Raw genomic sequence first — 72,089 nt, forward strand, 5'->3', positions numbered from 1 at the left:
TCATAATAAAGTGGAATTTTTTAAATCAACAACACGTGGACCTTGGTTAAAATGAAGTTCTCATTTTCTTTTCTCCCATGGTCCCCAAAGTCCATGGATATATCTTTGAAGTGCAAGGTAATACTAGCAATCCTAACTAAGATCCATGGAATACTTATGAGGGGATCTTATCATAGCAAAATATACTTAAAATAATTAGCCCTGAAAATAAACATTAGAGGGTCATAATATACTGCCTTTCAGTTCTCCAGAAAGCTTATCGCTGAATAAGGAAAACAAAGACAGAAAACAAAGACAGATGAAGTCAAACATAGAGAAGACATCACCCAGGACAACTTTCCCAGGAGACCAAGTATATGTGCACATATACTAGGGGCATGCCCTGTGTCTGTTCGTGTGTGTGTGTGTGCGCGCGTGCGTGTGTGCGAGCATGTGAAATGAGCAAACATCAGTGATTTCTTCCAACCAAATGTATATCTTTTAAAGTGAAGAGTCAGCCCTAGTGATGCTAATGGAGTGGAACATAAATATTGGCAAGCAAGTTGTCAAATAGAGAATTTTAAAGGTTGGAATTTTTCAAGAAAAATGTTAACTGCAGTTAAAGGGCCAAAGTAGTCTTAGCCTGATCTCAGAATCTAGGATTTCCACTTGAAGTTCTAAATACCCAGGACTTGTATGCTAAATTTAGACTTCCCAGCACTGTGACTGGCATTTTGGAACATTTGGTCCATGACGATAAAACCACACTTGCTGAATACAGGGTTAGAGGGGGAATCTAGGACATAACCAATTAATGCATCAGCCTCCCAAGTAGCCCAGGGAGCAGAGGTGAGGGTGTGGGCCAGTAATGAACTGCTCTGCCACATTTCAAACAAGTGCACTCGTTGCTACCTGGAGCTCCCACCCTCATCCCCACCCCACACACACAGTGCAGACTTCTTGCTTCTCAAGAATATACCCATCCCAGGAACCAGCTCAATTTCTACCTTCCTGAGGCATTCTTCCCCAACGCCTCATAATCACATCAATCTCTGCCTTCTCTAAATTCCTCTGTGTCCTCCACTCTCAGTGCTCCTCTTTTGCTACCCCATTTGCTATCTTTCCTATAATAACAGCTAACACTTGCATTTTTACTGTGCCAGGTGCTACACTAATGCTTTACAGGAATGACTTCATTTAATACTCATAGTAATCCTATGATGCAGTTTTTATTATCATTCACAGAAGAGAAATGTTCACTCATATGAGGAAACTGAGGCTTAGAGAGGGAAAGTAACTTTACTAGGGTCCTCACTAATAAATAGTGTGCCAGGCAATCAGCCAGCTTGTCTAGCTCAAATGCCCACCCTCTTAAAAGCAAAATGTACTGCCACTGATATCTGATGTGCATATGCTATCTACCCAGCTAGATTTTAAGCTCTTCAGGGCACCTGTATAACATTTCTTTTGTGTGACCCCCGAGCTGGCATTGTGCTATACCCATAACAATCAGTGTTTATTCAGGGAGCAAATGAATTAATAAGTGAATAAAAATCAATGCAAACATCTGCAAAACCTCCCAAAAATTAATTGATTTGGACCTCCAAATAGCATGCAGAATCAGGAGAAAATGTTCCTATTACTACATTTGGCAGTAGAAAGCAGATAAGTTGCTGACTTGCTGCCCTTGTGCTCAGCCCAGAGTTGGAGCTGGGGAATAGTTCTCTGTGAACAACCATAACATCCCTCGGCTTTTTTGTACCTGGCAGCCTACCAACCCCCAAGTCTATCCTGATCCTCAGAATCCACAAGGTTCACTGGGAGAGAGGCATACAGCACAGGATTTTCCCAGTGCCAAGGCCAATTCTTCCATAGACCCCAACACCGTTCATATGCACATACTCACACACACTCATACACAGAGAAAAATGATTCCAGTTAGTTATTGCTTATTGAGTATCTAGCCTAGAGATTTACAAAATTGGATGCACAGTACAATCATCTACGAAATTTGAAAAATTGCTGAGGTCGGACCCCAACCCAAATCAGTTGACTTAGAACCCAGGCACTGGGATGCATTCATTAACAGCCAGCCACCTGATCCTAATGTGCAGGCAGGGCAAAGAACCACCAAAATAAATGCCAAGCACTGGGTATCAGGACCTCGGCCATAGAGATGTGTGTGTGAAAAGGAAAATCTGAAGAATAGGAGAAGAGTCACAAAGCAATTATAATAAATACAATATAGAAAAAGTACTTGTAACAAGTCCATCATGAAGTGCTAGACAGTGGTAACCACAGGGCACTACAGGAGCTCAGAGGAGAGGTACTACCCTCACCGAAAATTGCTGGGTGGCAGGAGTGGAGGATGCAGATGAATGAGAGAGGTGTGTTTGATATAATGAGGATCACTCTGCGGGGGCAAGTTGAAACCTTTTGCTTTCGTGGATCAGAAGACCTCCATAACGTCTGATGACCTCCCACAGTGAACTACCAAATACCCTCAATCCCTGGTAGTCCCTGAATCCCTCTGAACAGAATGGCAATAGCAATTATCAAATATTGGTCCTTGGGCTTTAACATCACAATTAAAACATTTTGAGTTTTAATCAGCAGCCAACGGAGACTGAGAGATTTTGCTCTAAATCTGTTCACCTGTAAAATAAGTATAACAATCTGTACTTTGCCAGTGATTGTGAAGATTCATGTACTCATTCAATAGCTATTTATTGAGCACCTACTGTGTTAGGTACAGAGATACAGTGATGAACAATCACAGACACAGCTCCTATTCTTGTAGACCTCACAATCTTGTAAGGGAGTTGGACACTGAAGAAATAACCACACTATCAGTGCGTAATCACCCTCAGAGATGAATCCTGTGAAGGAAATACGTATCTTTTAAATGCCATGAAAGCCTATAATAATAGGTAAACCTGGCCTAGTCTAGGGAGTCAGGGATGGTATCCCTGAAAAAGTAACCCTTAGATTGACATCTGAATGCTATCTAAGAACAAAGAGAAGCAAGAGAAACTAGTTGGGGGGGAAGTCTGGGCAAAGGCCCTGTGGCAGGATTGAGCCCAGCGTAAAGAAGAACCAAAAGCAGGCCAGTGTGGCTGGAGCACGGAAAATGAGAGAGAGTATACAGCACAAACAGGAAAGGGCACTGGGCCCTGCTGGCCACATCCTTATCCCCAGAGCGAGGGGAGGCCCCTGGGAAGCATTTAGCCTATGACATGATTGCATGTGTGTCTAAGAAGGTCCTCTGACCGTGGGCAGCCCTCTCCTCCCAGAAGCAGGCAAGGAGCATGGGTGGCCCACCACAGCCACAGCTGCTGCAAAAGTGGCTTGATTCCCCAGCAGTAGCCACAGCCGCCTTGCAGGCAGCCCACCAGACACTCAACTGCAGTGGCACAAGGAGAGTCGCCAGCAGAGACCAGAAAAAGAAAAGGACGACTCTCTTCTCAAAGCCCACTCCAGCGTAATAGAAGAAGCAACTGCTCTACCATGCCCTGGCTTCATTTCTGATTTTAGTAATTTTTGTGTTCTTTCTTTTTTTCTTGGTCAGTCTAGATAAAAGTTTGCGAATTTCGTTGATCTTTTTAAAGAATCGACTTTTGGTTTTGTTGATTTTCTCTATTGTTTTTTGATTCCCTATTTCATATGCTGCTGTTATAATCTTTATTTCCTACTTATATTTGCTTTTGGTATAGTTTGCTCTTCTTTTTCTACTTTCTTAAGGTAGAAGTTTGCATTACTAATTTGAGATGTTTCTTATTTTTAATACAGGTGTTTACAAGTATAAATTTTCCTCTAAGCACTGCATAGACCTGTGTCCTATAAATGTTGATATGTTGTGCTTTGATTTTTACCTCAAAGTACTCTCTAATTTCCCTGTGATTTTTCTTTTTACCAATTGCTTATTTAGGAGAATGTGGTTTAATTTCCACACATTTGTGAGTTTTCTAAATTTCCTTCTGTTATTTTGGTCAGAGAACATATTTTCTATGATCTTAGTCTTTTTAATTGTAGTAAGACTTGTTTTGTGGCCAAAAATAAAATAAAATTTAATTTAATTTAATTTAAAATAATTTTTTTTAATTTAAAAAAGAAGTTCCTCTGGCTGCTGTGTGGAGAATGAATTGGAGGAGCAAGAGTGAATATGGATGGACCAGTTAGGTTGTTACTAAAGTAATCCAGACCAGATGTGACCAAGTTTCATTTTGAATATGCAGAATTTGAAGTGCCAGGTAGAAAAGAGAATTGAATTTGAGATAAAATACGGCACATAAATTGTTGCTATTTAATTAATGTTATATAGATATTCAGGTACACAGAAACAGGGGAAGAGTAAATAGATCTCTTTTAACTCTTTAACCTAGATCCACATTGCCAATTCCACCTTCCTCAGACCACCATTTCGAGCAAGAAGCCTGAGCCAAGAGCCCTGGAGGCCCCTCTGGAGTGCCCTTGGTGAGCAGCAGGTGGAACCCTCAGAAGGAGCCAAGGAACCAAGCCAAATTTCTCACCTGGGGACAGTTGCAGAGATGCTTTCCTCAAACCCAAGAAGCAGGAATTTGCTTCCATGTGGCTAGAATTATCATTCCAACCACTAAAGGATAACAAATCCCAGACTCAGAAAGCTTTGACTGTTCCTGGCTGAAGGTGAGGAGGAAGCCAAAACCTGTTATTCCTGATCCAGAGAGATTTTGATTGGAGAGATGTTTAATGAGGTTCCTAAAAATTATAATCTAGGCAAGCCACGTGTGACCAGAGAGCCGCATCTCAGAAGGCGTAACCAGGAACCCACCTCCCTTACCAACTTATGGTTTATTATCATAATGAACTTTACCTCTCAGGAAGGTGATTCCATAAGGTTGTGAATTGAGGCAGCCACACCCCACAGGAGGTTCGTTGCACAGAAGCTGTCAGCAGAGAAAGATAGAGGGCCCAAAGGCCCCTGATACAGTCACCATGGCAACCAACCTAGATCTGGTCCATTTTATTCACAGACAAAAAACCCAGTTCAGTGAACACTGTAGGGAAGTAGGAACAGCTTAGATTAACCAGGCTATCTTCTGGCCCCAAGCAATCTGTAGGATAAGACCTCGCATTAGGCAAAGGTCTTCACTGTGACAAAGCAAAGGATTTGTTAAGCTTTTGGGTCTCACTGGGCCCATTTAACTTCTAGTGTAGGATAAAAAATTACTCTTCTCAAGGCAGGAGGCCTGAAGTTTCATATGAACTCAGTTTGAAGTGGAAATGGTCACACCACAATAAACAATCATCTACAGACATTTTCTTGCTCATCATCTGAGAGGTCGGAAGACTGCAAAATGAGCACCTTCTGCTCTCTGACTTATCAAGTAAGAAAATGGATCACATTTTATAAGTGGAAACATGTCTTAGAATTGGCTTGAGTGTTAACATGTAATTCACATGTATGGTTTTTCTTTTTCCCCTGGTAATGGGAAAAAACAATGTTTCTGAGAACTGAACTAGGAGAAGCAGCAAGAGTCATTTCAAGTAAACATGAAACGCATTCATTCATTCATTCTTTCATTCATTCATTTGTTCGATTTGTGCTTATTGAGAACTTACTCTGTGCCATAGAGCTACAGAAATGACTAAAGCAAGGACTTTGCTTAACAGTTCAATGAGGGAGAAGAACTTGATTAAAAATAAATAAGTAAAGATTTAAATGTGTTATAACTGTGTGTTACAGTAAAGTAAGCTGAAGTTGGCTCAGAGAAAACAGAAGCTAAATCTTGCTCATGCAATAATAGTCCAGAACAGGTGTCCCCAACTATTCTAACAGGAAAGTCTGCCGTCTTCAACACAAAGCTACCATGTCACCATGGTTGCTATTCCATGGGAGGTTTTATGGGCCAGGCCTGGAAGTGGCACTTCTGCTCATGTCCACCAGAGAGAATTTAACCACATGGCTATACCTTCCCACAAGAAATCTGGGAAACGTAGTGCACCTGGGTACCCATAGATTCTACCAATGTCCTATTGTCAAGGAAAATGGAGAGAAAAGAATTTGAAGAAAAATTAGCCATCTCTAATAATAACAAAGACATGTAAAAAATTTTCCATAAACAGAAAAGACAGAGTAACTAGGAAATACCTATTATACTCAAAAATATTCTAAATACCTATGAAAGAATATTTAAATTTACTTGTAATTCAATAAATGCTAATTATAGCAACAATGAGGTATTATTTTTCTCCTGTAAAACTGCCAAAAATTAAAAATAATAATAATGGTTATTGTTGGCAAGGGTCAAAAAAATAGGATACTCACAACTGCAGAAAGCACCAACTAGTACAATCTTTCTGAAGGACAATTTGGTAGTTTGCATGTAGCAATTTTTCTTAAAAGTTACAGCAATAGGGAAATCAGATGTATAATAGTACATAACCTTCTTCATTTACCTGTATTTTAACCTAGATTCTGAGCCACCACTTCCACTCAGTAGGGAAAAGTTACGCCTGTCAATTCAAGGTACAAGTGATTTCCAATTCAAAATTCAACTCCTTGAGGGGAAAATTTATCAAATTCAGGGTTCCCCTCTGTAGCTGGGCTCTATGAACTGGAAACATTCTCCCATGAAACCTCAAGAAGTAGCACGGCCCAGGCAGTAATTTGACTTTAGACTTTTGACTTCCAGAACTTTAAGAGAATAAATTTGTGTTGTTTCAAGCCATTAAATTTGAGATAATTTGTTACAGCAGCATTAGGAAACTAATACATACTTTGGTACCTGGATGTGAGCTGTCACTGTAACAAATACATGAAAATGTGGAAGTGGCTTTGGAGTTAAGCAATGGAAATAAGATGGAAGATCTTTGAGGAGCATAATAAAAACATCCCAGATTTTCTTGAAGAAATTGTTGGCAAAGATTTGAATAGTAAGGACTCTTCCAGCAAGGATTCAGAAGAAAGTGAGGAACATGGTAGAGGAAACCTATATCATCTTAGAGAATAACCAAATCATCATAAACAGAGTGTTGGTAGAAACCTGAATGGTAAAGATGCTGCTGGTGAAGGATCAGAAGGAAATCAAGAACACGTTATTGGAAACTGAAAGGAAGGGGAGTCACCATATAGTGACATAAAGCTTAGCTAAATTGTGTCTTGTGGTTATGTGAGAAGCAGAAATTGTAAGTAATGAATTTGGGTATGTAGTCGAGGAGATTTCTAAAAATTTACTGAAAGTGTGACTTGGTTTCTCATTTCTTATAATAAAGTGTGAGAGGAAAGGAGAAAATTGAGGGGAAAACTGTTTAGAAAAAGAACCACGACTTGATTATTTGGGAAATCTCAGACTATTTATATTGCAAGTGACATTTCGGAGATTCATTGTCAGGAAAGTGTGCTCTGGAGGAAAAGCCAAGAGTGTGGCTAGACAGTCTTTTTCTTGTGCCCCAGAAAGAACAAAAGGTAAGAGTTTTTGAAAACTCAGAGGGCTCTTTGAAGAGATTCAGCATATAAATTGTGAATACCCTCAACGATCTCAGCAGAAGCCAGTGATAGGGTTGGAATTATCCAGGAAAGATCTGTGGAGGAGCACCTTGTCTACTGGAGAGAATCACCATAATATACACAGGAGATCCACGAGGTTTCTGAGAATGTGATATCAGCGAAAACCCTGCCAGCTTGGACTGAAAGGGACTGAGAGAGGATGAAATGAAGGAAGGTTTTCAGATAACCAAAACTCTACAGGTAAGAAACAGGCCAATGAAACTACTCCACGGCAAGCCTGTGCTACCCTTTAGAGAAAGGAAGGATAACTCACAGGGCAGAGCTACCGACCCACAGTGGGAGCTGAGGCCCCAGAGGACGAAGCTGAGGACCCAAAGGGCAGAGCATCAAATCACAGAAAAGTATTCCCAGGTTTTAAAACCTCCTAGAGTCTTCCTGGTTGGATTTCAAACTGTGTAGGACCAGTGACTCTTTTCACCTTTTTATTCTCTCCCTTTTTGAATGAGAATGTTTAGAACTGGTAGTCTATGACTGTTTCGCCATTGCATTTTGGGAGCAGATAACTCCCGAATAACTGGATCTGGATAACTGGATCATATGCCAGTGTCTCACCCATCCCTCATTTAGATGGTTTAGATGATGATATTTGGAATTTTAGCTGATGATATTTAGATGAGATTTTGGACTTTGAGTGGATGCTGTAATGGGTCGAAACTCTGAGGATGTTGAGATGGAGTAAATGTATTTTGAGTGTGGGAGTTTCAAGATGGCGGCGGCTGCGGCGGCTGGCGCGGAGTAGCTGAGGTGGAAAAGGTGGCCACTGGGCCTCAGGCAGCCGGGAAACTTGTGGACCTTCCTCTGGCCATCTCTTAAGGGAGGACTGCTGCTGCTGGCCGGTCGTGGGGGCTCAACGCCACTTTGCCCCCGGCAGGAGAGGCTGCCTCATTTGCAGGCAACAGCTTTGAAGTGTGGAGCAGGAAAAGAACTGATTCTTAGCTGCAAAAGTGAGTCTTGAAACAGGGAACACGGCGCCAGGGCTGCTGTGGATGCAGCCAGGATCCCGGAGGCTGGGGCCGCACTGAAGGCGGCCAGCTGCCCTATCCAGGATTCGAGGTTTCAGGCCGGCATTAAAGAAGACTCCTGGGAGCGCCCGAGCAGCGCCGCGACTGAACAGCCCGAGGCGGCAGCGCCGAGAACACGGAAGGCAACAAACCAGAGACAGAGCGAGCGCCCGACCTGGCACAGCACTGTGAGTGATCCCTGGCACAGCTCTGTTCGGGGGGTGGATGCACACGCGGCTCCCCGCCTGCACCACCAGGCCACTCACTACCCCGGTGCTGCCTCCATTTTCCCAGGTGCGGGCAGCTCCGCCCTGCTCGGCCATCACTGAGCCCATTTGCTTGGCCTGGCGCGGGGCTTTCCGGACCCTGCGGGCTGACCTCCTCTCCCACTCCCTCCACGGTTCTCTGGCAGGGCTGGGGGTGTGGGGCGTCCCGACCAGTTTTGGGAGGGCTAGGAAGTACGGGCCGGCCGACTGTCACTCCACCACACCCTGGACTCCGGCCCCGGTAAACTTCCTGTTACTGGGAGGCAGATACCATCTCTGCAACCACCAGTTTGGAAAAAAGCCTAACGAATTTCTGGTTGGGAATAGTGTGGTAGGAGAGTTCCCAGGTCCGCTTGAACCTGCCGGAGAGCAGGCTGCAGGCGGGCACTAGACTCGGTTTATACCGGGGGGATACAAAGGTGAACAAGACCCGAGAAAGATCTACACAGTGCTACAAAGGCACCCAGAGAGACCGGTCGTCTGTGCCTAGCAGAAACCTGGTAGACTTCCTGGGCGAGGCGGTGCTGAGCAGGGTATTGAAGGCCCAGCTGATAGACGAAGGGTGCAGAAGACACGCCCCAGCCCAGCACAGTGTGCACAGAGGGGGGAGACGTGCGGCCAGGGAGGCGGAGACTCGACAGAAACCACACACCCGGTGGGGTCGCCACTGCACGATCTAACAGCCTGGGCCAGAGCACACGGAACGGGGAGAAGTCCTGTACAGAAAGTGAAAGCTCAACAGAGATCACACACCCTGTGGTACGTGATCCACCAGCCCAGCAAAGTACAAGCTGACCAGAAAGGTGGATCCCCGGAGAAGCCCAAGACCCGAGGCAACCACACACACAAGACACTAGAGGCCAACTGAGCAGTCACGGTGGGAGCCATACCAAATTGGCAACCACAGCAACATCCTAGTTAGTCATTAGTCTTAAACCGGTGGACTGTGAAACCCCCAGCCACAATGAATAAACACCAAAAAAAAGACACCAGAAATACAAAAAATCAAGAAAGTACACCACCAAAAGTTAATAAATCTCATACTCTAGATCCTATAGAACAAGAAGCCCTTGAAATAACTGACAAGGAATTTCGAGTGATAATTCTAAGGAAACTGAATGAGATACAAGAAAACTCAGCTAGACATCATGATGAAATGAGGAAAAGTATACAGGATCTGAAAGAGGAAATATACAAGGAAATCAATGTCCTGAAAAAAAATGTAGCAGAACTTGCTGAACTGAAGAAGTTATTCAGCGAAATAAAAAACACAACGGAGAGTTTAACCAGCAGGCTTGTCAAAGTTGAAGAGAGAACCTCTGAACTTGAAGATGGGCTGTTTGAAATAACACAAGCAGACAAAAAGAAAGAAAAAAGAATCAAGGACATGGAAGAAAATCTGAGAGAGATATCAGACAACCTCAAGCGCTCAAATATCCGAGTCATGGGTATTCCAGAAGGGGAGGAAAATGGAGATTCCATTGAAAACATATTCAACAAAATAGTGGCAGAAAACTTCCCAGGTATAGGAAAAATCACAGATCTTCAGATCCAGGAAGCTCAACGATCTCCAAACGTATTCAACCCAAAAAGGCCTTCTCCAAGACATGTCATAGTCAAATTGGCAAAACTCAGAGACAAAGAGAGAATCTTAAAAGCTGCAAGAGAGAAGCGTCAAATCACCTATAAGGGAGCCCCAATCAGGTTAACATCAGACTTTTCATCACAAACCCTAAAAGCTAGAAAGGAATGGGATGATATTTTCAAAATACTAAAAGACAAAGATTGCCAGCCAAGAATACTCTACCCTGCAAGGCTATCCTTCCGAAATGAGGGGCAAATAGTATATTTCTCAGACAAACAAAAACTGCGGGAGTTCACTACCACAAGACCACCCTTACAAGAAATCCTCAAGGGAGTACTGGGTTTGGTTCCTGAAAAATAACTACCACTGCCATAAAAACCTAAGAAAAATCTAAACCCGCTAGTACAATAAAAATGGCATTCATGAAGAGAAAACAAGCTAACAAAAACACTATCTACAACCTAAGGAACCAACAAACAAAGAAACCAAACAGTAAATCAGAAAGCAAGGAACAAAAGACACCTAAGACAACCAAACAACCAATAAAATGCTAAGAATAAATCAACACCTTTCAATAACAACTCTTAATGTTAAAGGCTTAAATTCCCCAATTAAAAGACACAGACTGGCTGACTGGATCAAAAAGCAGGACCCAACTATATGCTGCCTACAAGAGACCCACCTCACCCATAAAGATTCACACAGACTAAGAGTGAAAGGATGGAAAAAGATTTACCATGCAAACAGAAAAGAAAAACGAGCTGGAGTGGCTATTCTTATATCTGACAAAATAGACTTTAAACTAAAAACCATAAAAAGAGACAATGAGGGACACTACTTAATGATAAAAGGACTGATCCATCAAGAAGACATAACAATCATAAATATGTACGCACCCAATGTTGGAGCAGCCAGATTTATAAAACAAACTCTATTAGACCTAAAGAAGGAAATAGACACTAATACCATAATAGCAGGGGACCTGAACACTCCACTGTCAATATTAGACAGATCATCTAGGCAAAGAATCAGTAGAGAAACACAAGATCTAAACAAGACTCTAGACCAATTGGAATTGGCAGATATCTACAGAACATTCCACCCAACAACCTCAGAATATTCATTCTTCTCATCAGCACATGGATCATTCTCCAAGATAGATCACATATTAGGTCACAAATCAAGTCTCAATAAATTCAAAAAAATTGGAATTATCCCATGTATCTTCTCAGACCACAATGGATTAAAACTAGAAATTAATAACAAACAAAACTCTGGAAACTATACAAACACATGGAAATTAAACAGCATTCTACTTAATGACATATGGGTCCAAGAAGAAATCAAGCAGGAAATCAAAAAGTTTATTGAAACTAATGAAAACAATGATACATCATACCAAAACCTGTGGGATACTGCAAAAGCAGTATTGAGGGGAAAATTTATTGCATTAAATGCTCACTTCAGAAGAATGGAAAGATGGCAAGTGAACAACCTAACACTTCACCTTAAAGAACTAGAAAAACAAGAACAATCCAATCCTAAAGTTAGCAGACGGAAAGAAATCATTAAGATCAGAGCAGAACTGAATGAAATTGAAAACCAAAAAACAATTCAAAAGATCAACGAATCAAAAAGTTGGTTTTTTGAAAAGATAAATAAAATTGACAAACCATTAGCATGGCTAACAAAAAAAAGAAGAGAGAAGACTCAAATAACAAAAATTAGAAATGAAAAAGGCGATATTACAACTGATTCATCTGAAATACAAGGAATCATTCGAAACTACTATAAACAACTATACGCCAACAAATTTGAAAATCTGGAGGAAATGGATAAATTTCTGGACACACACAAGCTCCCAAAACTGAACCGTGAAGACGTAGAAAATTTGAACAGACCAATAACAATAAAGGAGATTGAAGCTGTTATCAGAAGGCTCCCAACCAAGAAAAGCCCAGGACCAGATGGATTCACAGCAGAATTTTACCAAACATTCAAAGAGGAATTGACACCGATTCTTTACAAACTATTCCAAAAGATTGAAACGGACGCAAATCTCCCAAACTCATTCTATGAAGCAAACATCATCCTGATACCAAAACCAGGTAAAGATATAACCAAAAAAGAAAACTACAGGCCGATTTCCTTGATGAATATAGATGCAAAAATCCTCACTAAAATACTAGCAAACAGAATACAGCAACACATACGAAAAATTATTCATCACGATCAAGTGGGATTCATCCCAGGGATGCAAGGTTGGTTCAACATACGCAAATCAATAAATGTGATACACCATATTAATAAACTCAAACACAAGGACCATATGATCATCTCTATAGATGCTGAAAAAGCATTTGATAAAGTTCAGCACTCATTCATGACAAAGACCCTCTATAAGTTAGGTATAGAGGGAAAGTATCTCAACATAATTAAAGCCATATATGCCAAACCCACTGCCAATATCATCCTGAATGGAGAAAAGCTGAAAGCTTTTCCTTTAAGAACAGGCACTAGACAAGGATGCCCACTCTCACCACTCCTATTCAACATAGTGTTGGAAGTACTAGCCAGAGCAATCAGAGAAGAGAAGGAAATAAAGGGCATCCAGATTGGAAAAGATGAAGTCAAACTGTCCCTGTTTGCAGATGACATGATCCTATATATCGAACAGCCTAAAACCTCTACAAAAAAACTGTTGGAATTGATAAATGATTTCAGCACAGTAGCAGGATACAAAATCAACACACAAAAATCAGTAGCATTTCTTTTCTCCAATAGTGAACATGCAGAAGGAGAAATCAAGAAAGCCTGCCCATTTACAATAGCCACCAAAAAAATAAAATACTTAGGAATTGAGTTAACCAAGGAGGTGAAAAATCTCTATAATGAGAACTACAAACCACTGCTGAGAGAAATTAGAGAGGATACAAGAAGATGGAAAGATATTCCATGCTCTTGGATTGGAAGAATCAACATAGTGAAAATGTCCATACTACCCAAAGTGATATACAAATTCAATGCAATCCCCATCAAAATTCCAAAGACATTTTTCTCAGAAATGGAAAAAACTATTCAGACATTTATATGGAACAATAAAAGACCACGAATAGCCAAAGCAATGCTCAGCAAAAAAAATAAAGCTGGAGGCATAACACTACCTGACTTTAAGCTATACTACAAAGCTATAATAACCAAAACAGTATGGTACTGGCATAAAAACAGACACACTGACCAATGGAATAGAATAGAGAATCCAGAAATCAACCCTCACACTTACTGCCATCTGATCTTTGACAAAGGCACCAAGCCTATTCACTGGGGAAGGGACTGCCTCTTCAGCAAGTGGTGCTGGGATAACTGGATATCGATATGCAGGAGAATGAAACTAGATCCATACCTCTCACCGTATACTAAAATCAACTCAAAATGGATTAAGGATTTAAATATACACCCTGAGACAATAAAACTTCTTAAAGAAAACATAGGGGAAACACTTCAGGAAATAGGACTGGGCACAGACTTCATGAATACGACCCCAAAAGCACGGGCAACCAAAGGAAAAATAAACAAATGGGATTATATCAAACTAAAAAGCTTCTGCACAGCAAAAGAAACAATTAAAAGAGTTAAAAGACAACCAACAGAGTGGGAGAAAATATTTGCAAAATATACATCTGACAAAGGATTAATATCCAGAATATATAAGGAACTCAAACAACTTTACAAGAAGAAAACAAGCAACCCAATTAAAAAATGGGCAAAAGAGCTAAGTAGGCATTTCTCTAAGGAAGATATCCAAATGGCCAACAGACATATGAAAAAATGCTCAACATCACTCAGCATCCGGGAAATGCAAATCAAAACCACATTGAGATACCATCTAACCCCAGTTAGGATGGCTAAAATCCAAAAGACTATGAACGATAAATGCTGGCGAGGCTGCGGAGAAAAAGGAACTCTCGTACATTGTTGGTGGGACTGCAAAATGGTGCAGCCTCTATGGAAAATGGTATGGAGGTTCCTTAAACAATTGCAAATAGATCTACCATACGACCCAGCCATCCCACTGTTGGGAATATACCCAGAGGAATGGAAATCATCAAGTCGAAGGTATACCTGTTCCCCAATGTTCATCGCAGCACTCTTTACAATAGCCAAGAGTTGGAACCAGCCCAAATGCCCATCATCAGATGAGTGGATACGGAAAATGTGGTACATCTACACAATGGAATACTACTCAGCTATAAAAACGAATGAAATACTGCCATTTGCAACAACATGGATGGACCTTGAGAGAATTATATTAAGTGAAACAAGTCAGGCACAGAAAGAGAAATACCACATGTTCTCACTTATTGGTGGGAGCTAAAAATTAATATATAAATTCACACACACACATACACACATACACACACAAACCGGGGGGGGGGGGGGAAGAAGATATAACAATCACAATTATTTGAAGTTGATACAACAAACAAACAGAAAGGACATGGTTGGGGGGGATGGGGGGAGGGAGAAGGGAGGGAGGTTTTGGTGATGGGGAGCATTAATCAGCTACAATGTATATCGACAAAATAAAATTTAAAAAAAAATAAAAAAAAATAAAAAATAAAAAAAAAAAAAAAAAAAAAAAAAATGTATTTTGAGTGTGGAATGGACATAAAATTTGGGTGACCAGAGGATAGACTATGGTACATTGAGTAATCGCTCCCAGAGGTGCCCAGGTCCTCATCTCAAGAACCTATGAATATGATACCTTATATGACAAAAGGGACTTAGAAGGTGTGATTAAATTAAGCATTTTGTGATGAGGAGATTATCCTACATCATATGGACAGGCCCACTGTAATCACACAGTCCTTATTAAAGGGAGGAATGAAGATCAAAGACAGAAAGATGTAAGGATGGAACCAGGAGCTGGAGTGATGTACTAGGAGCCAAGGAATGCAAGCAACCTCTAGAAACTGGGAAAGGCAGGGAAACTGATTCTCTCCTGAAGCTTCCAGAAAGAACACAGCCTTGACAATACTTGACCTTAGACCTCTGACCTCCAGAACTGTAAGTGAATAAATTCACATTGTTTGAAGTCACAACGTTTGTGGTTTTAAGCCACAGAGTTATGGCAAAAGTTTGTTACATCAACAAGAGAAAATTACTACACCGCTCTTCCTCTTTTCCTCTTCATCTTTCACTATTCCCTAAGTCCCTACAACCCTAGTGTGGAGTAGGGGAGGGTAAAGGAGTGGTATTTTTCTTGCGCATGGGTCTTGTTCTTTACTGTTCCCGTGGATATAGATCATTTTGCCACACCTGAGTATTGGTCTCAGTCCTGTTATGTCCACTGCTTGTCCCCAACATGCTTCAACCCACAGGACCACATATTCTGAACACGCTCCATTCCATATGGGAATGAAACACAATGCAGGCGGCAAGTTTTGGCATCTAAGGAAATAATTTAAAATATTCACAGATATCGAATTGTAAGGATAATCACCACAATGCTGTTTGTAATTGCCAAGAAAAATGGGGTAGAAAATAATTCAATGTCTCCCTAAATAGGGGGCGGGAGGAGAAGGATGAGAGACAAGGGAGGAGAATGGGCCTGCAGAATCAGGGAACGGAGGCCCCCAAGGAAAGGGATGCACATCTTCAGCAGCTTCATCAGGGCATGGTTACAGCTCAGTCCTGTGGCACCTTCATTTCTTGTCCCACCTGCCCAAGTATGGTCACAGTTTGGCCAGTAACATAGAGCTGGTGGTGTTCCTGACCCAGGGCAAGGCAGATGACCCTGCAATGGGAGTGCCCAGATCTCTGGAAGCTTGGTGGGCAGAGCTCACAGGAAGACAGAGAAGTTAATTGGAGTAGCAGCACAGCAATAAGAATCAGACATGGCCTGGGGACCAGAAGATCTGTGCTTCTCCCACATGTCACCACACCTTTGTGTGATAATTTGAAGAGCATAGACTTAATTAATGCCTCGGTTTCTTCATCAGAAAAATAGGAATAATATATTCTTTTTTCCATTCCTACAGGAGCTTGCATGAAGAATAATTAGTGTGTAATTAAGGAAATGTTTTTCAACAGCAAATGAGTGTTAATACTTGTGTTTTGTTAAGTGCCTATGTGGCAAAGTGGGGAAAGTGGCAGTGAAGGGAACATTTGGCCTAATTTTATTAAAAAACATTTTCTTAGCACTCTCAAGGCATAGAGGAGACAAGCTTTGCATACACAAAGCCACTTGAGATCAACACAGTGTAACGTGACTCAGGCTGTCCTCGTTTTTAAAACAATTACTCAGCCCATTTACTTGCTCGTTGCTTTGCATAGGTTACCCTATTTGATCCTTACAGCAATTATCTTTTTGTTAGAGATGCCCTGATTATCCACTGGTCACAGCTGAGAAGATAGAAGCTGAGCAACATGTCTGTGGTTACACAGGTAGGAAGTGTTAGAAGAACCTGAATTCAGATCCTGCCTCTAACTCCAACCCAGGCCCCTTCCTTTGCCCACAGAGCCCCCACACCTCAGGATTTTGATCTTATGAGACATAAAGAATTGGAGCCAGGAGTAAGCAGTGTGGTTTATTATGGTTAGGAAGACACTCCCCAGCAGAGCTTGAGCCAGACCTGCCAGATCCAAATTTGCAGAGGTGGGGATAGACACTTGGACCACAAAGGAGAATTGCATACCTAAGGCAGGAAGGCAGGAGTGGTGGGATTTATAGGTTACAGTACATAAAGACAACTGGCCAGACCACAGCAGTGGCTCAAAGGAGTTCAATAGATCTAATGAAGAAAACTGGCACCTTCAGGGTATTCCTGACTCTTTGAGGTGATGACTAAACAAGCAGGAACTCTGCCACCTGCTGAGGGCCTATGCCAGGGGCACTGGGTTAGGGAAATGAATGTAGGAAACCACAGCCACCTGACAACTGTGAACATGTGATGTGTGAGCATCAAGCTTCCTTCCGAGAGAATCTGTGGTCCTCTTATACTTTGCCCCTCTGACCATGCAAGTAACACAACCTCCCAGGCATCATGCAACTCTTTGTAAAAAAAGGCTTGGAGCCCACAGGTGTCTAAGGACAACCTACGGTATGGGGCCTGGTGATCTCATGAGGTTTCTTGAGGCTCTTGAGGGCTTGGTTCCTCTACTGAAATAGATGCACATTGGTTTGGACACTCAACACAGCAAGGCCTGGCCACAAGCTGGAGAGCAAAGCCTGACGCCTTAGTAGAAATGGCAGCACAAACTGATGAGGGGCGAAGGGAGTAAAAGCAGTATTTTAGGAAGTCTGTGAGTAAACACGGTAAGGAGAGGAGAGACTGAAGACATGGAGAACAGAGAGGAAAGCATTAGCTGGAGGGGATATGTGGAGTAAGTGGCTTGGACATGAAATAGGAGTGATGTCACACCAACATCTCCAAACATTAGTTATGCCAGGAATTACTCAAAAGGCGGACTTTGACCTCTTAATATCCCCCAGTACAGGGGGCAGGGGAGGGGTTGCAAGACTTACAGAGAAAAGAACTTGGCTACAAACTTCCCATTCTTCCCTTTTATTTAATTACACATATTAAATTAAATGGCTAAATATAGCACATATTAATGGCACAAATAATCATTGATGAAGATATTTAAGAAATCAACTCCAACATCTTCCAATGCATTTCTGGACCATCCTGCCATTGACTACACCAGAGCTTGACCCTTGACACTTTAGTGAGAAGGATGGGAGGTCAGAGCAGGCTGTGATTCAGAGATCCAGATACGCTCAACAGAGATTAACGGGCAAAGAGGACCCAGAGATCAGAACAGGCAGCAAATCAGAACCGTGGGTAGTCAGAAGAAGCAATGCAAAGCACAGGCCAACAAGGTCATAAAGAGAATTGCTGGCACAACCTGAGGGTTCTTACATACTTCCTTTGGGGAGTGGGCCAACCCCATGATAAGGGCAGCACAGGGTCCTCAGGTAAAACCAGACAACGGGCTGTACCTGAGGAAAGAGTAATGAGGCCACACATGCAGACGATATATTGTCACAGCTCCTTTCTAATTCATCCTATATTTTACTATGAAATCAGTCCCATCAAGGCCTGGGAAACATCCCTGAGGATTCAGAACAGCATGCATCCAAAGCCTCCCTGAGCCAGGTTCAACAGTTGCTCAGGACTTCTCTGCCTTCCAGTCTTCTTCGTTAGCCCTGAGAAGGAATCATCCGAAGAATGGAGAAGTGTCTCCTCTCTGGATCCCTCTCACTCTTCTTCTCTTTCTTCTCCTTGGCAAAAGCAGAGAAAGAAGAAAAATTGTCATGTCACTAAAGTTGAAAATTCCATGACTCATACTGTTCTTCAGTGAAGTAGCTTTCTTCTCAACTCCTAGAGACACCTTCCCTTCAGTTAGGTGTTTCCAGCAGTAGCTGCTGGCTGGGTATTATTTGAAATTTACATCATTTGCCACCTGAGAAACCTGCACATTTTAAGCTGTTCCTGACATAAACTGCTCCAGAAATTCTTTTATAAAGCCTCTTTCCATGGACAATTTTATCCCAATATTTAAACATTCAATTAGTAGTATAAATGTAAAGTGATCTCTTCACAGGGACACATTTTCTGAGTATGCAAGAAAGAGCAGGGAGATGTCCCAGGGACCAGAAGGAAGAGATCTGGGCGCATGCCCCAGCTGGGCTCCACTCCTCCCTGAAGTTGGATAGAGAGGTTTGTAAGAAGCTTGAGCATGGCTCGAAGAGAGCCCTGGGATGGAGCGAATTGTGTGGATGAGGCAGTAGCTGTTCTTCTCAGACTCAGCCTGATAAAGCCACCCCTTACAAGGTATCCAGGATCTGGAAAAAGGCAAAGCATGGAACCCTGGGTGGTGGCTGCAGATGAACATCAATCAGGCCAGATGTTCTCTGCAGCAGGACTCACCATCCAGAAGGGGAGCAAAGGGAGCCAGGGGCTCAGACAGGGTGGGTTCACAGAGGGGGCTGGGAAGGGAGTGGACAGCCTCAAAGGAAAATATCCATAATTCTCCAGGCAAGCCCAGATAGCCAGGGTGAAGGCAACAGGACATACGAACTTACAAACAACCAAACGTCAGAAGAAAGACAGACGTGGGTTGAAGACCCAACTCCACTGTCAAGTTGCTGTTAACACTGAACATTTAGCTTCTCTGAGCCAGTTTCCACATTCATAAAATACCACAAAGAATAATGGAGGTGATTCATATAAAGCACTTAGGGCAGCACATAAGTGCTCAGTAATGTGTGCTGGTTTCATCCTCATTGTCATTATCACCACTATATTTATTGTTATTATTATCATCAGAGAGCACAACCATGTCTCTTTCTTATTTGATCCCCAGTGCTGAGTGCAGAGCCCGGCATGCAGAATTCTCTCAGTAAACATGTGAAATGACTGAGGGCAGAACCAGCTTCATGGGCACACAACCTGAGGAGTCGCTCTGTGCCCTGTGCTTTCAAGGGCCCCATGCTTGGTTTAATGCTGTGCTGTGGCCATCTTGAAACTCCTAATAACTTTTCACAGTGCCCCATGAACTATGTAGCCAGACCTGAGTGAGGATACGGACATAAAAAAGGTGTAAGATGGAAACTAAAGCATGAATAATTTGAGTAGACAAGAAATCTGCCAAGAGGCTATTTAGAATTACAGTGTACCAAGTATTTCCTCTCCAGAATAGAGAGGTCTTCAGTGAAACCAGCAATTGCTCACATCCTGAGTTTTCATTAGTCCACATCTGGCAACATATTGGAGAGACATGAAGATCTTTTTCCCAAAAATGTCTGGGACCCAATCTGTTCTTGATTAATATTTCCAGAGGTTACATGTCTTAATTCTAGGCGGACAAAATAATAGGGAAGAAAAGCCAATTTAGTCCCAACATTTTCTGGATTCTGGCTCTTGGTTTTGCTTTCTATTATATGGACTAAGAAATGGTAAGTATGTGTATAATCTCACAATCATGACTCGATGTTTTAAAACCACTTTTTTCCTGTCAAAACACATAAACCCAAACCTACACAGTTCACGCATTGCTAGGCAGAGTTCTCTGGCATCGATAAGACCAGCTGCTTCAGCCCACATCATCCTATTCTTGCTGGGGTCAGGAGTTGCAACCTTACAAACCAGTCACTTCTGGATTCACAGTTCTGCACATCACACTGTTTTACAAGGTGCCACTGAAGCAAACTACACCTCCTTTTTACAACATAGATGGCTTTTTTAAATTCAGGACATTTAAGCCCCTTTAGAACAGTTCCTTTGTTTGAACATTTCTGGCATTAGACTCCTGGATGAGCCCTCATCTGCTGCCTGGGTCTCCGTATCCTTCATTCACTCAACCTGTCCTGTGCCAGCATAGAGGACTCAGAGATGAGACCAACACTCTTTCTGTCCTCACAACCCACAAATACACAGGTTCAGGACAATCATGTGAGACTCTAACCCAAGTAGCAAGTAAGAGAGGACTTCCTGGATAAGGGGGTCTCTGAGTGGAGTCTTGAAGAATGAGCAGAAGGGGTGTTCTGGGAGGAAACCAGCAGCATGTAAGGTCTAGAATGGGAAGACATGGCTTCTTCCAGGAGATTTAAGCTTTACTCAGTACTTCTGGAGTGTAGGAAGCAAGAAGAAAGTGCAGGGCCGACCAGACAAGATCTCCTGGACCGGGCTAAGTTTGCTCTTTTTCTTGAGAACACAAGGAAATCATCAAAGTGTTTTGTTTTGCTTTGTTTTTAATCAGAGGATTGTCCTGATCAGATTTGTGATGCCCAGAGACACACCCCCTCTGGGGCTGGGTAGGAGTCGTGAGGAGGTGGGAACTCTGGTTTCTGTTAAGTTAGCTTTTGTTTGCTCAACAGGTTAAAAGGAATTTGAGCCTACAGATGGAGAGAGGAATGTGGGGAGAGAGCTAGGGATTTACAGGAGATTTTTAGGAAGATTTGCTCAGCTGGATGTGATGTAACCATCTCCTGCTCTCCCTGTGAATCCTTCTGTAAATGCTGTATTGTTCATCAAGGCTTTCAGAGTAGGATCACATCTGGGGAGGAGATGTGACAGTGTACAAAGATGAGTCTCACTGCATCGGTAAGGCTTGATCAAGGATGAGTCAATGAAGTTCAGCTTATATAAAGATCACTCAGGCCAGGTCCTGTTAGATGGATGGGAGTAGAAGGGGGTCTGAGATTGGAAGTGAGAAAACAATAATGGGGACTCCGACAATTGTCCTGTGAATAGACGGAAGGCAGTGGCTGGGAGAAGAGAGAGAAGAATGTATCCAGGAAGTGGAATCAACAGGATCTTGTTGCTGCCTGAATGTAAGAGTTAAGGAAGAGGAAGGAATCAGGGAACATCCAGGTCTCCGGCTTAGGGAACCCAGAGGACAGTTTCTTTTCCCAAAAACAAAACAGGGCAGTTCTGGGCAGAGTCCCATTTGGGATATGATGATTTTGAGATATCTGTGGACATTCAGGTGAATATGTGCAGCAAGAATTTGGATATATGGGACTGCGCTGGAGAGATCCACCACCACTTCTCACCTGGATGGCTGCACTGCTCTCCTAACGTGTCTACTGCTTCCACCTCTGTCTCCTCCTGCCACCTAGATTCTCAGTGGAGCAGCCAGGTGAGCTGGGTGCCCACCACACTGAGATTAGGTCACAGTCCTTACTGTGACCCATCGGGCCCCGTCTGATCAGGCCCCCGACTTCTCTGACCTCCCTTCTCTTCTCATTCTAGCCACTCTGGCCTCCCCACTGCTCCTCCTGGGGCCTTTGCAGTCAGGCAGGGAATTGAGATAATTCCTGCTCCAAAACCTCTGTTTCCCCGAGGTTATCTTCTGAGAGTATTTTGGGAGATGCAGGGAGAATGGTCATGAGAAGAGCAGTGAAGGTAGAGGTCTGGAGAGGACGGTTGGGAATAGAAGAGGGAGCTGGCAGGATCTATCTCAGCTTCTACTAAATGGCAAACATATTGAACAGAGTAAACACATTTGTCTCTTTTCAGAGAAAATCATGAAGGTGAATAACAGGGGCTGCCTTTACATTCTATAAATCAAATTATCTTGAAGAATGAGAAATTACCCATTGCCCATAAGTAGTGAGGCCAAAGCCAAAAAAAGAACATAAACTTTAGCATGAGACAAGTTGACTTCAAAAGCCTGTGATGCACACATCCTAGGCAGCCTTAAGACTCAAGAAACCAAACTTTGGTCTTGGATTAGGCCCATTTCTGCCTTGAAATAATTACTTGCCTTCATATTAATATAATAAATATTATCCATATTTCTCTATTTATAAAACAATTTTACAGTTTCAAAGTTTAATTTTACAACAATCCTAAGAGACAGTGAAACAGGTATCAATACCCCTCTTTTGGGGGATGAGGAAAGTCAGGCCTAGAGCAGTGGAAGCTAAGGTCAGTGACGGGAGGCCAGAACCCAGGATCCAGCCTGCTTGGCCACCACTTTCCACTATCCCACCGATTGCTCTTTCAGCCTGAACTTGAGTTTCTTCTTTTGTAAATGAGAGATTCCTGCCAAAGAGGATGAGGCAGACTGGCATGAAGAAGAACTTGACTTGGAGCAATACTGAGGCAGGACATGAGACAGGGATGGCCTGGAGCTACTGGTGACACATGAGGCCATTGCATCTCTGCCCAGCAGTCTGCACAGGGTGGGCACCTGAGAGATGCCCAATGGCTGCCAGTCCAGCGCCCCATGAAGGTGTCTGATCTCCAGCTCAGGCCTGAGGCTCAGCCCCACAGGGACTCTCCTAACACATTTTTGATGTCTCATAAGCCCTCAAAGATGTGGCAATGATGAAATCTCACATATTTGTTCCCCAGCACTGAAATGTGTTTATGCTCCTGAATTTAAGGTTTGTAATGGGTTTTGCTCACGGGAATGATTATTTTAGTGCTGACTTTTAAAAAGGCAATTGATAACAAGTTTACACAGCCAAAAGAGCTCTGGCAATTATCTGCAAATTCAGACTCCGTGAAGCGCCAAACCAGATCATTTAAGACCCCCTGAATCCATTCTGGGGCCAAGATTATCCAAATTGACAAGCTAAAAATGGGATAATTTATGCTGAAATGGTGCTTATGAAATCAAGATGCTCCTCTGGATGGCTGCTGCCAGGAGCTGCCACAAATCCTCCTTCCCTCATTTTCCTCCTTCATGGACACCTTCCCTTCCCCATTCACTTTCCCAGTTAGGGTGGCAGGGAAGGGGGGGGGGGTTTAGAATGTTCTTTGCCTGAAAACCTCCTGGGATAGTTTTACATTTTTCACGTGAAGCCTTTAACAATTCGTAGAGAATACAAAGGTCTCTAATGTCAGGGTTTTTTGTAGGTGGTGGTGGTGATTGTTTTTAATTATAGTTTTGGGCTTGCCCTGGGTTGTGGAGAAATCCCACCAATAAGAAGCAAGAGTCCTGAAATAGCTCATCTTCACCAAGACCTTCAGGTGGTCTTGTCCTTAGACCTTGACACTGAGGCTTCATAAGCAGCAGAAGAGGCTGGGTCACCAGGGGAGCTTGGCTTGCTCTGAGTCTTTCCTCCAGGATGCTGTCTGGGCTCAGAGAACTGGGAGAGTCCCTGAAACTGAGGCTCACCTAGATTCCAGCCACCAGGGTCCTCACCCTCCAACGTGGTCAGAAGAAAACTGCAGCAATCTAGGAGAAAATGAGCCCAGAATCTGCTCTGGTCGAACATGGTGGGTTAACTACACACCTGATCTCTCCTCCCCAAACCCCATCTAAATGAAAGTAAAGGAATAAAAAGTATCCACCAACAAAGACCAGAAGACTGGGAAAGTAGAAGAGGGTGAAGGAACAGTTTCAACAGGTTTTGGAGGACAGAAAGCCCATGGAGGAGTGGTGATTGCCCTACAAGAACAGAAAGTAAAGTCTTTGTTCCAGCAGAGGAGCTACACAGATGTGAAGTGAACCACTTTGTCCTTCAGCATCAGAGGAAGAGACTCAGGTCTTGCAAGCACCCAGTACTTTAGAAGCAGGAGTGAAATTTGGGGATGAAACCACAGAAGCTGTTGAAAATCTAGAGCAGTTGGTTCTTCTAGGCCCCTACACCTATCCCAGGCAGCCATGCAACCATGCTGATCCCCTCACCTATGCATGAGCCAGAAGATTTATTCTCTGGAGACGATGAAGCAGAGAGGCTTCAGCTCAGAGGGCAGGGATTAGGTGTGAAGCTGAAAACAGGGGATTAAGTGGAAGCCTACATACTGAACTGTGGGGTTCCATACCCTTCGCTGGCCTCACTCTGAGGAACAGGCAACCAAGAACACAAGTGTCCTGGCAAGTAATAGGAAGATAATTCTCTAGAGGAAATTAACAACTCCAGAAAAAGAGCTTCACTAATTGATGTTTGGTGGCTGGCTGACGCTCTGGTCACACCTTAGGTAGGACAACCAGTGGAGAAGCCACAGGGCTTCTAACCATCCCTAGTTCGTTGTTCCAATCCAAAACACAGACACAAAACAAGCAACAAAAAAAAGAAAAAGAAAAAAGGAGAAAGAAAGAACTCAAGGAAAACCAAAACAATAATAGCACTGGCACAGAAGGAAACTTAAAAAAAAAATGATAATCTCAGAGAGATAGAAGTTATTATATCTATAATAAAGGTATCCAAGGGACAAAGAACTAGAAAAGTTTGGGGAGGGATAAAAAGCAGAAAATATATGATAACAAAAACTTTTTTAACTTGGCAAAATGAATAAATATAAAATCAAGAAACTCTATCAGAAAACAGAGTAAAGGGGTTTTTTGGTTGGTTTTTTTTTTTCTTCTGGCAAGACGGCTGATTAGAGACAGCCAGCCCTTGCCTCTAATGCAAAAATAGCTCAAAGCAACAAATAGATAGTTACCTGTAGAGTGTCTAGGGAAAAAACAACAGAATATAGCTAAACAGTGAGGAAAAGCCCCTAATACCTGGAAACTCAAGACAGTCACACAGGACAGGGGAAACTCCTGACCAGGACCAGCACAGAAACTAGAGAAATCCTGCACTGCCGGAACAAGGGCAGAGAGTGGTGGGGGGCTGGTGTTCCCACCATAGATGCCTGCAAATCAGGCTGCAGGGTAACTGCACAGCCCTCACAGACAGTGAGCCCAGCATGTGGAGCAACTAAGAGCCCACACGACTGTATTTTCTCACAGGGCAACTACACACAGAGTCACCCCCACTCTGCTTGGTCCAGGCTGAACGTCACAAGTTTGGGATAGGAGCCAGGAGAGTTCAGAGTCCACCAACCCAGGGGCCCCACACACCCTGGTGCAGCGTGCAGGGGGAGCGCACCAGCTTCCTAGATACATGCCCTCCTTCCCCTGGGAGCTGAGAGCCCCACCCGACTCAATTGACTGAACACCCAGCCCCCACCCCAGCAGACAGAGAGCAAGATCTGTACAGCACCCCGGCACTGGATTCTTGGATCCACACCTTCCTACCAAGGGAGCTCAGAGGTTCTTCTGATGCAGCCAGCAAGCCTGCCAGCACCAGCAGAACATGCCAGAAGTGTGCAAGCCACATAGATCCATGCCACCTTTCCCAAGAGTCCTTTCCTGGAGCAGGCAGGCCACTATGTCACATGGGACAAAGTGGTCTACCTGCACCAGAGGAGAAGGTGCAGGGAGTGAGCCAGCACTTTACCATGCTCACCCAGAACCACACCTATGAAGCCCAACCTGACTATCCATGTAAAACACTTCCACATGTAAGGCTCTCTCCCCTCAAAAACCACTCCAAAAATTAAAAGAAGCAACTACACCACCAAGTGCCCAGACATTAATAAAGAGATATGAGAAGCATGAAAAAACAGAGAAACAAGACTCCACAAAAAGAAGACTACAATTTTCCAATACCAGACCCCAAACAGCAGGAAACCAGTGAATTGCCTGAAGAAGAATCCAAATGGCAATATTAAGGAAAGTCAATATGATGAGAAAAAAAAGAGACAGAAATCACAATGAAGTCCCAAAAAAATCCAGGACATGGATGAGAAATTCAACAAAGAGATAGAAACAATAAAAAAGAACCAACCAGAAAACCTGGAACTGAAGAATTCATTCAAGGAAATAAAAAGTACAACCAAGAACATAAGCAGCAGGCTAGAACAAGCAGAAGAAAGAATCTCTGAACTAGAAGACAGGTTTTTTGAATTAATGCAGTTGGGCGAGAAAGAAAAAATAAATTTAAAAAATGAAGAAAGCCTATAAGATCTTTCGGATGACCTTAAGCATACTAACATCAATATTATGGGTATACTGGAAGGGAAAGAGAAACAAAAAGACATTGAGAGTCTGTTTAATGAAATAATAGCCAAAAACTTCCCAAATATTGGGAGAGATACAGTCTCCCAGATCCAAGAAATTCAAAGATCCCCAAACAGATTTGACCCAAAAAGGGCCTCCCCAAGACACATTATAGTCAAATTGTCAAAAGTCAAAGACAAAGAATTCTAAAAACAGCAAGAGAAAAACATCAAATCACCTATAAGGAAATCTCAGCTGAAATCCTGCAGGCCAGGAGAGAGTGGGATGACATATTCAAAGTGCTAAAGAAAACAACTGCCAACCACAAATACACAAATACTATATCCAGCAATGCTTTCCTTGAGAAATAGCATCTTTCCCAGATAAACAAAAACTGCAAGAATTCACCTCCACAAGACTGGTGCTTTGACAAATGCTCCAGGGAGTCCTACATCTGGAATCAAAAGAGCAATATATATTACCATGTATACATGAGAAAGAACTAAAACTGCTAGTAGAATAAATAAAAGAAAGAAAATGTATCTTATCATTACAAAAAAAAAAAAACACCAAACAGCAAAGACAAAGAATAAGAGGGAAAGAAAGAAACAAAAAAGAAAATAAATAAAGCAACCACAAAAAAATAATAAAATGGCAGGAACAAGGCAATACCTTTTAATAATAACTCTGAATAAAATTGATAAAATTCCCAACTTAAAAGATATAGACTGGCTGAATGGATTAAAAAGCTAGACCCAACTCTGTGCTGCCTGCAAGAAACTTACTTCGCCAATAAAGATACACATAGACTAATAGTGAAGGGATGGAAAAAAGGTATTCCATGCAAATGGAAACCAAAAATGAGCAGAAGTTGCCATACTTAGATAAAATAGACTTCAAACCAAGAACTATAAAAAGAGACAAAGAAGGACATTATGTAATGACAAAAAGATCATTGCAGCAAGAAGATATAGCAATTATAAATATATATATGCACCCAACACCAGCACACCCAGACATATAAAGCAACTGTTATCGGGTCTAAGGGGAGAGATAAACCCCAACATAATAACAGTTGGGGACTTTAAGATGCCACTCTCAGCACCGGACAGATCATCTAGACAAAAAAATTAGCAGAGAAATATTGGATTTAAACAGCACTTTAGACCAAATGGACTTGACAGACATTAACAGAACATTTCATCCAACAACTGCAGAATATACATTTTTCTCATTAGCACATGATTCATTCTCCAGGATAGACCACATGTTAGGCCACAAGTTAAGTATCAACAAATTTTAAAAGACTGAAATCATATCAAGTATTTCTTCAGACCACAATGGAATAAAATTAGAAAATAAAAATAAACAAAACTTTGGAAACTATACAAATATGTGAAAATTAAACAATACGTTTCTGAACGACCAATGGGTCTAAGAAGAAATAGAGCAGGAAATCAAAAAATTCCTTGAAACAAATGAAAATACAATCACAACTTACCAAAACCTATAGGATATTGCAAAAGCAGTACTAAGAGGGAATTTTAATGCAATAAATGCTTACATCAAAAGAATAGAAAGACCTCAAACAACCTAACATTACACCTCAATAAACTAGAAAAACAAGAACAATCCAATCCGAAAATTAGTAGAGAGAAAAAAATAAAGATCAGAGTAGAACTAAATAGAGACCAAAAAAAAAAGGTACAAAAGACCAACAAAACAAAAAGTTGGTTTTTTGAGAAGATAAACAAAACAGACAAACCATTAGCTAAAACAGACACTTGGACCAATGGAACAGAATAGAGAACCTAGAAATCAACCCACATACTTACAGCCAACTGATCTTCCACAAAGGCACCAAGAACATACACTGGTGAAAAGACTGCTTCTTCAATAAATGGTGCTGGGAAAACTGGATATCTGTATGTAGAAGAATGAAACTTGATCCATACCTCTCGCCATATACCAAAATCAACTCAAAATGAATTGAAGGCTTAAACATAAGACCTAAAACTATAAAACTCCTAAAAGAATACATAAGGAGAAACATTTCAGGCAGTAGAACTGGACAAAGACTTCACAAATATGACCCCAAAAGCACAGGCAACAAAAGAAAAAGTAAACAAATAGGATTATATCAAACTAAAAACTTCACAGCAAAGGAAACAATCAACAGAGTGAAAAGACAACCTACAGAATGGGAGAAAATATTTGCAAACTATACATCTGACAAGGGATTAATATCCAGAACATATGAGGAACTCAAACACCTAACTGTAAAAAAAAAACCAAAATAATCCATTCAAAAAATGGGCAAAGGGATGAACAGAGATTTCTCAAAAGAGGATATAAAAATGGCCAACAAGTATATGAAAAAAAAAATGCTCAACATCACTAATCATCATGGAAATGCAAATCAAAACTACATTGAAATATAATCTCATCCCAGTTAGACTGGCTATTATCAAAAAGACAGAGGATAGCAAATGCTGGCGAGGATGTGGAGAAATGTGAACCCTCCTACACTGTTGGTGGGACTGTAAATTAGCACAGCCATTATGGAAAACATATGGAGGTCTCTCAAACAACTACAGAGAGAACTACCATATGATCCAGCAATCCCACTGCTGGGTATATACCCAAAGGAATGGAAATCATCATGTCAAAGGGATACCTGCACTCCCACGTTCATTGCAGCTCTATTTACAATAGCCAAGATATGGAATCAACCTAAATGTCCACTGGTGAACAACTGGATAAGGATAATGTGGTATATATACACAATGGAATACTACTCAGCCATAAAAAAAAAGAATGAAATTCTGCCATTCACAGCAGCATGGATGATCTTGGAGAAAATTGTGTTAAGGTAAACAAGCCTGGCAAAGAAAGAGAAATACCACATGTCCTCACTCCTAAGTGGGAGCTAAAAAAAAAAATAACTAAGAAGAGAAAGAAACAAAGAACCAACCACAATAATACATTGAACTTTCAGGAGAGAACAGAACTGTGGTACTAGAGGTAGGAAAGTGGGAGGGAGACGGAGGTTAGTGAGAAATTGGTTAATGGGCACAAGAAAGGATTACATTTTGTAATGAAGATCATGCTAATTATCCTGATTTGATCATCACACGGTGCCCACGGGTATTGATATTCAACTCTGTACCCCACAAATATGTATAATCAATGATATTTCAATACAAAAAGAAAAAGAAAGAAAACAGAGCAAAAGACAAGGAACTTAAAATAAAAGAGAACTAATTACAAAAATTAGAGAATTAAGATGTCCAAACTGAACAAAATAAAAACAGAAGATATTCTCAGAGAAAGTAGGTAAAAACTGAAGGATATGAGTTTCCAGATTTAAAAGATCCACTGACCAGCACAACAAGAGAAGAAAAACCACACCTCATCCCAGTATTTTAGAATATTTGATTAAATAGAACTTACTAAAATATCCCAGAGAGAGAAAAAGAACTTATCACATTGAAAGGAATAAAAATCCAAAATAATCCTACTTCTCACAACGAAACTGGATGCTAGAGAACAGAAGGGAAATGCTTTCAAAAGTCTGAGGGAAAAAGATTTCCAACCCAGAATTCTATAAATATAAACCATCAATGAATCATAAGGGTAAAATAAAGATATCAGACACAGAGCTCAAAATTTCTTTCATTTACACACCCTCCCTTGGGAAACTACTAGAGGACATATTTTGGCTAGATGCAGGAGTCAATCAAATCATAAAACCACATAAGGAAGATGTGGATATCCAGAGAAGCGGGGACTCAGTGCAGCAGTAAGGGAAAAGGAGACCCCCGAGCAGACTCCTTCAGCAGCCTGGGGAGCAGTCAGTCCTCATGGAGCACAAAAGGTTAGGTACAGCTATTAAGGAAAACAAAATGTTGTCTGAGAAAGCCAATGTAGCAGCGGTGCCCTGCTTTGCTCAGCTGTGGACAAAATCTGCATAGTCATCGTGACATCAACCCCTACTATGGTGGTAGAACTATTTTGGAAGGGTAAGAGCTAGTAACGTAGGGAGCAAGTGAAGAGAGCCAAGTCCTCAACTACCATAACAGAAGTGAGTAGATTCTGTGTAAAAAGGGTCAATGAAGAAATAAGAGAATGACCAAAACTGTCATGTATGAAGGAAAGTATCAGAAGAAACATCTTCAAGAGTGGAAGGGAATGGGGATGTGCAGGGGAGTTCTGTTTTTCAATATTTAGTAAAATGTAACTGTATTGCATTGATAAAAATTAATTTTAAATTAATTTTTAAATAAATTTAAACATCAGTCTATTTTCCACATGCATAAGAATGAATTTAAAGTCTCCATTTTACTTCATTAGGATCTCTGAACATCAGAAAGGAGGTGGCACCTCTCTCCCTCTTTTTTACAATTTTCTGATGCTTTACTCCATAGGATTCCTTGTCAGTTTCTAGAAAGAACCTTTTTTAATTTCTTCTATTTTTGGCCTTTTCTTCAGTTGCAAGAGGAAAAGGAATATTAGTTGGAAATATGGGACACCTAAAGCAAATGTGAGATCCCAGGCCCCTGCCCCACCTGCCAACCTAATTGTACAGAACAAACTCAACAGGAAGCCAGTCTCCAACTCCACGTCAAGAGTAGAGTAGACTGCTGGCTAAACAATGCATGATCGTCTCTGCATGAAACTGGACTGGGTACTGGGGGCACAGGAAGAAAGAAGATACAGAAACAGACCTCACCTCCTCCGTCTTATCTTCCCACCTTGTCAGGAACACCGACAGGAAAATGGCCCTAGAAGACCCACCTCAGTCCTCGCTTTGATGGTGCCCAATGCAGCTGAACCCTTGCATCCATTGATGAAATTCATTGGACTGAAACTCAGCAGGCTCCAGAGGGCCAGAGAGACATGGTGTCACATAGGAAAACAAGAAAAGAGAATACCAAAGGAATTCTACAATGAACTTTGTTGAGAAACCCATATGGGGGGCAAATTATGCTGAGGGAAAGACAGGCAGAAAAACATTCTACAGAGCCAGCAAGAAATGAACCTACGAATCTTCCCCAACAGCCCTGAGAGGGAATGAAACACCTTCAGAATCAGCAATGAATGACGCTGAGCAACACATGTAGAGTGAGGGGGCCGGCCAAGGACGCTGCTCGATCCTAATGGTGACAGAGATGGGGCAGAAGTTCCAGCCCTCTCACCAATATTCCCTACTGATGAGGCATCAGATTCTGTTATCTGACCTCAAGTCTTTGTCCTCTCCTTTGTGTGTGTGTGTCTAGAGGGCAGGGAGTGTCAGTCAGTTCATATAGGTAAACAAACCTGAAGGAATAAAAACTAAAGGAAATAAAAATAAATTATAAGAAGAGCCCACTAAAAACCCCTTCAAAAGGATAAAAATGATTTCAGTTTTACTCTGTCTCATTTAGTTTTCTCCCCTAACTCCCCAGATATACCTGCATATCTATATATTTATACAGTTTTTTTATTATTTAGTTAATATAAATTACAGGCCTCATGCTTCCTCCATTCTAAATCCAAAATAAGGAAGCTTTCTCTTTTCTCCTGCTCCCTTTTTTTTTTTTCTTCGCTCCCCCTCACCAACACGATTTACATTCTCAATGTAATGTATTAAAAAGTTGACAGGGACGAAAGGATTCACACGATGTCTGCTAAGAAACCCAATTTCCATGATGAATTGCCCGAAGCCCCTGAATCACAAACCATTTTTTCCGCTGCTCAGAAGTTGGGTGTTTTTTTTTTTTTTTAAATCTTCTTAAAGCCTCTCTCCTAATCTTCAGCTCGAAGAGAAGGGTGAAAGGATTTTTTTTTCTAAACTAAGGAAAGTATTAGCATCTTGGTTGTTGTGCATCAAATTTGAAAATGCAAGGTTAGTAATATTTCACATCAGCCATGGTCCAAACCTCTTGATAAGTGAGTGTGCTCTTTCATGTTTCTCTCTCCCTCTCTCTCTCTCTCTCTCTCTCTCTCTCTCTTCACTCCTCCTCCCTTTTCCTTCTTCCCCCCACCTCCCAAGTCATAGTCAGTAATACGGAGGTGCTTCCAGAGAAAAGAAAAAATTAGAGTGATTCTTCAAAGATCTATCTCCTTTTGAAAAGTTATAGAATTCCAAATAAAAGATATCCACTTTCCTACACTTTGGCTTAGATCAACCATATCTGGGTGAAGAATTCAGCAGCAAAGCCCTAACTCGTGAGATACACCTATCAGCTCAGCAAGCAGCAGCTGTGATTAGAGCTGCATTGGCCCCATAGTGATCATGTTCTCCTCAGACATTAGATTTTATTTTCCCAGAAGAATTCACCCTGGGCTGCCCATTACAAGAGGAGTGAAGACGGACACAGCATCCATCTCAGCTCTTGCCAAGATTTTGAACTTTGAAGAAAACCCACTCTTTCTCAAATATTGTGCAAATGTGGGGCTCTCCAAACTATCTGAGATTTCAACTTTCAATTTTTTTCTGTGTGCTGGAAAGAGGTCAATCAGGCACCACTTCCACTCAGGAAAGAACTGCGCAGGGATCCACTCAACCAGAAAACTTACCCGAAAAGACAAAACACAAATAAAACTCTAAAAGAAAATAATTAAAGAAAATTCTCTTTAAAGAAAATATTCAACATTATACAGGCGGGAGAGAGAAGACTGATACTGTCTATAAGTTGCCACAGCATTTGTTGACATACTGAGAGCTGGCAGTTACCTTAGACACAGAGAATGAAGAGCCAACATACTAGAGCTTAAGTCTGAAGTTACAAACCCCAAACCTAAGCCAGGAAAACCATGACTTCTCTCTCAAGAAAAACTTACAGTGCAGATATTCAAAAAAGTTTTGCAATTTGAGAGGTTTTTGATCTTGGCCCTACAATGTGAAGAATCTTCATTTTTCAGATGAAGAAACTGAGGGCTTTGGAGGGAAAGAGACTGGCCCGAGTTACACAGCTAGTGAGTGGCAGAACCAGGACTTGACTAGATTTGGTTACTTGTTCATGTATTGCCAGATAGGTAACTGCCTGACTCTATACAGATAATACATCTGGGTGACTGAGTGAGGGCTTTGCAACCATACAGTTTCCCCCAAAGGTTATTTCTCCTGAACATTTTCTGTGTACTCCTAACCAAAAATAAGTAACACAGTGGGGTATTACTAGAACAGGACAAGTGCCCTCATTACCTTTGTAGACTGGCTTTAGCAAGAGGACTCAATGGGTCACTTTACTGAAAAGTCTTCAGCTTGGCTTGATTCAGGACTAATAGGATGTCACCAGGATTCAATGTCTCCCCATTGTTCAAATAGGAAGAAGGGTGAGTTTGCCCTGAATGTGAACACTGTGTCATTTAAAGGAAAATCATTGGGCTTATAACTCATAGTTGCTCCCCAAACAATCCTTTCAGAGTCATTATTCTCACACTACTTGTATCCATTCCTCAGCACAAACAACCTGATTAAAAAATAGGCAAAAGACCTGAACACACAATTCACCAAAGATATACAGATGACAAAGAAACATATAAAAAGATGTTCCATATCACGTCATTAGAGAAGTGCAAATTAAAACAACAATGAGATATCACTGCATACCTCTTAGAATGGCCAAAATCCAGAACCCTGACAATACCAAATGCTAGTGATGATGTGGAGCAACAGGAATTCTCATTCATTGCTAGTGGAAATGCTAAATGGTACAGCCACTTTGAAAGACAGTTTGGTGGTTTCTTACAAAACTGAGTATACTCTTACCATATGATTCAGCAGTTGCATTCATTGGTATTTACGCAAAGGAGATGAAAACTTATGTCCACACAAAAATCTATGTATGGATGTTTATAGTGGTTTATAGTTGCCAAATTTTGTGTGCAACCAAGATATCTTTCAGTAGGTGAGCAGGTAAATAAACTGTGGTATATCCATACAATGGAGTTATTCAGCACTGTTAAAAGAAATAAACTATCAAGCCACAACAAAAAAAAAAAAAAGGAAGAATCTTACACGCATATTACAAAGTAAAAGAAGCCAATCTGAAAAGGCTATATACTGTATGATTCCAAATATATGCCATTCTGGAGAAAGCAAAACTGTGGAGACAATAAAAAGACCTTGTTTGCCAGAGGGTAGGGAGGAGGGGGGAATGAATAGGAAAAACAAGATTTTTAGGGCAGTGAAACTATTCTATATTACACTATGATAGATACACATCAAACATTGGTCAAAACCCACAGAATGTTCAATATCAAGAGTGAACCCTAATGTACACCATGGACTTTAGCTGCTAATGACGTGTCAATGTAGGTTCTTGGATTGTAACAAATGAACAAAGGTTTGGGGTGTTGATAATGGGGGAGGCTACGCATGTGTGAGAACAGGAAATAAATGGGAAATCTTCGTACTTTTCTCTCAATTTTGCTGTGAACCTAAAATGGCTTTAAAAAATAAAGTCTATTTAAAAGGGAAATAAATAAAATTAGTTGTACAGGGAAGATAGTACCTTCTAATGTCAAAGCCAATGGAATTGTGTCAAGACCACAGCAAAGACCAAAAAACAAAAATAAATAAAAGGGGGAAGGGGTAAAATTCAGAGATCACATAATTACAAGAATAAGAAACAAGTAAAAGTAAATGGGGGTACATTTGGGGTGAACCTGTCCTCAGTGAAGTGAAATGTGGGAAACCACCTGACTGTTCTGAAATTAGCCATTGTGCATAATTTAAAAGCAGTTATAATTGAAAGAAGAAAATTGTACTAGGTAGAAGAAAATAACTGTATTGAAAAAGAAAAAGGAAAATCTCACCTCATTAGCTGATAAATCTGCTTGCTGTTCACAGAATAATAACAAAGGAGAATCATATGATGGCAAAGAAATGGGCATATAAATTGTAAATTTCTTGAGGAGAGAGGCTAGTTTTTTTATTCCATTATATCACCAGTGCCTACAATAGTGGATGGCACCCAATAAATTATAAATGAGAAAATTATTTCATAAATCAGAAGGCTAAAGTTGAGTGATAGACACAAGGTGATGCAAAGAAAATCACTAGCAACAAAAAAAAAGAAAAAAAAAAAGAAGCAGAGGATCACCAGCTACTGTAACACAACTCTGCTCCACATAGTCATTCTGGGAACCAACCTTCTTTTATCCAGTGGCTCTATTACTCCTAGAGCCTCAGAGTCCTTTATTAAGTCATCTGTACCCAGCTGGTACAACAGAAAAGAAAATGCATGGAAGATCGCATAGAGGTTTTGCAGGGGCCACGTTTGGAAGAGATACCTATCACTTCTACCCACATTTCTTCAGCCAGGACTCAGTCAGACATTCTATCTAACTGTAAGAAACACTGGGAAATGTACTCTACTCATAACCAATGACATTAGCAGCATGCCAGAGCATCAAAGAGACAATTGCAGATACCACAAAGTCTTGTTCTTTGGGTCAATTTTTGGGCCTGGAGAAAGATGGAGACAGAGAGAGAGGAAGAAAGAGATACAGAGAGAAAGAAAGAGACAGAGACAAAGAGAAAGACAGAGAAAGAGGCTGAAGTCCAGAATTCATTTAGGTAGAGAGTCTTATTTGAGAACTTCTTCATATCAACTTGAGATCCCACAGAGTTACACCCTCAGGAAAATATAACAATCTAGACCTGCTCCCTGGAAATGGTGAAAAAGAGCTGCCTTGCTAAGCAGAACAAAAGAGGAAAAAAATCAAAGAAGCCATCTCTGGTAGATCTTAGCCGTAGACAGATCTTATCTTCAATCAGGTTCTTCAAGAAGCAGACTCTGAGCAAGAATTCACTGCCAGTGATTTGTTAAGAAAATACCCTCAAGAGAAACTGGTGACTAAGGGAAGCATGATGGGGGAAAAGACGGTAAACTAGGGAGAAAGCCCAGGTGAGTCCCAGCTTCACGGTGATCCTGGAGGAAGCTCTAAAGTATAAATTACATGTCAAGATTCCCTCCTCCATGCAAGGGAGTTGGGGTTTATATTCCTGCACCCATCAGCCATTGGCTACAAGACTTCTCTGAGAGAATGTAAACTCTGAGGTATTCTTGTACCAATTAGTCATTGGATACAGGCAGCTCTGAGAGGACGTACTCCCATAAACTTTCAGTTATCTCAATGGGCAAGAGATCCAATAGTCCGAGGACAATCCTCTAAAGAATGCTACAGGTTCCAGCTTTTAGCAGCAAAGCATTAAAAATGATGAGGAATAAACACAGAGAACCAGTAAGAGGGACTGGAAGGAATTTAAATGGGGTGCCAACAGTGTCTGTTATAAGTCCTCAGGAACATTTATCCTTGAATTTACTTTATGGTAGTCCCAAAGGGTAGTGTACTTAGGCCCCTAGCAGAAACTAGCATAAAGTCTCTCTGGAAGTGAGCACATCCATTCTAACCCTCAAGGAACCCCCACAAATTATGTTTAAAGAGCAATGACCAGCAAGCAGTCAGAAATTACCAGGCATATAATAGTGCAAGATAATATGAATCCATACAATAACTAAAAGAAACCACAGACAGCAAAAACAGAATCCATACAGAATTCAGACTTTGTAGCTATCAGACACAACTTTTGAAACTGTAATTCTTATCATAGCTATTTATCATGTTTAAATATATAAATGACAAACTTGAAAATATCTGCTGAAACAGAACACTATAAAAATTATCATAGCAGATTTTGAAAGGAACTAAAGAGAACTTCTGGAAATGAAAAATATAATAACCAAAATTTAAGGTTCAGAAGAAGAGAAGAAAGAGAAGGAAACAGAGGTAATTTCCAAAAAAAAGACTAAGAATTCTCAAAACTGATTTAATACCATGATCCACAGATTCAAAAATCCTGGAGGATCCCAAGCAGAATAAATAAAAATAAATTCGCCCCTTAGAAAATCATAAAAATTTTTAAGAAAACCAAAGATAAACAGAACATCTTAAATGCAGCCAATGAAAATGGAGAGATTACCTTCAAAGAAGTGGCACATAGTCTGAAAACTGACTTCCGAGCATCAGCAATGAAAGCTACAAGACAATTGAATATCTTTTCAAAGTCCTGAAGGGAAAACAAATGCAACGTAGAATTCTATATCCAGCAAAATTATCTTTGAAGAGAGAAGATAAAAGACATTTCAGAAAAATACTGAAAAAGTTCATTATCAGCATACCCTCACTGAGAAAAAATTATAAAAGACATGTTGTGAGCAGTGACCTTAGATTGAAGGTCTGAGGTATAAGGAAGTAAGAAGTGAAAATATATGGGAATTGCAAATGAACATTGAATATAGAAGTCAATAATAACAATGCCTAATATGGTTAGAAATTAAAAAGGCATTATTATCAAATAGCAATAAAATATAAGTCAAAGTATGACAAATGGAATTATAATATTCTAAGATTGTCTGGAAAATGAATAAAAGTTATTTCTTAACTTTGTTCTTTATAATTTAAATATGCATTTTTGTAATTTCCAGAGTAACTTCTAAAAGAATATAACAGATCATGTAACACCCAAAAAAATTTGGAGGGAGGAACAAAAAATAGTAAGATTACAAAGGGAGGAATAAATATAAAATTGGTATATAAAATAATAGCATAAAAATTCCAAATATGTCAATAATTATGATGAATATAAATCAACAATGCTTCAATTAAAGAAAAATTAAAAGGTTAGAAAAATATAAAATCCAACTATATACTGTTTTCAAGACATATCTAAAATAAATAGAAAGGTTGAAAGTAAGAAATAGCATGAAAATACTAACAAAAAGAAAGATGATATTACCAAATTGATAGCAGAAAAAATAGAATTTGAGGCAAAAGTCATTCCTAGAGATAAAAGTATCACTTCATAACAATAAAAAGGCTCAAATCATGAGGCAAACAAAATAATTTTACATTTATATGCACTTAATAACATGGCCTAAAATATATAATGCAAGAATTATGTTAATTTTATGTTAACAGATGGAGAAAGGAGATTTAACACATTTCTTCAAGTGATTGGTAGAATATGCTGATAAAAATCAGTGAGGATATAGAAGATTTGAAAAGCAGGTTTATTATGGTATGAATGTATGTGTCCCAAAATGTATTTGTTAGGATTTAAACCCAATGGTGATACTATTAAGAGGTGGGGCCTTTGGGAGGTGATTAGGCCATGAGGTCTCTGCCCTCATATATGGGGTTAGTCCCCTTATAAAAGGGCTTGAGGGAGCAAGTGAGTCCCTTTTTGCCCTCCTGCTCCTTCTACCATGTGAGGACTCTCAGCAAGAGGCACCATCTTGGAAACGGAGAGTAAGCCCTCACCAGACACCCGCCAAATCTGCTGGCACTTTGATCGTGGACTTCCCAGCCTCCAGAACTGTGAGAAATAAATTTCAATTATTTATAAGTTACCCAGTCTAAAGTATTTTATTATAGCGGCACAAATGGACTAAGACAAGGATTAGCCAACTTGACCAAATGTACATATAGAAATGCAGAATATATAATTTTTTGCAAACAGACATATATTTACAAAAATAGACCACATAATGGGCCATAAAGCAAGTCTCAGCAAATTTCTGAGGACTGAGTTCAGAGTATCTTCTCTGACCACAATGTAGTTAAACCATAAACAATACAAGGGGTCTTCACAAAGTTCTTAGAAAGATTCGTATTATCTTTTAATTCCATTTTTCCATGAATTTTTTGAAGTACCCTCATATTAAAATAATAATTTTTACATTCTCAGACATTTGGGAAATAAGGTATATTGATAACCATAGGTCACAGAAGACATGACAATGGAAATTTAAAAACACTTTGAGCTAAATGACAATGAAAATACTATACACAGAAACCTGTAGGAAACAGTAGCCTTAAAAATGCAACTATTAGTAGAGAAAGCGATTTTCAAGTTAAGCATTCATCTCAAAAAGTTAGGAAAAGAAGGAGGAAAAATCTAGAAGAGAAAGAATAGCAGAAATCAATGAAACAGAAAACAACATAGAGAAGGGAAAGAAAGCCAAAATTGATTCTTTGAAACAATAAGAGATGGCACAGATAACTCACTGCAGAAATGAAAAGGAAATCAGTTTAGATGTTGAAGACATCAAATAGGCAAGAAAAAATCATGAGCAACTTAATGCCTATGAATTTGAAAATACAGACGAAATGGACAGAGTGACATATCTGGCATATTTGATACCTGGAGCAGATCATTTTTAACACCCCTGTCTTCTAGCCAACAAAATTAGTTTCAGGAATAATCATATAGTCAAACAAGTAATAATAAGGGGCAGAGAAGAAATACAGGCAGTGAAAAATTTTTAATAAAATAAATATTACAGAAAAAACAATGAAAAAATGACAGCTTAATGCTTTGCAATTGCTTTAATGTATTTTTAAAGGGAAGATACTTATGTTTAAATATTGATCTGTTGATGTCACAGTAATGAATACAAATATTGTAATTTCTATTTTTTATTAATATGCTAATTACCTCTGATTTGATCATCACACATTGTATACATGTATTGAAATATAACTCTGTACCCTATAAATATGTATAACCAATACATATCAATTAAAAGTAAATAAATAAAATAAAATAAAAATTTCTATTTTTGAGCCTAAACTTCTGCAAATTTGTTAATGACTTCATCAAAATTGATCTTCTTTACATATCATGCCCATAAATTGTCTAGTTAGATTTGCCAATCTATCTTCACTAAGAGTTAACAAAAAAACACTTTTTGTTTATTTTAATTGAAAAGTATCTTTCACATAAAAGAAGACATATACAAGTAGTTAGGAAAAATCTTAAACACAATGTTAAGCTTGGCTGTGATTCATAAAAATCTCACTTCACAATAAATTCCAGAAATTGCAATACTGTTCATTTTTCGTTTATTTGGGATCTGTCCTAGCCATTTTCAAATGTCTCTACAGATGTTTGAAAACTCCAAGTGATCACACAGAATGACAAAGTTTATGTAATTCCAGTTCTATTTCTCTGTTTTTCCAATCACTGTGCTATTGCTAATTTCTAATCTACTATTTAAACCCAGGAAATGTAGTAACAGGGGTTACAGATATTACCTGCACCACAGCAGGCAAGCTCTGATAATTCCCAACTGTTACAAATGTACTCTCAAAACGAGGGTGTGTAGCTGAATCAAACTGTGTTGAGAGCTAACTCTATAATTAAGAATTTTCCAAATCAATTTTTACATAGAATACAGTGTGTTTTAAAGAATAAGCTTTTTAAAGTGCCAATATGAAGCTTACGTATATATCATGAAAACACAACAGAAATTTCAGCCATTATTTTAGAACTTAACCAACAAAAGATTTGGGGTAGGGGGGATTGTGTGGAATTGATGAAATTTTTGTTGATTTTACTGTTGTTTTTAAATTATCTATAGACAATGCACTCCCTTATTGTATACATATGTTGTGCATGGCTCTCACTACCCTAACCTTGATACTGAATGGACAAATTCCTAGAAACTTACAACTTACCAAAACTGCCTCTATGCACCAGAACACACATATAATAATGTTCGTAGAAGCATTGCTCATAATAGCCAAAATAAATAAGTAAATAAATACAAACAACCTTAACATCCACCAACAATAGAAAGGTCAAATAGTATATGGCAGAGTCATATAATGGAGTACTATACAGCCAACTCCCCTTCTAGCAGCACCCTCTTTCTTTTCTTTAAAGTACCTAATGCAATTTGTTACAATATACATATCTATTTGTTTACTCTCCTTTATTGCCCATTTCTCCCACTAGTTGGTAATCTCCTTGAAGGCAAGGATCAGGTCCTCAGCCTGGTACCTGAGACATGGTAGATACTCAGGAGTCATTGAATGAATGAATGAATGAATGGTGGGTGGTCACAGTTGAGCCCTGCTTGCCTGGGAGCAATTGCATCACTTTGAGGTGACTCGTTGTGATCTATTATGTGTTTATCTTTTTGTTTCCTTCTCAAAGGAAAACCTTATTTTCCTCATTTCCAAAATCTTGGAGGACTCTCATTTTATGCCCAAATACCAACAACGTGGACAGTGGTTGATCTGAAGTGATTTACTCTGAAGACTTCTAACAACAATCAGAACATAACAAATAAATATAATTAGCATTTATTGAGTGCTTACTCTTTGCAGGAACCACGCTGTGAGTCTCAAATGTAACTCCTCCAGTATTCACAGCAATTATACAAAGTAGGTACTTGCACTATCATCATTTTTCAGATGAGGAAACTGAGGCATGGGGAGTAACTTTTCAAAACTCTTACACTTGGGTCAGTGATGGAGCTGGATTCAAACCCAACAGGCCACATCGTGCTATGCTGTATTAAATACTCAGGGTTAAAAACAGCATTAATAATTGCAGCTCACACTGCAGAGTGGCTGACAGGTTGAACTGCACAGTCTGGGTTGTGTGGTGAAGAAAGACTGAGCTGATGGGCACTGTGTGGGGCCTGTGAAGCCAGGCTTCAGAAAGTCAGTGTTCATGTGGGCTCCCAATAAAGAACGTTTCAGATCCCACCTTTTTCCTATGCTGGGTAATCTCAGGATTTACCTGAAGGAGCCAGAGTTCTGTCTCTTGTGATCCTGGCTGGGGGCGCAGAGCGCCTGTTGCTACTGGAGTCATCTATAATTAGAGGATTAAACCATCTCACATTTGGGTGGACTGCAGGCATCCTTGACAAGCATCAGTCTTACTGATGGGTACGGTGTCTCTGTGGTTTGTGGCTCCATGTAGAGGTGGTTAGAACTTCAAAAAAAAATAGAACAGAAAAATAAAATGCAGAAACCCTTCAAGTTTTCATTTCTGCCTGCTCAGGTTTTATTCCCTTTTTGAATATTTCATGCACCAGAGATACATGGCCATCCCCCTTCCTTCCTCTGCCACCCTACAAGCTGGCTCAGCCCCACATCTGCACAGCTCTTACTGCACTGCACGGGGTTATCCACAGCCCATGTCCACTGATAGCCTCAGTTTGTTTGGCACGGGTTAAAGCATCGGGGATTTCTTCCAGAGCTGTTCTTGCTTTCACTGGCTCTGCTACATATGCTGGCTTCTGAGCTGGGGCTGATGGGCTGTATGCTGCATTCCCTCAGCCTCCATTAGGTCCCTAGAAGTACTGACCCTTAAATACTCAGCTCTCTGTCTTTCTTCTTTCTGACTTCCATTCTAATTAGTTACTGATGTATTATCAACTATAGCGTGCTTGTTACAGAAACATCAAATTACATAAAAGTATATTAAGGTGAAAGTGAGAGTCCCTATAATTCCACCCACGCCCTAGAGATGAACAGTTATTAACTTGCTGCCTACATTCACAAACCCTTCAAAGCATATAAAAATTGATAGCTAGGTGAATGTTAACATGTTATAAAATATATTATTTCTACTATTTTAACAATCTAATTTTCTCACTCAGTAACATGCTATGGACATTTGTCCATATCTGGATAATTTGAAAGATTGATCTGTCTTACCCTTACTAATAGCTGCATAGTATTTCACAGTCCAAAAGCAAACCCATCTCAGTGAAGAGAATCAGCATCCGTCCAAATAAAAACTGAGCTGTCTTGACACACCTTTGCCCTTTGGCTTATCTCCAAATCCAATCATTTACTAAGTCCTGGTAAATTTGTTTCCTGAATTCATTCAAATGCACCCCTGTTTTCCATTTCTATCACCACCACTTCAGTTCAAGCTACCATCTTCTCTCCCCTAAACTTCTACAACTGTCTCTCAGTTGGTACCTTTTCAAAAGAGAAATCTGATCAGATCACAACCCCAACATCCAGTCCTTCTTGCTTTAAAAGCAATACAACAGCTTCCGCAAGCTCCTCAGACATGGACAAGATGCCTTAACATGGTCCACAGAGCCCTCATGGAGAGGACCCTGCTGCTGCAAAAGGTCACACACATTTAAATTTTAATAGTCATCATCAATTTGCTCTCCAAAAAGAGCTGAGGTTACATCATCACCAAGAGTATTCCGAAGTGTTATTGAGAAACATGTTTTTGTAACTTACCCACCTCCACCCCACCACCACCAGCATCCTATACTAAAAAATTCTCAGGGCCTAAATGTTGATTTAACCAGCATTATGTCTTTACATCCATAAAATAATATGACTTGAAGCAATTTCAAATTAATACAGAAAATGTTGCAGTAGCTTCAGCTCTGCCAGCTATGTTACCACACAAAGACTCAGTCCGGAGGTAATTACAAACATAGCATCCCCGGCCTCCCACGGACCTGCAAGTGGGCGGGGCTGCTTGGCTCCTGAGTACTTCCAATTTCAGTCTCTCTCAGGCAGCCAGCTGGAGGCTGCCATCTGGTTTGTGAAAGTAAATCCCTGGATGGTTCTTTCTTCAATGTGGAAAAGTGTTCGCTCTCCGTTTCCTCTTTTTAACCCTTCTCTGGATCAATTTGAGGCCACACCTTCTCCACACATTTTCTCCAGAGTTAATTCTTGATTAATGTTCAGCAAATGGGAGGTCTCTGATCAAAGAGTGGAGTTACGTTTTGAACTCATGCTTACACTGGATTCAATTCAGGCCCTACTTGCTACTGCACAATTATTCAGACTTTTTTTATGCGAGCCACAGAAAAAGACAACAGCTTAAAATGCCCCCCAAATAGTTTCCAGAGTTTATTGATTGAGTCATTTATTCACTCATTCATTCAATAAAGAACTGTGGGATACCTATTATGTGCCAAACACTGAATTAAGTACCAGGAATAGCAAAGAAAAAGACAGAAATAATCATTGTTCTCCTGAGGACTGCAGCCTAGCAAAATGGTATATGAAGTAAAGAGAAATGACAATGGGTCATTTCTGACTTTTATTAATGGCCATATTTCTGTCCTTATTCAACATCAGGTCTCATCTAGGAATGTTTCTGAGTTACCCACAGAGCCTGTACTTTGCTTTCCCAGAGATAAGCTCCACAAACAAGGTAGAACCTTCTCAATTTAATGCCATATTTCTCAGTGCTTTTGTGTTGTTCTTCTTGCGTGCTTTTAAAAAATCTTCTCAGTCGCTGTGGTCAAATAATTATTGACCCAAATTCTTTACCCCTCTTTACATTCATGCCCTTTGCCAAGTGACTGCAATTCCTCTTAGTGGAGGACCTTGACCTTGAGCTTAACCACTGTGATTTGCTTTGGCCAATGAGATGTTAATAAACAAAACACAAGCAAAAACAGTGTGCTTGCTTGCATGGACATGCTTTCTTGCACTTCTGCCATCACCACAAGAACATGCCTAGGCAGCCCACTGATGAAGGGAGGATGAAAGGCACCTGGAGTAAACCTGGATCCAACATGCAACCAGAGTCAGGCCTGTCAGACCTAGGTCAGCCAACCCTCAACTGACTGACAGGTGCTTGAGTGAGAATAAATGTTGTCATTTGGAGGCACTTAGTCTGAAGTGTTTTGTTACACAACAGTAGATGGTTGGTACAGTCTCCTACAACTGATATAAACATCTCTTAGTCTCTCCTCCCCAAAATTCCATTAGACCTTCCTCTGGAAACCCAAACTAAAAGATAATCATGCTTTAAATTTTTTGAGGGGAGCCTGTTCTTTGGGGAACTATCACAAATGGGGTATTTTTACTGACAGATTAAGCCATCCCTCTGTCCTCTCTGTCTAGTAAAGCTGTTTTCTCAGCTCTCTTCTGCACTTCCTCCAACAAAATAGTACAGAATTCTCTAGGCTCTTTCTTGGAGGAGTACTGGAAGGGTGCTTTAGGTTTAGAGCAACACAGGCCTGCACTGGAAGTATTACTATGGTGCTTATTAGCTATGTGACCTTGATCTTTAAGGCAATTTAAAGTCTCTGAATCTCATTTTACTCATTTGAAAAATGAGGTTATTACCCATCTCAAACTAAATAATATTATCTATGTGAAACTCGGCTCTGGGCTCAATGGTGAGATTCAATAAAAATTGTAGGGAGTTTTTTTGCTTTATTTAATATAGTTTTGTAACCATCACTAATTTGTGGTTTTCTTTTCCATTCTTAGCTCATCAACATTCTTTACTGTATCTGGGGAATTGTCAGAACTAAAGAAGTATAAAAAGACCTTCCTACACTTTCTAGAAGAGGAAAGTACTTTTTAAAAAAAAAAGCTTTATATCACCACTTTAAAATCTCAAAGGAAGCAATGAATATATGTGACTATATAAAAATAAAGAATGTCAGAGTTTCAGAGCAAATTTGGCAAAAAGAAGCCAGACATAGTCTCCCTCTCTCATATCTGAAGAAATAATCCAAAATTAGTAAATAATAATAATAATACCAGCAAAAAAAAATTCATCACCTGCAACCCAAATATGTCCAAACTGCAAAAAGTGGTGGCCAAGAAGTGAATCAAGTGTGGTTCTTTAAGTTGCTAACACTGCCATCAGCTCTTAGAAACTAAACTGGGGGAAGAGGGGAGTCAACAAAATCCTCAGACCTCCCCCAACAGCCTCCAGTCTGAAGAGAAGACTCCAGTTGAGCCAAGCACATATCATGGTAAAACTCTCAAGATAAAAGCCCCTGCCTCCCAGAGGGGAATCTTGGAGTCTCCACAGAGAGAAAAAAATAGCCTTCCAAGATATCATACTAAATTTCAAGGATGACATGAAGACTGTGATATCCTCCCTAGGAGAGAGACACACCTGACTAGAAGGTGTGAACACAACAGGGCACGTAACAAAATCCCAGAAGATAGCCCAGAGCCCAGGTCATGCTGCAGAGCTTGCCTATAGCTCCAGGAGAATTCTCCTCTACCCCCCACCCCTTGGGGAGATTGAAAAGTGAATAAAACTGCAATAGCCCAGTCTTCGAACTGTAGCAGGGAGAAAAACAGATCTCAGTTACAGAGAGAACAGAGCCAAGCGGAATTCAGCCACACTCAATAGGAAGAACAGAGCTGCCCACATGAACATGAACACAATAAAAAGAAAAAGTGTGGCAATTATACCAGCAAAAGGAATATAGCACCCTAATGACAAAGTGCACATTTTAGAAGACAAGTTCCTGCAACTGATTTGGGCTAAAGTGAAACTCAATAAAAACAAGAAATTAATAATCAAGAGTATGAAGGCAAAATTTAAAAACAACAGAATGAGATGAAAAGAGACTATACAGCTCTGAAATATCCTGAAGACTGAAGTCACATCATGGAACAACTAATAAACCAATTAAGAACATCAATGAACAATCTAAGTCTGACTGAAAAGTGAATCACTGATTGAGGAATCACATTGAGATAATAAAAAATAAATCTTGGAAAAGATAAGTTTTAAAAGCATTTAGAAGATAATAGATATGACAGAGAGAGGCCATTTAACATAGCAATTATCCCTAAAGAAGAGCCTTGGGGAATAGAAACATAGTTAGAGATATAACACAAGAAAATATAGAGGAAGTTCTTCCTGCTATAAAGGAAGAACTAACACCATCTGCTAGAAAATTCCAGTATGGAATTATCAACAAGGCATCATCTTCTTGCAGTACTGAGATCCAAAGACCATGGAAGAATTATTCAGGCACCCAGCACCTTCCAAAAATATATAGAATCACCTATAAGGAGGTGAATACCAGACATATACAGATAACAGACAAACATCTTCAACAACAACAACAACAACAAATCTTAGAGAATAAAGCACCTAAGAGTCCTTGAAAAACCTAACCAATAATGTATTCAGCCCATCAAGAATGAATGGAGGAGCTGGGTAGAGGGAACAGTGCAAAATTCAATACCCAAAGTGGAACGATACCTACAGAGTCTTATGAGAAAGAAATTGGAACACAAATCTTTTATACCCAGCAGGTCAATGTGAAGGCAACCAACAGAAATTTGCAAGTACCCAAGAACCCAGAGAACAACTCTTAAGAAAAACTTGACAAGGAATCCAGCAAACCAAAAATGAATCATAATTTTACAAAATAAATAATCCAGGAAAGCAGAAGCTGTGATACAAGGACAGGTGAAGAGCAGCAAATTCATTTAATTATAGATGTAAGACTAAACCATGATAACTATAGAATCATAGAATTATAAACGTAGATATAAATGCTTTATACTCTGACTTTTTTTTAATGTTACCAAAAAACTCAGAAGATGAGGGGAGTGGGAAATGAGGTGAGAGGAAGACTAAAAGTTTTAATTTCCTTATCTTTCATAGCAGAGAGTCAATCAATATGTCTAAAATTAAACATGAATCTTTTTTTAAAAAACTCTAGCTTTCTTAATTTTTTTTATAATCTTTTTTGTAACCTTAGGGAGAACTTTTAGGATCTAATATCTCTGTGGTGAAAAAACACTATCTGAAGTTCCATAATTCCTTTGGTTTCTCTTTGGCTTCTTTTTCTTCTGTTAAATTCAATAAAAATCTAATTTAATGCTTTTTTATTTTTCTAAAAATGTATAGTAAGATCCAATTTTACAAAATTATTCCGTATTTTTCATTCCATTTACACACTTATAGAGCTACCTGGAATGATTCTCACCTGAAGTTATTAGGCTACTTCTTGACAGTAGAATTTGAGACAGTATTTTTGTGGTTTTTGTCCTTATATACTTTAGATTCAGTACATATTACTTGCATAAAAAACAATAAAGTCACCTAGTGTTAAGTATACAAATATCAGAGTGCAAAAATTGGTCACAAAATCTTTCCATCTCTGGATGCATTCCCCTTTGCAATATGACTTTGCAGATCCACCATCAAGAGGTAGAATCTATTTCCCCATCTCTTGAATCTGAACTGGCCTATGGCTTGTTCTACCCAATAGAATGTGGCAGAAATAATACATGACTTCTGAACCTAGGTTTTGAAAAGGCTTGCAACTTTTTCTCTTACCTTCTTGGAATACTCCCCTGAGACTGTCAGGTGAAGAAGCCTAGGCTAACTTACTAGAGGAGGGAGGGCACATGGAGCACAGATGAGCTATCCAAACCCCACAGAGTAACCAGCTGACAACCAGCACCAGCCACAGTAGAGCTGCCAGCTGACTGTAGCCACTGAGTGATCCCAGGTGAGGTTAAAAGAAAAGCTGCCCCGCTAAGCCCAACTCAAATTGCTGTCCCACCAAACCGTGAGCAAATAAATCAGCTATTGTTTTAAGCTGCCAAATTTTGGGGTGTTTTGTTATGCAGCAATAGATAAATGATACTTTACATAGGCTTGGTGTGTTAAAATATAGTCAAGCTTTCAACTCAAGATGAAAAAACTGAGCACATATATTTGTCTACCTTTCCTCCCCAATTCCATTGAACTGACATTACAGAAATGCAAAAGGAATAAAATCATAAGAACAAATTCCACTGGCCAAGACTGAGTCCCATATTCATCTCTAAATCAATCTATGGCAAGTGGAATGAGACTGGTTCATACATCAAGATTCACCCTAGGTCTAAGAGAGGATAACCTTCCCTGAGCATAAGGCCTAGTACATTCTGAGTATTCAAAACAGTAGAGGACCTCCAGAAATGAAAAACGAGGGTTACTCACTTCTACAACCAATATTATGAAAATATATTCCAGAAAACCCTTTTCTAAGCAATATCTGAACACATAGAATCAATTTTCAAATGCATATTTATGGGAGAAGGAAGAAGAGGAAAAGAGCCAAGAAAGGAAACAGATGAGGAATGATCATAGATACAGAAGTCACTAGCAGTGTATTCATTCAACTACGGATATTTATTGAGCATCTACTATGTGCCAGACAATATACATACACCAGAAACCAAAGGAAAGCAGTGCAAGAAAGAGAGGGTGGTGAGGTTGCCAAATGCTGTACAGAAGTCAGAGAGAATGGGTGCTGACTAAGGGCCAGTGGCCACAGTTAAGGAAGGAAGTCCTTGATTACTCTGGGGAGCACAACGTTAGTAGAGAGCTAGAGGTGGATACAGATAGTGAAAGTTACATGAGTTACAAGACCACTTATTTTAGAAAGTTTAGGGGTGACAGGAAGGTAAGGAATATGATAGCAATCACAGGGAGTAGCTGAGCTAAGTAACAGTTCTGTTAAAGTAGCAGATCTGTTGAAGAGAGAGAAATTGAGTTGGGATGGAAGGACAGACAAGCAGATGCACATAAAGATTTGATATCCTGAGGTGAAATGGAGAGAAAATGGGGCTGTCCCATCTGCTGGCATAAATCTCTCAACAAAGGAGGAGTAAGCTTGTCATCAGAAGATCAAACATGTGAAATAAAGGGCATCCAGATTGGAAAAGATGAAGTCAAACTGTCCCTGTTTGCAGATGACATGATCCTATATATCGAACAGCCTAAAACCTCTACAAAAAAACTGTTGGAATTGATAAATGATTTCAGCACAGTAGCAGGATACAAAATCAACACACAAAAATCAGTAGCATTTCTTTTCTCCAATAGTGAACATGCAGAAGGAGAAATCAAGAAAGCCTGCCCATTTACAATAGCCACCAAAAAAATAAAATACTTAGGAATTGAGTTAACCAAGGAGGTGAAAAATCTCTATAATGAGAACTACAAACCACTGCTGAGAGAAATTAGAGAGGATACAAGAAGATGGAAAGATATTCCATGCTCTTGGATTGGAAGAATCAACATAGTGAAAATGTCCATACTACCCAAAGTGATATACAAATTCAATGCAATCCCCATCAAAATTCCAAAGACATTTTTCTCAGAAATGGAAAAAACTATCCAGTCATTTATATGGAACAATAAAAGACCACGCATAGCCAAAGCAATGCTCAGCAAAAAAAATAAAGCTGGAGGCATAACACTACCTGACTTTAAGCTATACTACAAAGCTATAATAACCAAAACAGTATGGTACTGGCATAAAAACAGACACACTGACCAATGGAATAGAATAGAGAATCCAGAAATCAACCCACACACTTACTGCCATCTGATCTTTGACAAAGGCACCAAGCCTATTCACTGGGGAAGGGACTGCCTCTTCAGCAAGTGGTGCTGGGATAACTGGATATCGATATGCAGGAGAATGAAACTAGATCCATACCTCTCACCGTATACTAAAATCAACTCAAAATGGATTAAGGATTTAAATATACACCCTGAGACAATAAAACTTCTTAAAGAAAACATAGGGGAAACACTTCAGGAAATAGGACTGGGCACAGACTTCATGAATACGACCCCAAAAGCACGGGCAACCAAAGGAAAAATAAACAAATGGGATTATATCAAACTAAAAAGCTTCTGCACAGCAAAAGAAACAATTAAAAGAGTTAAAAGACAACCAACAGAGTGGGAGAAAATATTTGCAAAATATACATCTGACAAAGGATTAATATCCAGAATATATAAGGAACTCAAACAACTTTACAAGAAGAAAACAAGCAACCCAATTAAAAAATGGGCAAAAGAGCTAAGTAGGCATTTCTCTAAGGAAGATATCCAAATGGCCAACAGACATATGAAAAAATGCTCAACATCACTCAGCATCCGGGAAATGCAAATCAAAACCACATTGAGATACCATCTAACCCCAGTTAGGATGGCTAAAATCCAAAAGACTATGAACGATAAATGCTGGCGAGGCTGCGGAGAAAAAGGAACTCTCATACATTGTTGGTGGGACTGCAAAATGGTGCAGCCTCTATGGAAAATGGTATGGAGGTTCCTTAAACAATTGCAAATAGATCTACCATACGACCCAGCCATCCCACTGTTGGGAATATACCCAGAGGAATGGAAATCATCAAGTCGAAGGTATACCTGTTCCCCAATGTTCATCGCAGCACTCTTTACAATAGCCAAGAGTTGGAACCAGCCCAAATGCCCATCATCAGATGAGTGGATACGGAAAATGTGGTACATCTACACAATGGAATACTACTCAGCTATAAAAACGAATGAAATACTGCCATTTGCAACAACATGGATGGACCTCGAGAGAATTATATTAAGTGAAACAAGTCAGGCACAGAAAGAGAAATACCACATGTTCTCACTTATTGGTGGGAGCTAAAAATTAATATATAAATTCACACACACACATACACACATACACACACAAACCGGGGGGGGGGGAAGAAGATATAACAACCACAATTATTTGAAGTTGATACAACAAACAAACAGAAAGGACATGGTTGGGGGGGAGGGGGGAGGGAGAAGGGAGGGAGGTTTTGGTGATGGGGAGCATTAATCAGCTACAATGTATATCGACAAAATAAAATTTAAAAAAAAAAAAAGAAGATCAAACATGTGACCCTATGTGGGAATCTAAAGACCAGGGGGTGACTCTAGGTTGTTTCCCAACATTCCTCATCCAAGCAGATGGAAAATCTGGCCTAAGCTGACAAGATTGTGACCACCTATGTGTTGTGCAACCAGAGGTACTAAGAGAAAGAGACAACATCATAAATGGCTCCAGTGATCTGTGCCTCCTTGCATGCCTGCCCTTGTCTGTCTAATGCACTCCCCTTGAGTGTGGGCTAAACCTAATGACTTGTTCTTGTAAATAAAATATGGCAAAAATAATGGGATATCACTTCCAAAATTAGGTTACAAAAAGACTTGGGCTTCCTGTCAAGTTTGCGCTCACACTCTCTCACTCTGATGAAACCACATGCCATATGTGACCTGCCCTATGGACAGGCCCATATGGACATAGCCCTATGGACATAGCAAGGAACTGAGGGAAGTTTCAAGCCAAAGCCATGAGGAACTGAGATCCCTCAGTCCAGCAACCATGAGGAACTTAACCCTATCAAAAGCCTTGAATGTGAGCTTGGAAGTAAATCCTTCCCCAGCTGAGTATTGAGATTTTCGCAGCCCTAGTAGACACTTTGGTTGCAGCCTTTGTAAGAAATCCTGAATCCAGGTAGACTGTACCTGGACTCCTGACCCACAGGAACTGTAAGAAAATAAATGTCTGTTGTGTTAGGTTGCTGAGTTTTAGCGTAATTTGCACTGAAATCACAGATAACAAATTACACTTGGTATCACAGCTCTAACAGGCTCTAACAAAGCATTTTGACAATAGGCTTTGCTATGCTCCTCGATGATAGCCCCTACTATTAGAGATAATCTCCAAAATATCATTTGTTTCCTCTTAAGAACACATAATAGAGATATTTTCCAAGAATAGAAATACAGTCACACACCGTATAACAATATTTCAATCAACAACAAACTGCATATATGCCAGTGGTCCCATGAGATTATAATACCATATTTTTACTGTACCTTTTCTATGTTTAGATATGTTCAGATACAAAAATACTTGCCATTGAGATGGCAGAAGAGGAGAGCTGCCTGCCGCTTTTCCGCCACGAATAGAAGCAGCCTGAGGCCTGCGCCAGAAGCAGCTGTAGCAGAGTCGGAGCAAAGGAACGGCTTGGAAAGGGTGTCTTTACCCTGCCGAGAACCAGGAATCTTACCACAACCCACGCGCGCAACCCACTGGTGCGCCACCCACTGGTGCACCACGGCCAGCATCGCAGCTGCAGCTGCAGACTGGAAAGTGGAGGCCTGAGCCGGCGTGTGTCAACCCGGGCTGCAGCGGTGACGTGGCTTCTAACCTCCTGCCCCCACCCACCCATCCCTGGAGCTGGAAGCGAATCAACCAGCAGTGGAGAGAGGGAGACGTCCAGCGGGAGAGGCAGTAGCTCCATGGAGACCACACGCCCTGCGGGGCCGCCACTGCGTGATCCAACAGGTAGGCTTCACCGCAGCCACCCGACTTCATTCCCAGCCCGGCCCAGTGCACACAGAGCAGGGAGTCATCCGGCAGGGAAGGCGGCCTCGTGCGCACAGAACAGGGAGACATCCTGCAGGGGAAGGGGAAGCTCTGCAGAGACCACACACTCTGCGGTGCCTCGGCGCATCCCAGCAGCCCTGGCCAGAGCACAGGGAACAAGGACTCACTGAGGCAGCCATACCAAATTTGCAACCACAGCAACATCTTAGTTAGTCAATAGTGTCAAACCTGTGGACTGTGAAACCCCCTGCCACAATGAATAAACATCAAAGAAAAGATACCAGAAATACAAAAAATCAAGAAAGTACACCACCAAAAGATAATAAATCTCAAGCTCTAGATCCTAAAGAACAAGAAGCCCTTGAAATGACTGACAAGGAATTTTGAGTGATAATTCTAAGGAAACTGAATAAGATACAAGAAAACTCAGCTAGACATCATGAAGAAACGACGAAAAGTATACAAGACCTGAAAGAGGAAATGTACAAGGAAATCAATGCCCTGAAAAAAAGTGTAGCAGAACTTGCCGAACTGAAGAAGTTATTCAGCGAAATAAAAAACACAACGGAGAGTTTAACCAACAGGCTTGTCGAAGTTGAAGAGAGAACCTCTGAACGTGAAGATGGGCTGTTGGAAATAACACAAGCAGATAAAAAAAAAAGAAAAAAGAATCAAAGGCATTGAAGAAAATCTGAGAGAGATATCGGACAACCTTAAGCGCTCAAATATCTCAGTCATGGGTATTCCAGAAAGGGAGGAAAAAGGTGATTGCATTGAAAACATATTCAACAAAATAGTGGCAGAAAACTTCCCAGGTATAGGAAAAATCACAGATCTTCAGATCCAGGAAGATTAACGATCTCCAAACGTATTCAACCCAAAAAGGTCTTCTCCAAGACATGTTATAGTCAAATTGGCAAAACTCAAAGACAAAGAGAGAATCTTAAATGCTGCAAGAGAGAAGTGTCAAATCACCTATAAAGGAGCCCCAATCAGGCTAACATCAGACTTTTCATCACAAACCCTAAAAGCCAGAAAGGACTGGGATGATATATTCAAAATACTAAAAGACAGAGATTGTCAGCCAAGAATACTCTACCCTGCAAGGCTATCCTTCCAAAATGAAGGGCAAATAGTAAATTTCTCAGATAAACAAAAACTGCAGGAGTTCACTACCACACGACCACCCTTACAAGAAATTCTCAAGGGAGTACTGGGTTTGGTTCCTGAAAAATAACTATCACTGCCATAAAAACCCAAGAAAAATCAAACCCACTAGTATAATAAAAATGGCATTCATGAAGAGAAAACAAACAAACAAAAATGCTATCTACAACCTAAGGAACCAATAAACACAGAAACCAAACAGTAAATCAGAAACCAAGGAACAAAAGACACCTAAGACAACCAAACAACAATCAACAAAATGCTAGAAATAAATCAACACTATTCAATAACAACTCTTAATGGAAAAGGCTTAAATTCCCCAATCAAAAGACACAGACTGGCTGACTGGATTAAAAAGGAGGACCCAACTATATGCTGCCTTCAAGAGACCCACCTCACCCTTAAAGATTCACATAGACTAAGAGTGAAAGGATGGAAAAAGATTTACCATGCAAACAGAAAAGAAAAACAAGCTGGAGTAGCAATTCTTATATCTGACAAAGTAGACTTTAAACTAAAAACCATAAAAAGAGACAATGAGGGACACTACTTAATGATAAAAAGACTGATCCATCAAGAAGACATAACAATCATAAATATGTATGCACCCAATGTTGGAGCAGACAGATTTATAAAACAAACTCTATTAGACCTAAGAAAGAAATAGACACTAATACCATAATAACAGGGGACCTGATCACCCCACTCTCAATATTGGACAGATCATCTAGGCAAAGAATCAGTAGAGAAACACAAGATCTAAAGAATACTCCAGAGCAATTGGAATTGGCAGATATCTACAGAACATTCCATCAAACAACCTCAGAATATTCATTCTTCTCATCAGCACATGGATCATCCTACAGGATAGATCACATATTAGGTCACAAATCAAGTCTCAACAAATTCAAAAAAATTGGAATTATCCCATGTATTTTCTCAGACAACAATGGATTAAAACTAGAAATTAATAACAAACGAAACTCTGGAAACTATACAAACACATGGAAATTAAACAGCATTCTACTTAATGACATATGGGTCCAAGAAGAAATCAAGCAGGAAATCAAAAAATTTATTGAAACTAATGAAAATAATGATACATCATACAAAAACCTGTGGGATACTGCAAAAGCAGTATTAAGTGGGAAATTTATTGCATTAAATGCTCACTTCAGAAGAATGGAAAGATGGAAAGTGAACAACCTAACACTTCACCTTAAAGATCAAGAAAAACAAGAACAATCCAAACCTAAAGTTAGCAGACGGAAAGAAATCATTAAGATCAGAGCAGAACTGAATGAAATTGAAAACCAAAAATCAATACAAAAGATCAATGAATCAAAAAGTTGGTTTTTCGAAAAGATAAATAAAATTGACAAACCATTAGCATGGCTAACAAAAAAAAAGAAGAGAGAAGACTCAAATAACAAAAATTAGAAATGAAAAAGGCGATATTACAACTGATTCATCTGAAATACAAGGAATCATGCGAGACTACTATAAACAACTATACGCCAACAAATTTGAAAATCTGGAGGAAATGGATAAATTTCTGGACACACACAAGCTCCCAAAACTGAACCATGAAGACGTAGAAAATTTGAACAGACCAATAACAATAAAGGAGATTGAAGCTGTTATCAGTAGGCTCCCAACAAAGAAAAGCCCAGGACCAGATGGATTCACAGCAGAATTTTATCAAACATTCAAACAGGAATTGACACCGATTCTTTACAAACTATTCCAAAAGACTGAAACGGACGCACATCTCCCAAACTCATTCTATGGAGCAAATATCATCCTGATACCAAAACCAGGTAAAGATATAACCAAAAAAGAAAACTACAGGCCGATATCCTTGATGAATATAGATGCAAAAATCCTCACTAAAATACAGCAACACATACGTAAAATTATACACCACGATCAAGTGGGATTCATCCCAGGGATGCAAAGTTGGTTCAACATACGCAAATCAATAAATGTGATACACCATATTAATAAACTCAAACACAAGGACCATATGATCATCTCTATAGATGTTGAAATAGCATTTGATAAAATTCAGCACTCATTCATGACAAAGACCCTCTATAAGTTAGGTATAGAGGGAAAGTATCTCAACATAATTAAAGCCATATATGCCAAACCCACTGCCAATATCATCCTGAATGGGGAAAAGCTGAAAGCTTTTCCTTTAAGAACAGGAACTAGACAAGGATGCCCACTCTCACCACTCCTATTCAACATAGTATTGGAAGTACTAGCCAGAGCAATCAGAGAAGAGAAGGAAATAAAGGGCATCCAGATTGGAAAAGATGAAGTCAAACTGTCCCTGTTTGCAGATGACATGATCCTATATATCGAACAGCCTAAAACCTCTACAAAAAACGCTTGGAATTGATAAATGATTTCAGCACAGTAGCAGGATACAAAATCAACACTCAAAAATCAGTAGCATTTCTTTTCTCCAATAGTGAACATGCAGAACGAGAAATCAAGAAAGCCTGCCCATTTACAATAGCCACCAAAAAAATAAAATACTTAAGAATTGAGTTAACCAAGGAGGTGAAAAATCTCTATAATGAGAACTACAAACCACTGCTGAGAGAAATTAGAGAGGATACAAGAAGATGGAAAGATATCCCATGCTCTTGGATTGGAAGAATCAACATAGTGAAAATGTCCATACTACCCAAAGTGATATACAAATTCAATGCAATCCCCATTAAAATTCCAAAGACATTTTTCTCAGAAATGGAAAAAACTATCCAGTCATTTATATGGAACAATAAAAGACCACGCATAGCCAAAGCAATGCTCAGCAAAAAAAATAAAGCTGGAGGCATAACACTACCTGACTTTAAGCTATACTACAAAGCTATAATAACCAAAACAGTATGGTACTGGCATAAAAACAGACACACTGACCAATGGAATAGAATAGAGAATCCAGAAATCAACCCACACACTTACTGCCATCTGATCTTTGACAAAGGCACCAAGCCTATTCACTGGCGAAGGGACTGCCTCTTCAGCAAATGGTGCTGGGATAACTGGATATCCATATGCAGGAGAATGAAACTAGATCCATACCTCTCACTGTATACTAAAATCAACTCAAAATGGATTAAGGATTTAAATATACACCCTGAAACAATAAATCTTCTTAAAGAAAACATAGGAGAGACATTTCAGGAAATAGGACTGGACACAGACTTCATGAATACAACCCCAAAAGCACAGGCAACTAAAGGAAAAATAAACAAATGGGATTATATCAAACTAAAGAGCTTCTGCACAGCAAAAGAAACAATTAACAGAGTTAAAAGACAACCAACAGAGTGGGAGAAAATATTTGCAAAATATACATCTGACAAAGGATTAATATCCATAATATACAAGGAACTCAAACAACTTTACAAGAAGAAAACAAGCAACACAATTTAAAAATGGGCAAAAGAGCTAAGCAGGCATATCTCTAAGGAAGTTATACAAATGGCCAACAGACATATGAAAAAATGCTCAACATCACTCAGCATCCGGGAAATGCAAATCAAAACTACAATGAGATACCATCTAACTCCAGTTAGGATGGCTAAAATCCAAAACACTCTGAACGATAAATGCTGGCGAGGTTGCGGAGAAAAAGGAACTCTCATACATTGTTGGTGGGACTGCAAAATGGTGCAGCCTTTATGGAAAATGGTATGGAGGTTCCTCAAACAATTGCAGATAGATCTGCCATATGACCCAGCTATCCCTCTGCTGGGAATATACCCAGAGGAATGGAAATCATCAAGTCGAAGGTATACCTGTTCCCCAATGTTCATCGCAGCACTCTTTACAATAGCCAAGAGTTGGAACCAGCCCAAATGTCCATCATCGGATGAGTGGATACGGAAAATGTGGTATATCTATGCAATGGAATACTACTGAGCTATAAAAACGAATGAAATACTGCCATTTGCAACAACATGGATGGACCTTGAGAGAATTATATTAAGTGAAACAAGTCAGGCACAGAAAGATAAATACCACATGTTCTCACTTACTGGTGGGAGCTAAAAATAAATAAATAAATTCACACACACACACACGCACACAAAACCCGGGGGGAGGGGTGGAGAAGACATAACAATAAATAAATAAATAAATAAATAAATAAATAAAAAATTTCATGTTGTCCAAGCAATTGCTAGTATCAAAATTTCTTTTTTTTTGTCATTTTAACTCATATATTTCTGAATTTTAAAAAGTAAAACAATGCATAGACTTGTGTTTATCTAACACCACCATCAGCTTCTGAAGTAGTCTCTGCAATTAAAATTTATATTTTTGTATTGAAATATAAGAACATTCATACCAGTCATACAAAGAAAATAAATAGCATAACATCTATTTCGGTTATTAAGATTAGTTTTTCTAGGAAATGAGTTTTTAATAAACATACTCAAGTCATTTTCTTAAGACATTTTCTAATTCAGTAGCTGACATCAAATTTTCAATGACTAAAATCTGCATCTCAGACAATGATTGCATGCTGAGTGTAAGTAGGGAGAAAAGCTTTGGAAATAATATCTGCACAATTGTGCGATTTTAGAACAATCATATACTTACATCATTGAGGATCTCACCACTTTGTTTAGCTGTCACATAATCAACTCTGTCATCCACAGGAGTAAAGTTGAGAGTTTCTATTTTGTGCGATATTTTTTCTATAGGAAATAAAATATCCTTTAGATAGTTGTAATTCCTGGTCTTGTGTGAGCTGAGATAGATACACTTCTCTACCGGAAGCACAGAATGCCATAGTTGAGTGGCATCTTCTTGGCAATTTGGCTTTCTTTTCAGCATTTTATTTTTTCAACAATGTATTGGCTTTCTATACATCCCACAGATTTGAAAGCAGCAAGTTTGCTCAGCTCCCCAAGTTATGTAATATATCATTATGTGTATCATAACTCTCAATACATTTTTCCAGCTGGACAAACTTCTCCCAAGTGCATTGCAATTGCTGACAAAAGAAATTTTCTTTATATAATCCCAAGGATAAATGGGTGCTTTGCATATTATATTATGGATGTGATCTCATACTGTGATAGGGACAGTACAGAGTTATTTCGAAAAAATGTCTGGCTTAAATTAGAGCAATTAAAATGGTTAAAAATGTTATGAGATGAAAAAAAAAAATACTTGCCATTGTTTTACAGCTGCCTACAGTATTCAGTACCATGCCATACAGGTTTGTAGCCTAGGAGCCACAGGCTACACAACGTAGCCTAGGTGTGTGGCAGGCTATACCATCTAGGTTTGTGTTAAGTACACTCTGTGCTGTTCACACAACGATAAAAGTACCTAATGGAACATATCTCAGAATGTATCTTCATCATTAAGCAATGCGTGACTGTATATTTTGTTTAAGCTCTGTCATTCCATATTTCTCAAATCTCAGAACCATCTTTGACTTTTCCCTATTATTATTTAAAGGCTAGCTTGCACCAAAGGGAGATTGATTCTTATATAACTCTCCTCCTTTCTCTATCTCCATGGTTCTACTCCTCTGAAATACCGATCACCCTAGATCCCTAAACCCCTTTTTTCTTTAGTCTTCTCCAGCAGAGCACCAAGCTACCCAGAACTTAATGGCTTAAAACACCATTACTTTATTATTTTTCACAATTCTATGGTTTGGCTGGGCAGTTTTTTGCTGGTGTCACCTGGACTAACTCATGCAGGACCTGCTTGAAGGTCAACTCAGCTGGAACAGCCAGGAGGGCTGGGATTTCTGGGCCTCTCTGTTCACGTGATTTTTCATCTTCAAGGAGACTAAGCTACGCTGGGCTTCCATACATGGCAGAGGCAGCACTCTAAGAGGGAAGCCCCAAAGCATAAGCACTTATCGAGCTTATGCTTGCTTTATGGATGCTGTAGGGAAAATATAGTAAAATGGTCAGGGCCCCTCAGATGTTCAGAATCTTGCCGAGCATTTGATGTAAACATGCACGTGCGCCCAGGTGTTTCTTGGTTATTGTCTAATGTAATTGTGTATGTGTGCCCAGGTGTCCTGGGTTATGGACTTAAGTATAAAGGACAAGTGACTCTGATCCACAAGGCTCTGCACCCCCAGGGGTGGGCCATGGGGATGCTGCTACTGCTGCTGGAGACTGTTGCTGCCAGTGCCCCCGGGATGGCTGGAGAGGCCACCACCACTGCTCCTTCTGCTGCTACTGCTACTGCTGCTGAGGACTGAGCTTGTGTCATCTGCCAATGGCTCCCGGGATCTTTCCCAATTACCTAGCGTGGACCTGAGTGTGAGGGGTCTGATGACCCAGTCTGGCATGTGAGGGGTCTGGTGACCCAGTCTGTACAATGGGTTTGAAGGGTCTGAGCCCTAGCCCTGACAATACAAATGGAAACTTAGTATAACTAAAATAATGAAACGTTTTGGCTTTAGTTATGAATTGCTTTAACAATACAATTACCCTAGCCAGACAATTAGCATAGCTATTGCCTCAACCCAACAACTAGCATAGTCATGTAGCTTTACAGATGCTAATGTCCCATGGGCCAAAGCAAGTCACATGACCAAGCCCAGCGTCAATGTGGGAGGGAACTACACAGGCACATGGATGGTATGAGGGTGACTCACTGGGGGCAAATTAGGAGACGTCATCTACCACCCTCCTAACTCAGTCCTAACCACTATTCCCAAATTAATCTTCCCCATACACATATTCCATTATTTCAAACCCTTCCTCAATTATGTCTTAGATTCAATGAGGCATTAAACAATTTCCCTCATGCCCACTTTGTGGATAAAATGTGGAATAAATGTTACATTTAGGGAGGAGGCAGACCTGCTAGGCTACATGCTACTGACTAATCACATCTGAGAATTATAACCAATCAGGCAACCAGAGGACGGTCAGGTTGAGGAGGGATCTCAAAACTATCTCTTGTCTGAGTACACAAACTGCCTTTCATGTCTTTATCCCTAGACCCAAAGAAAGTCAACGTTAGACCTACAAAAATACTTGTTGTATGAATGAGTGAATGAATAATCCATGAAGGTGGGAGAGTTCAGTGAACAAAGGATTCTTAGCCTAGAGCAGTGGTTCTCAAATTTGAGCATTCATCAGAATCACGTGGTGGACTTGTTGAGCCACAGATTCCGGGATCCACCCCTCAGTGAGGAAAAAGGAGCTGGGAATTTGCATGTCTAACAAGTTCGAAGGTGGTGCCGATGTTGCTGAATGGAGACCACGCTTTAAGAATCCCCGCTGCAGAGAAGAGAAAATCAAGTGAAGACATACTGTCATTCAAATATCTGAAGAACTGCTGTGGCACAGAGAAAGCTGATTTGTTCTGTATGGCTCCTGATTGAAATATTTGGAAAGTTACCTGGAGGTAGATTTTTGACCCAATATAAACACAAATTTTCTAATAACTAGAGGTGTGTGACAGGCTGGTCCTTCTGTCCTCTCCTACCTGTTTTCCTGCCTTCCCTTCATCTCCCTCCTACCTCTTCTCTCCCGTCCCAGTGACAAGTTTACAGCCCTGGCTGGGAGTGTAGATCTTGCATTTCCACAATCAGAAACTTCTCTCTCTGACTACACCCAGCAACAAATTACTGTATAACTTCAAGCAGCTAGTTAAGAGGATGTTGAGTGGTCCCAGCACAAAGAGGTGACAAATGTTTGATGTGATGAATATGCCAAACACCCTGATATGATCATTGTACACAGTATAAATGTACCCAAATATCATATTGTACTCCAAATACAATTATCATGGGTCAGTTAAGAACAAAGAAAAAGAAAAAAAAATTCAGAGACAGTAGATTAAAGGCTACCAGAAATGGGGGGAGGGGTCATGGGGGGAGGGGTCCTGGCGGGAAGAATAATAAGTTATTGCTTAACGGGTACAGAGTTTGTTTAGGATGGCGAAAAAGTTTTGGAAATAGGTAGAGGAAGTGGTCATGCAGTATTATGAATGTTAATTCAGTGCAATTGTATGTTTAAAATGGAAATTCTTGTGTTATATATGTTTACCACAATAAAAAAAAGAAATTTCTCTCTCCTAAGAACCAAATGTCAGCAATTTCCTAAACATAACCTTATGAAGGCAGAGAAAGAATCATACTTTAAAATGTCCATTTGCCTCATTTTGTGCTATAATATGTGATGAGTTTTTGCTCAGGTAAGCAAAGTAATCTACATTTGGTCATTTCTGTATGTATATCCCACACCACTAATTTCCAATAAAATATTTTTTTAATAAAATCCCATTTTAACATGACACCATTTTGTTTCTCTGTGGAATGCCAGGGACATCCCTAACAACTTTGCTTTTGAATGTGATGCCACACAGAAAATGCTGATAACACAGTTTCTTAACATACACCAAGTACACAGGTCGCACAAAAGCAGATTCTATTTTAGCTTTTTTGAGAGGCTGTTTAAAAGTTAAGTTCCCCTTAATGAAACAGCAAGAAAAAGAGCTTTGCTTTTCTTTTCTCAGCATCCCAGCTTTTCCCTCTTTGTGGCTTATGATGTTTTCCTTCTTCCTCGTGTTATCTGTGTTTCCTGCTCATCTCAACTTGATGACATGTTGCTGAGACAACTAAGTCGCTAACCTTCTTAACTTGGCTTTTGTTATGTGCTTGCGTGTGTTTAGGAGGGATATTTTCATTTCTCTTAGAACTCTCTTTGTCTGCTCTGGGGAGGGCTATTAGACCTGGAGGTGGAGAACAAGAGAGTCTTTTTAAGTGCTTGCTATTCAAATCTCCTTTTTACTCCCTTTAAACCCATCATTTGTATGTGGTAGGGCGCTGGTGGAAGCTTCCTTCGCCTCCTATGGTCAGGATTAATTTATTCAGGGATATCATACTTATTCCAGCCCAGACTCCTCCAGGGAAAGGGAAGATTCTGAGGACCAGAAGCACACAAAATTGTCATCGCCCTAGTTCCTTTATTTTCTCTTTCCTCCCCTTGCCAAAAGTGAAGAGGCAGCTTAACTGCAAAATAATTACTCTGTGCAGTCTCTTCGTCTATTTGGTCATCTAATAAAATAAGATTTGGACATAAACAAGACCCCCAGCACCCTCCACACTGGCCTAGCTCAGCACTGAGCCTGTCCTGTGTGTGAGGACTTTGGTTCACGTGTCTGTGCACCCTCGCTCCACGCCAGCCCCACCCACATCACCCTTGAGGTTGGACCTTGGTCTTTTCTATCTTTGTCTCTCTCTTGTTTGTCATGGCCCCCTCACATCACTATGTGCCCAACAGAGAGCTTCTCCTGCTGCAGAAGTAAAATCCAGACCCTAGAAAGACATTTTTTTAATTTAATTTTATTTTATCAATATACAACATGGTTGATTATTGTGGCCCACCCATTACCAAAACCTCCCTCCCTCCTCCCGCCTTCCCCGCCCTCCCAACAGCCTCATATCTGTTCACTTGTCATAACAACTTCAAGGAACTGTAATTGTTGTGTCTTCTTCCCTCCCCACCCCCCAGTTCATTTGTGTATTTATTTATTTATTTTTAGCTCCCACAAATAAGTGAGAACATGTGATATGTCTCTTTCTGTGAGACCCTAAAAAGACATTTAAGCCACAACCTATCTACTTTAAAGGTAGTTTCAAAGCTAAAGTTTAACTCTGTCAACACAAACTCACCTACCTAAATCTAAATTAAGATGGAGTAAAGATATTGAATTTAGAAACAATGTTGGTCTTCCTTCAAACTATCGTATTTGCCCAAATTTTTCACTTGTCAGGCAGATTTTTCCTTTGGTTATTTCTTTATTTTACAATTATAATTCGGGTGTCATCTCCACGTCATTTCCAGCCTTCTGAGGTTTTCTTTCCCATATCAGGAGGATGTCCAGCAGTCCGTCCTAGATTCTCCACAATACTTGAGCACTTACATTCTCATGGCCCCCTCCGGCTCCAGTTTCCTCCACCTGCCAAACTCTCAATCTCTTAGTCTCTCTCTCTCTCTCTCTCTCTCTCTCTCTCTCTCTCTCTCACACACACACACACACACACACACACACACACACACACACACACACACTCCTGTGGTGCATGGTACATCTCTTATCTAAACTTCTAGTTGATCTAAGGGTGAAACACAGGCCGTTTATCATTAATGTCCCAAGTCAAACACTAACCGAGACTGGTGTACTTACTATGCTTGGGCTTGGGGGTCTATTAGGGCACAGCACATAGACTAACACCCAATAGCTATCCCACCACTAAGCCTTGAGGCAGCTCCAGCCTTTGGTCTCATTCAGAGAAGGCCTGAAGAGAGAGACAGACTGTCTTTTGAACAACAAAATAAGATCTTGAAGTTCCTAGAAAGAGCTGAGCTTTCTGGAAGAGAAAGGGAATTGTGATTTCCAGGATCCAGAGCCCAGAGAACTTGAACACTGTTTGTGAGATAAATTCAAGTGAGGGGAATGCAGTGATGACAGAAGAGCCATTTTCCAGCCTGATGATGAAATTTTTAAAAAATAAAAATAAAAACCTTTCTTATCTTGGTCAAAAAAAAAAATCTAGAGAAAGTAAGAGCCTCAAAAGAAAAAGGATCAGTGCCTCACTTTCCACAGCAGGATGTAGGAAGGGAGTAGCAGCCTCACAGAGAGGCCCTGCATCCAAAAGGCCTTAGCACGACCAGGAGAGCCAAGTTAGAAGGTGGGGACATGGCCTCGGGGGTCTCCCAAAGAGGAAGAGTGCAATTCTCAGGGAAAAGAGAGCTCGAGTTATACAGGTACTCCAAAATACACCCACTCCAGTTAAAAAAAATACATATCTGTCCCTTTTTTATTGAGATAAAATTCACCTAACATAAAATTCACCATTTTAACCATTTTTATCAGACATTGATATCTGCTTCCCTCCTAGATTTCTCTATGGGCCCAGAGAAATTGAAATTCTTGGAGGCTGAACGTGAAAACACTTAGAGCAACTTTTACTTCCCAATACCCACTTGCCCTAGTGAGAGCTAATGTGTTTCTCAAGTGTGCCTCTCCAGTACCTAGGCTGATAAAGCTTTAGCTTCTCCTATGACAACATCACACCTGAACACACATCTCTGGCCTGACACTGTAAACTCCTGCTCTGTTCACTATTCAGAGACCCTTGAGCATCATAGGTTTGAACTGCACAGGTCCTCTTATAGGCCGATTTTTTTCAATAAATATATTGGAAATCTTGGATTAGGTATGTCATGATAGCATAATATACCTAACAGTTAAGTATCCTACCTAACAGTAGGCTGTTAACAGTTAAACAGTTAAGTAGTTTACTTAAGTATCTAGCTACTCCTTAAGTAAAGACAGGAGCCCCTGCAGGGATAGGATATGCAGTGCAGGGCAGCTACACCCTGGGGGAAAGTGTGCGAAAGAGTAAAAAATGATACCTCAATTTTCAGCTGTGTGCGGGCTGACTCTTCTAACTCTCACAAGGGTGCCTGTTCAAGGGTCCATTGTATTAGTCAGCTTTGCTACATCACGATGCAGTAACAGACAGCCCCTAAACTCAGTTGCTTCTAACAACAAAGGTTTTTTTCAACTTGTGAGAAATTTCAGTTGACAGTGGTGAGAGTAGGGACTTAAACAGAAAATATGTGGAAAATGTCCAACTGTCTGCTTTGTCCCTCTATTTTTCCATGTAGGTGAGTCTTATTTCAATACTAGATTTTAAGTTCTTTGAAAGCAGGGATTGTGCCTAATACTCATCTTTCTCACTTTGTCAGGTGTGTGCTTAATTGAATATTTGTTGAATGAACCAATGAATAAACGAATCTACAGAAGAACTGTGAACAGGTGTGTGAGTTAATAGGCATGAGACTTTACATTAGGCTTTCTTGTTAAATGGCAATTAAATGCACTGACATTCATTATAGCCTGAATATACTGAGAATCTAATTGCTCACACGTTGCTCATGTAAGCACCAGTTTTTCAATGACAACTTGATGTCTTTCTGACATAGTTATTGTACCTGGATCAATGGCTATTTAACTGCTAATTGATCTTTTATTAACATATAATAACTCTTATTAAATCTAAATTAAAGTCTTAATTGAGACACTTTATCTGCAGTGTTTCAACATACAATCCTCATAACATAATGGATAATCGACAGAAAAGCTAGTAACATATTATCTGTCACCTTTCTCATTGACCTGAGAACAGATTTTTGGCTTGAAGATTTTTTCACTTCGTTAAGAAACCTGAGTGGCAACTACACCCAGGAATGCATCAACACCGTCTAATTTCTCAGTCTTCACACACGGATCTAGTTCCCCGGCTTCTGCTTTCTTCCTCGCCCCTCAACAGAGGCCACTTCGTAGGCAGCAATCAATGAGTACTGTTACTTTAAACACAAATATGGCCAGCACAGCTACAGAAGAGGTCACAGTAAGCAGTAAGACGCCCTTCCCCATCCCCAACAACCCTGTCTTGGCTCCTTACCCTCCAGCACTTAAGTACCCTTTTTCTTCATCCCAACCCACTCACTCATCATCTGGCCCAGACTTACAGCATGACTCTGCCCCATTGAAGGGGATGGTCCCCATCGGTCTTGCATTTGAGCAAAAGCTCCCCTTGCTGATTCAGCCTAATTTCCTCCTTTTATTTCCTCTTGTCTAGTTCATCGCACTGATATTCCCAAACTCCTCTGCCCCACTCCTGCCCCAGGCAACTAGCCCTTAAGAGACACATATCTAAGGCCAATCCTGATCTCAGCCATCAGCTCACAATTGTGCTGATCTGGATCTGGACTTGAGTCCTGCTTCTCCTTTGTGGCTTTCTGGCTGATCGTCCTGTCCACGGACCATGTGTATCTTAACTAATTCCTGTTCCTTCAATAATGTCAGCCCTCACCCGATGCCTAGGACTTTGCTAGCTGCTCTCAAACTTCCTTGCTGCTCACAACATGTCTAATTTCTAAGGGCTACTTGTTTCTGGGTTTCCCAGTGTCACAGATACCAGATAGCCTACCCAGCATCCATTCTCCATCCTCCCCCCCTCCCCCAATAAAACATCCTCTTCCACATAGTCCATATGCCTCAAAGGAAGCAGACTTCTACCCCAACTCCAGGGATTGACCTCACTTGTCCAGAGGAAATCTCGTGCTCCTTGCTAGTGGTTGATTCAAGAATGGGTCAGTGAGTGTTGTCTTGTTAGGGACTTCTGGGAAAGTGCCTCCTTGCTTTTCTGGAAGACCATCCAAAGAAGACACTCTCTCTCTTCCTCTGGGCATTACCGTATCTATATCTGATGCCTGGGAGCAGTCAGCCACCTCATCACCAGTCTCAGGATGATGCTGGCATCAAAAGAAGACAGAATGAAGAAAACCACACAAGAAATGGAGCCAAAACCATTCAATAAAATCAACCCTGAGGCCAGCCCTGCCTCTGGACTTCCAGTTACATGACCAAATGAATTGCTTTTTTGTTTATATCTGTTGTGTTGGGTTTTTCTCCTATTACAGCTGAAAGCGTCCTGGCTGATGCACTGCTTTCCACATGCCTCTCAGAACTCAGGTTTCTTTAGGTGGACACACCTCTCGCCCCTCCAGTGCTCAATTATGGTCTTCTCATCAGGCCAGTATCCTGCTGCATTCCATGTCCTCTGCTGGACTGACCTTCCTTAGCAGGGACTAAGTCCAGTCCCTGCTCTCTCTCAGTAGGCAGGTCTCATTCGAAGTTTCAAGACTTCCCAATTAGTTGAGCCCTGCTATAGGACAGCCACGAGATAAAAGAAAATAAAGAGGACTCATGTCAAAGCACTTATTCCAGCTGCTGAGAATCGCAGATCAGAGTGAGGATCTGGGCAAATACTTTTATAATATATGGAGTTACAAAAGACAGTAATTTCTTAAAATCAAAGTCTTACAAACATAATACTTAAACTGAGAATAGTAAGCATAAAATCATAAAATGAGAAAATCTCTCTAACAAGTAATGCTATTAAATATATATTTGGCAAGATGGCTTCATATGGCGACAGAAAAAGTCTTCCTTGAAAGCAGCTATCAGAATGTAATATAGATGAGATTATGTATATTTGAATGGTCCTTCCATAAATATCTTATTCAATAATATTCACTGACCATTTTGCTCAGAATGATCAAAATACAACTTATGTTTTGAAACACTATGTGGAAAATGCTATTTTTATTGACATTTTCCAGTTTTCATTAATGGGATTAAGTATCTCAAAGAATGCTTAACTAAGCCGGTGAGAAGGTTGTGACTTATTGGCTGGGACTTTAGCAGAAGTCCTTCCCCCTAACCCTCTGCCTTTCTGTTCACTGAGGCATCCTGCTCTAATGAGTGTCATGAAACAGTGTCTGCAGGTATAGTCCCTTCCCTAGTCTAGCCAGACACCATGATGCATGACTACTTCCGGAGTGGGATGCGTTTTCACAGTAAACCGAAGCTTGTTTTGAAAATTAAAAACAAGTAGCATTTTAATTGTATCCAAAAATCAGGTAAATAAATATAGAGATAAGCTGCATGACATAGTGATAGGAACCCAGTCTTTGGAATGACTTGGATTCAAATCCCGACTCCACACTTACCAGCTGCGTGGATTCAAGCTAATGACTTAAGCTTCTGAACTCATCACCCTCACCTGTAAAAGGGTGACAATAACAGATGAATGGAGGGGATAACATTTAATGTACCATAAATCATAGGGTACAACATCTGGCACAGAGTGACATTCAATTAATAGCAGCTATTTTTTTTTTTTAGTTCATTATATTTTTCCATCCATAATAGGATTCCATGTCATCAACAGGCTAAATTAAATTGCGAAACAAACCAAGCGTTATAGTTGTCACCATAGCCCGTTCTGTGCTGTCATCCTGTCTTTCAGCACTCAACCTGCAACCCTGGTCCTAGCCTTGGGCCACCCTTTTGGGCAGCTCCCCATGCCAGGAACTGTTCCTCACACTGTTCTCCTTGACAGTGTGTATTGACATGCCATTCTCTCCACCAAGCTTGCTTCTGCTTCTCTCATCAAGAACATGAACTTTTGTTTTTATTGAGGTGCCACCCCTTCAACTAGTTAGGTGGCTATGCGTGCCCTCCTATTTGAAACATCTAAAAATAACTGTCGTAGAGCCTTGCATTTCCCAACTGCCTCTCCTGCCTCCTCCCCAGCATCACTATGACCACAAGTGGACACTTCATCTATGTCAGGCCACTTCTCACTTTCTTTGAACACTCAGCCAATTAACAAGCTGTTTGCCAAATTTTTCCCTGGTCTGAGCCCTCTGTGCTGAGTTGAACGGCTAGAGTGGCTGGCTCCTACAGTGCCCTACATTTACGTATCTCACAACCCTCATCGCATTGGGTTGTCATCGTCATTTTTGTGTCCATCTCCTCTTTCTCAACTATGTGCTGCTCAAGAAGAGTGACTATAGATTATGTGCTCCATAGGCCCAGAGCCCACCATGATGCCTAGCCGGTAGTAGTTTTTAATAAATCTATGTTGAATGATAGATGGGTAGATGGACTTTTCTATAAAAAAGGAATAATAAAATAGTATATGTTTTCTAATTCACCAATCACTACTTTTGCTTGGCAATCATGACTCAGATATACAGTAAGTTTTTTTATCATTGTGTCACTTGTTATTGAGATATAATTTTCACACGCTAAAATGCACAGATGTTAAGTTCACAGTTCCACAATTGACTGAGAAATAGATGAATGGAACAGAAAAATAGGTCCATAAATAGTCCCATATATGTATATTTGGATATGGTCGATTGATTTTGTTTTTAAGACAAAAATATATTTTTAATTTTTTTTTATTATACATACATGTAGGGTACAACGTTGATTTTCAATAATTGTGTAGAATGTGTGGTGGTTAGATCAGCATAGTTAGTGTATTCACTCTTTGTGTCCATTGACCAGTTCCTCATTAGCCCCCCACCTTCTCCCTGTCACCTCTCCTTTTCCGTCTCTAGTTTTCTAAAACTTCAATGTATTATTGTTCTGGCATCATTTACTGAAAATATTTTCTTTTCCCTGTTGAATTGATGACAAAGGTACCAAGGCAATTCAACAGGGAAAGAAAATATTTTCAATAAATGATGCCAGAACAATAGACTATATGAGGGAAAATGAATCCCAGCACTTAAAAATTAGGCCATACCATGCGCAAGAACTAGAGATGAATGACATCTCTAAAAATAAAATTTTAAATGATAAAGCTTTTAAAAGAAAACATAGAAAATCTTTGTGACCTTGGACAAGACACAGAAAGTATTAGTCATAAATTTTAAAAAATGACAAATGGGTGCCATGGGCCTCAACCACGCCACCCTCATCCTCGCATCCTATCCACCTCATCCTTCCTCTCTCCCCCTCCAGCCCAACTGCTGCACAACATCTTAGAATGTTAAAATAATAATAATAATAGTAAATAAATTGATTTTTAAAAATAAATTAAATTAAAAATGACAAATAGTACCTCATTCAAAATTTTTAATTTACTCATCAAAAGACAGTATTAAGAAAACCAAAAAGGAAAATAACTTTTAAAACTTCAAAAGCATGCAGTTTTTTCAATAGATATTTTCAGAAAATTTCAACTGTCACCCTAGATTTCTCATCTGTAAATGGGCAGACTGTTATGTACCTAAGGCACTGTTATAATTATGTTATCTGTATGAACATATTCTATCCTCACACCAAACCTAAGAATTTGGTATCCTTTCTCCAGCTAATTATTACCTCCTCTTTATAGAAGAGATTGAGGCCCAGAGAGAGTAAATAACTTGGCCAAGATCACACATCTAAGTAGGTGACCCTGCCTGGATTTGAACTTCGAGATTTCTTCTGAACCTACACTTCTGATCACTATGTTGTGCTGCTCCCTAACTAGGATTATATCCAAATTAAATAAACCCATGTATGTCAAGTGCTTTGCATTTTCCTACCCAATCATAAGACTACAAGTGCCTGATGGAAAGGGTCTATGTTTTCACCATCTTGTATCCTCTTCCCTGCATGTGGTCTCTGACAATACAGTTAAAATACTACAATACTGACATGTTTCTGTATGGTTGATAACAAGCCACTGCCTGAAGCCACTTCCCTGAGACTCTCCCTGATCTCCCCAAATCTGGCAATTAAGAATTAACCCCTTCCTCTGATAGCCAACAGATGGCAGCAGTGGCCACCACTGCCATGGACACCGGTGCTGTCACAGACAGCAGTGGCCAACACTGCCACAGCAAATGCCACTGAAAGGGCAGCTCACTGCCACACCAGTAGCCATGACTGCCTTATAGGCAGCCTGCTAACCACTCAGTGGCACTGACAGAAGAAGAATCACCTCTGGAGCTCAGGAAAAGAGATGAGCAAGCACAAACTCACAACCCAATAGCCCAACCCACAAGGGGAATTATGCTGCCATATACCATAGCACACTTGGGTGTGGGAGATATGTGCACA

The sequence above is a fragment of the Cynocephalus volans genome, chromosome 11 (genome assembly GCF_027409185.1).
Source record: "Cynocephalus volans isolate mCynVol1 chromosome 11, mCynVol1.pri, whole genome shotgun sequence".
NCBI lineage: Eukaryota > Metazoa > Chordata > Mammalia > Dermoptera > Cynocephalidae > Cynocephalus > Cynocephalus volans.